Source organism: Xenopus laevis, chromosome 6S (genome assembly GCF_017654675.1).
Source record: "Xenopus laevis strain J_2021 chromosome 6S, Xenopus_laevis_v10.1, whole genome shotgun sequence".
NCBI lineage: Eukaryota > Metazoa > Chordata > Amphibia > Anura > Pipidae > Xenopus > Xenopus laevis.
Genome location: NC_054382.1, coordinates 40682915 through 40755003, shown reverse-complemented (window position 1 = coordinate 40755003; position 72089 = coordinate 40682915).

The window sequence follows — 72089 nt, the reverse complement described above, 5'->3', positions numbered from 1 at the left end:
ATTACTAATCAGCCTTATATTGTGATATTTATATTCTATGTGTACTGTATATTGTGAATGGGTCTCTAAGCTCAGTAAGTGACAGCAGCACAGAGCATGTGCAGTGAATCAACAGAAAAGAAGATGGGGAACTACTGGGGCATCTTTGGAGACAGAGCTTTACTGCTAAAGGGCTGTGGTTGCCTTGGGCTGGTGCAGTAGCCCAAAACATAATGTACAATATTTCTGTCCTACTTCTTTAGCTAAGTTTTAGTTCTCCTTTAACTACTATGTTGATTCTGTTTTACTTTTTGTGTTCAGATTTTTACCACCAGATCTCTTTGAGGTGTTCATTGACATTGGGCATTAAGGCATATTAAGGTATATAAGGAGCTTGTAATTAAATTAAACTCTGTAAGGGCAAGTGCCTTATTTTACACAATTCTTTAATAAATTGCTGGCAGCACAGTAGAATTAACAAAGTACTTTAGGCTGTTTTCAGGAAGCTGACCTTAAGCAAATTGCAAATTGTAAGGTACATATTTACTATTAAAACAGCGGCGCCCTTGTTTAGTATACATTAAAAAGGTTTATGTGTCCTATGTTTGTCTTAAAATATTACAATGGTATCTATTTATAAATCATTGCACCTTTAAATAGCCACTGGACACTGTGTTGAATGTTGGTGTTGAACACCACAGGGGCATATTTTGTTAGTGTCATTTTTCACAACATTTTAAGCCCCAACCTTCCCTGGTCATACCCAGTGACACCCTGCAAATTGATATAGTTCTGTTTTAATTTGGACAGATTGAATGCACTGTAAGTAATAGAACTTTTACTGAAATACAATATCATCTGCTCCAATTGAAAGGACTTTCACCCTTATCAGGTGGTCAGTTTTTCTGCTGCTAGTTTAGCAAACCACTGTTTCTTTTAGATAATGCTTTATATGAACCACTGATTTTATGTAAAAAAAAAATGTGTTTCGAACACAAAAACAAGAATTTAATGCAAATAAAAACTATTTCTTAGGGGCAGATTTATTAAGGTTCAAATTGTAAATTTGAATTAAAATTTTCAAGCTGGATTTTTGGCCAAAACTCACAAATTCAAGATGGGAATAATCCAAACTTGAATTCAAATTTGAGATTTATCATACCTGGACCCTGGGAATTTGAATATTCGCCACCTAAAACCTGCTGAGTTCATGTAGAAGTCAATGGCAGAGATACAGTGACCCATTTGAAGATGTTAATAGCCTTCCTGACATTGAAGTTTTTTTCAGAGAAAAAACTCCATTCGAGTAGTCTATTTTTATTCGAGTTTGCAGATCGGTAACATTCAATCGAGTTTTAGACTTTGGAGTTTTTTCTTAAATTAGATACTTTTAGAATTTCGAGGACATTCGAGTTCATTCAAATTAAAAACAACTCTAACATTTGACCTTTGATAAATCTGCCCCCTAGTCTTGTGTTCATTTTTAGGATATCGTTTGTTTTATATTTTTTTTCCTTTCTGAAATAATTGTGTAAGTCAAAAAATGCAGTGGATAAAACCAGTTTGCAATGAAAGAGATTAATTTACATAATCCAGCATTTGGAAAAGACAAGATAACAGTGCAGAAAGCATAAGGTCTGAGCTGACCATAATCAGGGAACAGGTACATCAAATACAAGTTCATAAGGAAAATTGAAAGGTGATATGATGTTTCATATCATATATGGAGTGATCTGTTTTATGAAGGTGGTGCACAGGCCAGAATTAACTGATCCTAATGTTTCATCAAATGTGGCACATTATTCAATTATTGCATTTTTTAAAAAAGCTGTGTAGCATTCATTGAGCTTACTGGTTTATGAAAAGAGAAGAAAGAAGATATAGCCAGGGTGTTGTCAGTGAAGGCTTTTTAAGGCCTATCAAGCAATGTATTAGTGAGTATGCATTTTTATACTAAATAGAATAGATGAGACTGCTTTACATTTTATTGAAACAATATCCTGGCCAGAATTTGAATTAGCACAGGATCTTTTTTTTTTTACACATTCCCATAACTGACAGCAAGAGAGAGGACTGAGTACATGTCTTTGTTCATCATTCACGTGATAGACAGCACAAGAGGACCTCGCACACCCTCCTTGTTGGAAGATTCGCCCGGTGCCCAAAGGTAGAGGCTCGGCAACCCCCGATACGATTCAGCACAAATGATCCAATGGCACACGGGACTGGTGAAATTCTTCAATTTATTAGTAAGCGGTTTGCCATGCAACGTTTCGAGGACCAAGTCCCCTTTGTCAAGCATGCTTGACAAAGGGGACTTGGTCCTCGAAACGTTGCATGGCAAACCGCTTACTAATAAATTGAAGAATTTCACCAGTCCCGTGTGCCATTGGATCATTTGTGCTGCTTTGTTCATCATTCAACAGTGTGTTCTATATTTTTATATATATATATATATATATATATATATATATATATATATATATATATATATTTTTTTTTATCTTACAGTTTTGTCATCCAAATATTGTTCGGTGTTATAAGACATTTTTAGAAAGTAAGTATTATGATTATTATTAGGCTATGGTTTCAGGCTTTCGTGCAGATAAAGGTGATTTGGTAAAATAAAATAATATTGCATTTTACTACAGAATGGTGGTTGAATGTTCTGCTTATCTACATTGAACCTGACTTCATAAACCAAATCACACTTTAAGACAAATTTAAGACATTTGGCACATGAAGTGTTATCTTCGCCAGCATATTTCAGCTGTTAGAGTATTCTACAAAACCGCTCTTGTCATCTTCCATTGAATTGAATGGGAAATCCCTGGCAGTGTCAGCAAAAAAGTGAAAGTATTTGGGTTTCCAGACATTTCACAATGAAATCAATGAGAGGCATCAGTGGCAGACTTCCAGTGGAGACAATACCCTGTGTACCATGAGCCTAAGGTTAAAAATGATCAAAATGGCATTTATTCTGAAAAATTAATATTCTTTCTTTGTTTTATAATTTAGTGTATTCAGTTGTTTCTCAGTTTCACCTTAAAATTATTACTACAGCCCATATAGGAATATATTTTTATGTAGTGTAACTTAGATAAAGATTTATAATATCTTTACAAAGGAATGCATTGGGGCTCATTTATCAGCTCTGGGCAAAATTGCCCATGGGCAGTTACCTATAGCAACCTGTCAGTGATTAGCTTTCTAAAGCCAGCTGCAAGTAAAACAATGAATGCAGCAATTTGATTGGTTGCCATGGGTTACTGACCATTGGCAAATTTGCCCAGTGTTGATAAATGACCCAAAGTAGAATTAAGTAGACTCTTGATGGCCAACTTATTGCAGCACTTATGGATATATAGATCTGCCTATATGTCAGACTAATTTGAATATATGTCAGACTGATTTGAATATATGTCTCATAGATATATTCACATGAATGATGTACAGATGTCTTCAATACTTACTGTAACATTATGTAGAGCAAACTGATGGATCTGTAATTGGCCATTAAACATGGCACTAGACACAAACTAAATTTTAATAAAGCTACAGGTGATATGTTTCTTTTTCAAGTTTCACACTTTTCTTTATACAACAGGACACACTGCCCAAATCTTTTTGTTGGAGCTTTCTGTTTGTTACATTTATAACATTAATAACTGTTCTATAGGCTAAAACACTGATTTACAATGTTTATAGAAATTGCACATTATTTAATTATAGCATAGCATGTTTATGGACAGTAATTATAAATAATTACAGAAGGACATACAGTATTTTTATATACATTTATACAGCATGTACCTGTTCTATAACATGAGGCAGACAAACATTCTAGCCAGGTATGACATTTTATCCACATAAAGAAGGAACATTAGTTATAAGTGACATACTAATGTGAATCATGTACACTTTTTTCAAAGTGCTGCAGAAAATATCAGCACTTTATAAATAATTATAATAGTTAAAGGGACATTGTCTTTACATAATTCCTCCTTTTTATTATCTTGAATACAAGTTTGCTTGTGTGAATCTGATCTATTGAGATAAAGAGTCATTGATCCTGCTTTGTTTGATGAGACAGTGGAGGAGATTTACTAAAGGGCAAAGTGGTCGTCGCTAGTGAAAATTCACCAGAAATCCAAACCGCAGGGATTACTAACAAGTGTAGAGGACAATTCGCTAGCGAAAGAATACATCACTAATGAAGTTTAGCGCCCTTTTGCCAGGTGCATTTTGCTCAGACGAACGATCATTACTCCACAAATTCACTAAATTTTCCATTATGATACCCCTTTCGCCAGATCTTCCTTTACAGCTTAGACCTGGCGAACTGATAAGATGAAGCTACATCTTCCTCAATCTTATATCACTGACATCATATCCTGTATGCAGAAAAGTTAGAACCATGAAAAATAAAAATGGCATTTTTTCATATTTTAAAGTGGGATTGTATTTAAAAGTTGTAAAAATTTTTGTTGTCACATTTGTTTGTTAAACTGTTTGAGTGGCATGCCATATTTGTTTTAGGGTGGGTTCATGTCTAGGACAAGAGATCTCTTTTGCATTTATTTTGCTTCCTTGGACATTTTTAATAATAAGTGGCCACTTCAAGCAATTTCACCATCACTAATAAAGACAAATATATGACATATATGTACCCGCCGATTATTTAATTATACTATTATATTAATTATACTAATGAAGTTTCGCTAGGTAGAAACGAATGTTAGCAAAAGTTCGCTATGAAATGCTTGCGCTGACAAAATTACACTAGTTAAACGTTGCCATTGTTCGAATACAGAGACGCAACTTTGCATTGTTTAGCGCAAGATAGGACTTATGTCCTAGTGACATTTATCCCAAGAGTACAGTATAAATATTAGACCAAGACAGGACTATTAACGGTTGCCTAAAGAGAAATAGGGACACAAATTTCAGGAAATAGATTTTGCAATGCAAGCTTGAGCAGTGCCAATAACTTTTCCAAAATGTCACTATTTCACATTGTTTTTATACTTTTTATTCTCTTGACATTATGCCTTCAAATTATAGCTGAGGCTGAAAAAGACAATGTTTTTGGCAAGTTTTTTGCTTTGTTTCTGTAGATGACAAATTAAATATTGTTATGGAGCTCATTGAAGGAGCCCCTCTTGGAGAGCACTTCAAGTCGCTTAAAGAGAAGAAGCAATTATTTTCAGAAGAAGGGATGTGGAATATATTTATACAAAAGTAATTAAACAAGAGGGTCTACTGCTTAATTTTGCTTTAGTTCCCTTAACATCTGCTACACCTTCTACTTATCAAGTGCTCAAAGAAACATGTTGTTCTGCATAATAATAATAATATAACAATCTGAAAAACATCCTCTCAAAGTGCAGTTGCTAATAATAGATATTTTGGGCATTGTTCGCAGCTGCTTTTAGTGGGAATTTTAGCCAAAGGTGTTTGTAAGGAACAATGTTAGGGAAGATTTATTCTTATCATTATTATTAACTTGTATTTATAAACATATCCACAGTGTTGTACAATACATGGGTTTATGCATTGAACATACAGAATTACTTACAGAACTACCAATATTTAGTTTACAATCTAACCTAAATATTGTGTATACAGTAGTATTAAAATATGGTTTTTACCTTTTTTGTGTTTTTTCTTAATTGGACATATTTTAGTTCTGCTTTTGTTTTGTTTTTTATTCAAGAAAATAAAATTAACTCTTAAAATAAATAAATACTCTACAGCCACACAAGAAGTATTATTGAATTAAAAAGAAAAAAGAACGAAAAGAACCTTGTTTGTGACTGTATCAAATTCACCAGACCTCTTTTATTTAAAACACACTTCCCTTAATATTAGTCACAGTGATAATGGTTACTTAGTTTCTAATTATTGTATAAATTTAAACAGGCAACCTTATCTGCTTAAATTAACCAACTTGATACTTTGTTATAAGTCTCAAGGATAAGCTGATAACACCAGGTTATATGAATTGTGAAAATAACAATGTTGCTTATTGTTGGGATAAAGTAAGTTAAGCTTGAACCAGCTATATCATGAGTGGCTATAACGTGCTACGTACATGTAACATTCACCATAAAAAAATCCCAATAAAATATTTTTAATATATAGAGAATATCAATTGTTTTCGTTGTTTATTTGTTTTTATTCCACTGGGTTAGGACCAAAGCGCCATAAACAATTGATAGCAAACAAAGAGTTAATCACAATTATTTCAATCACTTTAATCCATTAGAAGTGCCAATACTATAAAAAAAAAATAATTAAAATATTAAATATGTTAAAAATGTCCCAAACACTACTGATTTGAAAACCTCTTTGTGTATTACAGAAATATGCAATACTGATATTTCAACATTGCATGGCACTGTTGACTTTCTAATAGCATGCTCTTTAAACAATATCATAACCTTTATGTGAGATGTTTTGGAAATAATGATTGCTGAATTTCTTATGCTAAAATACAATTTATATATTGTTACTTTTAATCAGTACAGAAGATTTAATAACACAGTTATTATTGTACTTATAATTAAATCAGTTTGATTTTGTCAGAGAGCTTCAGCTTGATTTATTAAGGATAGACATATAAACTGTCCATCCTAGGTAACAGCACCAGGGGCATAACTACAGAGCAATTGATTTTAAAATTAGGCAACTATTTTCCTGCGCCTTTGGCCACACCAAGAGATTTACAAGTGCCTGGGGAGGGGACCAATCACTACAAAAATTAAAACATTTGTCCCATAGAATTGGTTAGGAGCATTTGTGTCTGTTTAATTTAGTTTCAGTCACCTATTTTGCAGAGGTAAGGTAATGGTAGGTCAGGGTGTTGCTTGCTTCTTAATCACAAATCTGAACCAGGGAAATATTTGCTAGTTTCTCAAAAGACATGAGACACAGCCTGCACATGGCAAACATTATATTACTCAAACCAGATTTGCTACAGTACATGGTTTCTCCTAGCAGCAAAGCTAATATAATTCTTAGTTAAAAAAAGTGTAAATAGTAAGCAGAAATTTCCATTTCAAGCAGCTAATAAGACATGGGGCACTAGCCAACTAAGGCATTCTATCTTAGATGTGCATTCATAAGCAAGTATTTAAAGTTAAGGTGGGTAAATGACAAGTTCAAAAGAGCTCTTCATGCAGTATTGTGAGTTGCAGCTATTCAATAAAAAGTCAGTTTCTGTTACAAAGCTTACATGGTGTCTTTATCTATTGAGTTCTTGGGGTGTCAAGATCTAGACCTCCCTCCATTTGCTGGTGGGTTGATGCTCTTCATTAGTTTTTCCCAAACCCTCTTCATGATGGAGTTGAGAAAACTTACCTGAAGGAAATTATCATTGTGGCCTGAAACACCATATTGGACCATGTGTTAAAGCTGTTTATTTAGGGGCCACACACTGAAGGAGATGCATTTTCTGGCACTCCTGGGGTCCCAATATAGAAAGTATAGCAGTAAAGCCAAACTGCTCCCAACACTCAGAACCGGAGGGGCTCCCCAACACCACCACTACCCCCGCCCCATTAGGCACCACCACGGCACAGATCTGTCTGCGGCCTACTCATGCCACCAAAGCCTATCTGGTGGTCAATCGGATTGACAGTGCCTAGACTCCAAAATACCTGCAGTTGAGTGAGCCTCTGACACCCCCTTCTGTTCCTTTTGAAGCTGTGCTGAAACACACCACTGTCTGGTCAACCGGAGAGCTGTAAAAAGGCTGCATGCTGTTCTCCAGCTCCTGTTAATTTTGCAGACATTCACCTGCTACCTTATGAAGTGAAAATCCTAAACCAGAGAATAAATATTGGGGTCTATCCCCTGGATAGTGAGCTATACAACATAGTGTAATGGCACCGCACACAGAGGGTTCCTCCTTCATGAGTCCTGTCAATCAGGGGCTCCCTAGACTCGATTTCTCACCTGCATTACAGAAACTGCAATTAAGAAATGTCTCAGGGAAGCACACATTTTATACAATATGATCTTCCCTGCAAGGCTCCAAATACAAGATGGAGATTGAGTACAGTTCTTCAACTGAGCCTGAAGACTGGTTGATTCATAAAAACATTAGTTGTTCACCACCCCACAGTTTAATAGTCCTTAGCCAGACACCTTGTGCTACTCTCAAGGCTCTTCTGATTTATGAGTGTTATAGACAATATGCTAAAGGAAAGTGAATAACACAGGAATAAGAGTTTACTTCTGATAGTGCCTCAAACTCCATAATGAAAACGTAGCCGTTCCAGACTCTTAAAACTGCAGTAGTCGCTAAGTCCCTCTCCGCAGCAAGCAACATGTTGCACATTTCTTTTGGAGATCATCCTGGGCAGGGAAAATCTACATATTCAGTGACCAATATACTGGTATTGCCTCCCAATTTCATTAAAAGTGCATAATTTCATTAAAACTGAATTTCGCACAACACTTTGGATCTGAGTTTTCTCCAGAGCTTTGATGCAGTGGTAGCTGCTTGCTGTTTTTCGTTATGCTACAGTTGCTGCTTTAAAGAAACAGTTCAGTGTAAAAATAAAAACTTGGTAAATAGATAGGCTGTGGAAAATAAAAAATTTCTATTATAGTTAGTTAGCCAAAAATATATCTGAAAAGGCTGGAGTGAGCTCAAATAAAAAAACAGTTATTTGGCCCCCCTTAAGTCACTGCCCTGTATCCAATCAGTGAAAGCCAAGAGAGCTGCAAAGCAGGAAGTAGTTTTCTGTTCTGTTATGTTAGACATCCACTCACTCCAGGTTTTATACATTACATTTTTTGAAAGATTTTCTTTATTGCATTTTTTAAAGCTAGATAAGAGAAGACAAAGAAAAAAAGTATAGAAAAAAAAGAAGGTAGAACTTCGGAAGGATCCGAAGTAGAACTGAAAGTAAGGAGGGAATGGACCTCCTTTAAGTTTCTGATAGTAAGGCTAGGAGCGAGCGGGTCTAGTTGGGCAGTCTGAAGTAAAGTAAGGGGTATGGTTCATCTGCTGTTCAGATAGGCCACTGGTTCAAGTCACCTCAGATCCCGTATTCACAGTACCAATACTATCCCCTGTGGAGGGAAAGTGGAGGACATTTAGGTGCCCTGGATCCCCCCATCCAGGCAGTCCATATTTTTCTAAATTTTCCTGGACAGCTTCTAGCCGTGTACGTTAACTTTTGATTGGAAAGAACATTATTGATTATCTTTTAAAAGAAGCTTAAAGTTGGGGGTGCTGTTGCTTTCCAGGCTTTTCAGAATAGCTTTTTTGGCAAAATGAAGAAGTTGCAGCAGACATCCCCATTCTCTGGAGCTCAGAGATAATCCTTCTGTTATTCCTAGTAGGCAGAGTTCGGGGGAACATAGGTTGGGAAGCCGAGATTAGCTTCAGCATAATGCAATATTTCCTTTCAAAGTCTTTGGATTCCAGGGCAATCCCAAAATACGTGTCTGTAGGTACCTTGGTCATGGTTACATTTGGGGCATATATCAGGACATCCAGTATATATCTGTGAGGAGTCAAGTAGACAAAAAAGAAACTTTGTATGCATTTACCTATCTCTACTGGAGATTTTAGTCTCAGGAATTTGGCTCAGTATTTCTTTTCAACGAAAGTTTCCCCTTCGTTTAACTTGGTAAAATCTAGCTGTCATTTCTGGCAAAAGTGTTGGAGTGGGTCAAAATCATCCTACAGGAGAAGAGTATAGAACCAACTAAGGGACCTTGTGAGTTCAGGGTGTCTCAGATACTTTTCTAACGGGGGTGCAATGAGGGTGTGACCACAAAATACACATAGTCAACTACAAGAGGTCCTCTGCACTCAACCCATTATCAATATATTTAAGACAGCGACATTTTGTGGTCGCACCCTCATTGCCCCCCCGCCTAATGGTTTTAAAAATAGTGGTGAGCACAACTTTCCCTTGTTTGTTATAGTTATACAGGAACAGTGACCAGCTCCATGTTGTAGCTCCCACCCTTCCCAGCTATAGTCAGGTGATCCCACTGGTGTCTAATAAAAGGGCAGCCAAGTTTGGGAGTTTTACTTTGAAAGCAGCTAGTAAGTTGCAGGTAAAACTTGGTCCCTTTGTAAAATGTATAATTAAGCAATTGAATTCTTAATGAATCAGATGAAAATTAAGCGTAGGACTGGCCAGATATGGGATGACTTTGACGTAGTTGGCCAGCTTAAATATATTGCAATATATGGACAATCAATCCCTGTGTTGTTTAAAGGGTAAGGCATTTTTTAGTAGCAGTATGCACAAAATGTCGCTGTCTTAAATATATTGATAATGGGTTGAGTGCAGAGGACCTCTTGTAGTTGACTATATATATATATATATATATATATATATATATATATACATATACATATTAAAATGTTGATTTTAAGAGCATGGGCATGCTCTCTAGAAGCTTCTATAAGCATGTTACAGTTTTGGGTATTAGACCCACCTAGGTTGGGAAGGCTGGTAGGGAGGGTTAGGGATTTTCTGTTTGCAATGTCATGTTTTTTATTTGTGTTTTGTTTGCCTATGAGGTTTTATGTTAGCATTGATGGTTGGTACAGCAAGCAGATTTATTTAACTGACCTCACAGGGATCCACTCGCAGGTCTACGAACCCCTATTTCATAATTCTCTAGGACCCTGTACTGTTCTCTATATATCATGATCAATGGCTGATATTACATTCATTTCCTGGAATATCCGGGGACTAAATTATAAAGTTAAGAGAGCACATCTGTTCAACTACTTTGAGAGACACCCCTCATCCTTGCTCCTGCTACAATAAACCCACCTGACTGATCTTTAAAGAGATACTGGGTGGTATATGCTTACCACTCTACCTACTCAACATATGCCAGGGGAGTGTCGATCTTAGTGAGGAGGTCCATCCCTTTCAATTACTTACACTCAAGGCTGACTACTATGGCAGATTTGTCATTGTTCACTGCAAAATAGCCAATTTCCCCCTAATTAGAGTTCATTTATATATCCCGCCCATTTAACATAAATTTACTTGACAGTGACACCATTAATAAAAAAAATAGCAGATCTTTTTACTGCTCCCACCTGTTACATGCTTGACTTTAATACCTTAATGGATCCACAGATGGATAAATTAACCCCCTTCCCCACGTTTTTATTTTCCTTTCATATTTAGTTTTAAGAACAACCTAGTAGGACAGTATAGTTCTATTTTCTATTTTATTCCACCCATTCAAGGGGATTCAAAAAATATAAAGAAAATCAAACACCAGTAAATCTTCCCATGTGCTATTCACCAACTCTTTACTTCATTTATAATTTATACTCATTTATTTATAATCATTTATATTGCTAAACCGGACATCCGTGTTCCACTATTGAACACTCTAATGCCTATGGTCCTACAAATGATACTGAACTACAACTTCCATCACCTACCAACCATTTTGTGCATTCCCAGAAGTGTATTTAAATACTAGAAAGTGGTGTTCAGCAACAGCTGTGGAGTCAAGGGTTTCACTCTGAGCAGGGTAATTATAGAATACTGACAGCTTATGTTAATGTACACAATGCTGCAAACAATTGCAGATATGAATAGCATTTTAGTCATTCTAGTGTAGAAAATGCTAATTAAAAAACATATAATTTAAGCAGTTGTAGGTCTAGATGCTCTGCAGATGGTATGTGAACAGAGGTGAAAACTGAATAAAAACTGTGTTAAAGTGTAAGATTACTTACAACGTTCTCCATAATGTCACCTGTCTCCCAGTCTGGACTTTCAGTGACACAAACGTAGCAACCCTATTAACTGACCTCTTAAGGGGCAGATTTATTAAGGTTCGAATTTTCAATTTTTTTTGTTTCAAAACTCACAAATTAGAATTCAAAAGCACCAACTCGAATGTAAATTTGAACGTGAGATTCATCACACCTCAACCATGGAAACAGTTCTAATTAAAATATTTGCCATCTAAAACCTGCCGAGTCCATTTACAAGTCAATGGAAGGGGTCTCTTTTAGCATTGAATATGTTAATTGCCTTTCGAATTCGATTAGAATTTTCTGGTCGGGACCAGGGCCGGATTTATACATAGGGCGTCCATAGGCTGGGGCCACTTGTTGCCCCCCCTCTACCACTTCCACCTCCCCCCTTCATATGCACACTTATAGTCTTATCTTGTTGGGTCCAGAGCATAGGGATTGGTACACAGGAGATTTGAAGAGCTATGTTCACATGTCCCCAGTGCTTCTGAACAATGTGGCTGGGTAACATGCCGCACCTAAAATTCTGCCGCCCTAGGCCAATGCCTTTGTGGCCTTTCCACAAATCCGGGCCTGGTCGGGACTATTTGATCAAATAGTAGACATTCAAATCTTTTCATAAATAACCTCCCATTCAAGTTGTGAGGAGATTCAAATTTATTAGAGAAAAAAAATTCACATAAATTTGAAATTCAAATTATTTGCATTTGTTTGCAGCCCTAAAGTTGTTAAAAGTGAACCATATGGGGAAAGGGCCGACGTATGGGCTGCTGGAAGTATTCTTTATGAGATGGCAAACATTGATTCCACCCTTTCATAGTACAAACATGCTGTCCTTAGCTAGCAAAGTATGCAGGTTTGCAGTCTTTCTGATGGGATTTAATTGAATTAAGTACCATTTCTTATCCTATAGATAATTATCAGAGCAGCATGTTGTGTATTCATGTTCCTGGTTGCTTCTATGGATTTGTATTGAACAACATCTGGAACACCAGTTTGAAGTTATCCTCAGGAATCTCTGTTTTAACTTATAATTTATGCATGTTTTTTAGCTGCCTATCCATCTGCCATCCATCAAGCATTTTCTTGATACTGCTGAAACAAGAAATAAAACTGTGCTTTCCATTAATAAACAAATAAAACAAATGGTTTATTTTTGTACTCTACTTATCTGTGAAAAAAATTAAGGGAAATTAAAACAGTAGTGCAGCTTTAAGTTACTTTTTAGTATGTTATAGAATGGCCTATTTTTCACAACTTGGTCTTCATTTTGTTTTTGTACAGTTTCTCAGTTATTTGCACTTCTCTTTCCTCTCTTTTAAACAGACCCTGGCAGGCAAAAACAATTGCTCTGTGCGGCTACTGTTGTATTGTTACTGGTGCTTTTTATTACTTTTCTTTCTATTCAGGCCCCTTGCTATTCCACTCTTATTCAAACTACTGCCTGTTTGCTAGAATTGTACGCATATAACTACTGAAATTTTAAACAGGAGAGCTGCTGAACAAAAAGTTAAATCATTTTTAATTGATAAAAATGAAGACAAATTACTGTGTACATCTGTTATGAGATTAGATGGTTGCTCGGAATGATATTTTGATAAAGGTTTTTAATAGAGTTTTAATCCAAAGAGGTAAGAAGATCAAATACTAGTCAAGCTTTACACAATTCATTGCTAGATTTTGAGGGAATATGTATAGCAGTGTTACAGTTGTGTTACAATTGATATTGTTGGAGTATTAAAATGGGTGTCAGGATTTTGAAGCACTGTGTTGCATTAATTTGAGTGAGTATTCTATGAACATTCTTTCTAATATTGATAAACATTCAATACACAATCACGAGGTTGGTGGGATTGGTTATTTGGGTGGTTACTTGATTTGGTGCAATTAAGATATATCTTTGGAATCATTTGCATAATAATTATATTACTTCTACTAATGTGTTGCATGATACAATGTTTGCCAGCCCTGTCGTATATATATATATATATATATATATATATATATATATATATATATATATATATATATATATATATATATATATATATATAGACAAATACAAGATTCCTCTGCACTCAACCCATTATCAATATATTTAAGACAGAGACATTTTGTGCATACTGCTACTGAAAAATGCCTTACCCTTTAAACAAAACAGGGATTGTTTGTCCATATATTGCAATATATTTAAGCTGGCCAACTACGTCAAAGTCATCCCATATCTGGCCAGTCCTATGCTCAATTTTCATCTGATTCATTAAGAATTCTATTGCTTCATTATACATTTTATAAAAGGGACGAATAAGTTTTACCTGCAACTTACTAGCTGCTTTCAAAGTAAAACTCCCAAACTTGGCTGCCCTTTTATTAGACACCAGTGGGATCACCTGACTATAGTTGGAGAGGGTGGGAGCTACAACATGGAGCTGGTCACTGCTCCTGTAGAACTATAACAAACAAGGGAAAGTTGTGCTCACCACTAGTTTTTAAAATCATTAGGCGGGGGTGCAATGAGGGTGTGACCACAAAATACATATAGACAAATACAAGATTCCTCTGCACTCAACCCATTATCAATATATTTAAGACAGAGACATTTTGTGCATACTGCTACTGAAAAATGCCTTACCCTTTAAACAAAACAGGGATTGTTTGTCCATATATTGCAATATATTTAAGATGGCCATATATATATATATAGGGAATATTCTATTAATATCCAAGCAATATCTGTCTCTTATAATGATAATAATAGCCAAGAAAATTCTGTCTACTTATAATGACAGTTCTGTAATGCCTGTGTATTAATAATTCTGATGATCAAGATGTATTATTCACAGCCAACAGGTGGGATGATAGAAGTTTTTGTATATTAATAACAAAAAAGTTTATTGCCAGGTGTATTACCCAGATCCAAAGGGTAGTGTGTAAAGAGAGAGGTTTTTGTTGAGCTTTTTATGTATAAAATGGTGGTTCAGGGTAATACTTTGATTGAAATGTCTTGTATAAGGAAGCTTTGTCAGGAAAGAACGATTGACCTCAACTAGTCGATGACCTAATATAGTTATATAATTAAATTTGGTTGAAAAAAGACAAAATCCATCAAGTTCAACCCCGCCAAATGAAATCCCAGCATCCATACACACCCCCCTCCCTACTTTCACATAAATTATTTATACCCATATCTATACTAACAATAGAATTTAGTATTACAATAGCCTTTGATATTATGTCTGTCCAAGAAATCATCCAAGCCATTCTTAAAGGCATTAACTGAATCAGCCATCACAACATCACCCGGCAGTGGATTCCACAACCTCACTGTCCTGACTGTGAAGAACCACCTACGTTGCTTCAAATGAAAGTTATTTTCTTCTAGTCTAAAGGGGTGACCTCTGGTACGGTGATCCACTTTATGGGTAAAAAGGTCCCCTGCTATTTGTCTGTAATGTCCTCTAATGTACTTGTAAAGTCTAATCATGTCCCCTCGCAAGCGCCTTTTTTCCAGAGATAACAACCCCAACCTTGGCAGTCTACCCTTATAATTTTACTCTTCCATCCCAGTCTAACCAGTTTAGTTGCATGTCTCTGCACTCTCTCCAACTCATTTATACACCTCCTACGGACTGGCGTCCAAATTTGCACTGCATACTCCAGATTAGGCCTTACCAGGGAGTGACCTTTAAAGAGGCATAATTATGATTTCATCCCTTGAGTTAAAGGAGAAGGAAACCTTTTTGAAAAAAAAACCCGTACCCCCAATCCACATTGACCCCTCTCCCTCCTCCCCCCAGGCTAACTAAATGCCCCATACTCCATACTTACTCCTCGGCACAGATTCTTTCAGCGGAGTTCCACGCATCCATCTTCCGTGTCCTCTGTAAGCTGACTGGGAGATCGGTATTTCTGCACATGCACAGTTTGCTGTTTGCGACAACTTCGCATGCGCGGAATTACATGGAAATTGCCAATCTCCCTCTCAGCTTACAGAGGACATGGAAGATGGGTGCGTGGAACTCTGCTGGAAGAATATGTGCCGAGGGGTAAGTATGGAGTATGGGGCATTTCCCTGGGGGGGGGTAGTTAGCCTGGGGGGAGGGGGGTCTACCTAGGGTGGGGGGTACGGGTTTTTTGCAAAAGGGTTTCCTTCTCCTTTAATGCCCTTTTTATGCAAGAAAGAACTTTATTTGCTTTAGTAGCCACAGAATAACACTGCCCAGAATTAGACAACATGTTATCTACAAAAACCCCTAGATCCTTCTCATTTAAGGAAACTCCCAACACACTGCCATTTAGTGTATAACTTGCTTTTATTTTATTTTTGCCAAAGTGCATAACCTTGCATTTATCAACATTGAACCTCATTTTCCAGTTTGCTGCCCATTTTCCCAATTTGGACAAATCACTGTCCAAAGTGGCAGCATCCTGCATGGAACCTATAGTTCTGCACAATTTAGTATCATCTGCAAAAATAGAAACAGTACTTTCAATGTCCACCTCCAGGTCATTAATAAACAAGTTGAAAAGCAAGGGTCCTAGTACAGAGCCCTGCGGTACTCCATTAACAACACTGGTCCAATTAGAAAATGTTCCATTTACCACCACTCTTTGTAGTCTATCTTTTAGTCAGTTCTCTATCCAGGTACAAATACTATGTTTCAGGCCAACATTTCTTAATTTAACCAGTAACCTTCTGTGTGGCACTGTATCAAATGCTTTAGCAAAGTCTAAGTAAATCACATCCACTGCCACCCCAGAATCAAGGTCTCTACTTACCTTCTCTTAAAAAGAAATTAAGTTAGTCTGGCAAGTTCTATTACGCATAAAACCATGCTGGCACAAACTCCTAGTATTATGATTTGTTATGAAGTCCAATATCTTATTCTTTATTAACCCTTCGAAAAGCTTTCCCACCACTGACGTCAGACTAACTGGCCTATAGTTTTGAGAACGGGATCCCTTTTTGAATAGCGGGCCCACATTAGCAATTTGCCAGTCTCTCTGCACTATGCCAGACCCCAAAGAATCCTGAAAAATTAGGTAAATAGGTTTGGCAATCACAGAGCTAAGCTCCCTAATAACCCTGGGATGAATACCATCTGGCCCCGGGACCTTTGTTAATCTTAACATGTTCTAGTCTCTTTTGAATTTCCTCATGTGTGAACCATGCATCATTAGTTGTATTACTAGAATTGCTAGAATTGGGACTATCGAGAAGTAAACCTTCATTAATTAGTTCCTCATTTGCGTAGACAGATGAAAAATATGTGTTCAGAATCTGTGGTTTTTTTTGGTTTTTTTTTATCAACCAGCTAACCCCCCTCTGATATTAAAGGTCCCACCCCATCTTGCTTAATTTTTTTTACTATTAACATATTTAAAAAAAATGTGGATTATTTTTACTGCTTGCTGCAATATCCTTTTCCATATCAATTTTAGCTTGCCTTATAGCTTTTTTGCATGATTTATTGTACCTTATAAATGATTCGGCTGTCCCAGCTAACTTGAAAAGCCTTAAAAGCACGTCTTTTCTTACCCACCTCAACACCAACACTTCTATTGAACCAAAAAGGTTTTGCTTTGCAATGACATTCCTTGCTTACAAGGGGAATATAAGGACATGTATATTTATTAAGCAGCATTTTAAAGACATACCATTTTTGGCAATCCCATTACCCCAGTCAATGTCTGGATAATTAAAGTCACCCATAGCAACAACTTGACCCAGCGTTGAATCGCTTGTATCTGTAAGAGTAGCTGGGCTTCATAATTATCACTTATACGAGGTGGTTTATAGCATACACCAATGATAATTTTCTTTGTAACCTTTTGCCCAGTCAAAATCTCTACCCAGAGGGATTCCTCACCCTCCCCAGTGCCAGCAATGGTTATTTCTTTAGTGCATGGCTATGACTTCTATTACTTGTTAATATGTTTCTGACTCATAGAAGCTTCCAGTCATTATAGCCGGGGGCAGAATAAGATCTCTGCTTTGGATGTGTTTGTTGGAAACCTGGCCAGCTCGTGATGAGTGCATGGGAAGCTGGTTTAATGGATGAGATCATTGTTTTTGAGCATATAAACCTGGGGACTTTCATTGTGTTTGCTGAGATCTCACTTGTGGAGTAAACGCGTGTACTGCCCAGGGCCCTTGATTCCCACTTGAGACCTCTCTGCCGACTGAAACGGGATCTCCCAGTCGCTTGCTGCAGATGATGATGCTGACTCAAAGATGATGCATTCTTGATTGTTTTGCTGATTTATTGCTGACTGATGCATTCTTGACTATGTTACTAGTGATGGGCGAATTTATTTGCCAGGCGCGAATTCGCGGCGAATTTGCGCCATTTGCCGCCAGCGAATAAATTCGCAAAACTCCAGCGAAAATTCGCGGCAAAAATTCGCCGGCGTCAAAAAATGTTTTTCCGAAAAAACGGACGCCGGCGTCAAAAACGGGCGCCGGCGTCGTAAAAAACGGGAGCCGGCGTCAAAAACGAGACGCCGTCGCCGTTTCGCGAATTTTTCGCCATTTCGTGAATTTTTCGGCGAAGCGAAACGGCGCAAATTCGCCCATCACTATATGTTACTGGTTGTATTGCCAATTAAGCAGGTGTTTAAATCATACTACTAATCTCATTGGTAATAAAGCATGCTTAGTGTGCTAAGTGTGGTCTGTGAATTATTTCAAAGAGACTCCTAGAACCTCAAGCAAAACAGCATCATACTAAGTTCATATAAAAGTACCCCGTTAATTCAAGGGCTGGTGCAAATTCATGCTGCCTGTGCACTCCACACACAAATATTCATTAAAGTTTGGGGAAGTTACCTTATTAATGTTGAAGTTTTATTTAAGATTGTTATAGTGCATTGTAGATAGTAGGGATCGGTAGAAAAGTAAATAGGTAATAAGTTGCACATGTGCAGTTTCCAATAGGAAACCATTCATTTATTTTGTAACTTGCAGTAGACTGTTCAAAGCAGGATGCGCCATGCGCCAATTTTTTTTAACGCAACAAGTTTTTATGCGTGAAAACATTTTTACGCTTGCAATTTATTTACCGTGCGAGAATTTTTTAAACACGTGAGAATTTTTTACCCACACCAAGTTTTTTTACGTGCAAAAATTTTTATTAAGCTGGAAATTTGGCTTCTCTAGTGCAGAGAGTGCAATTGCAATTTTTGAAGTAACAATGTGGACCCGTCCTGGCACAGGAATGGTAAACACTGGGGGTGTGGCATTGCATGAATTGCCCTTGAGAGTTCAATAACACTCTTGGAATGGATGAAAAACTGCTGTAATTGCCTTTATAATAAGAGATCCGCTAGGTAATTCATCTTTTTCATTTATTTGAAGGAACAGTTCCAGATTTGTGGCAAGGCTACAAAAGTCCGGGCCAAGGGTGAACAGTTTTTTTATGGGCGGTATGCAGTCTAGCTGCAATTTAAGGTGCATGTGTGGGCAGGCACTAGGACTATGTGGCCTAGGAGGGCCCATAAAGGAAGTCTGGGCCTGAGAAGGAAATGAAATCTATGAATGAAAAATGGCCTGCAGATTTCAAAAGAATGGTATACAAATCCAAAGTATTCATCTCAAGTTTTTGCAACTACAGTTTATCTATGGAAAAAGTTACATTTTTCATTCAGTGCTTAACATCGTGCATTGTCTGTTCATGTACTGCATATTTAACAGTACCCAGAGAAAAAACAGATATTAATATAGTTCTGAATGAAATTAAATGTTTTCTGCTTTTAGACTTTGCCAAATTTCACTTTTGTTTTTCGTTTTAAATGTTTTTTGAACTTTGACTTTCAGCTAATAGAAGCTGTACACTGTATGAGCCAATCCCTGAACGAATCTACTCAGAGAAAGTTAAACATGTTATTGCAAGGAAATGCTAATATCTCATGATTACTTTGACTGTCATTCTACCAGCTTAACCGTAATACAATCATCCTTACTGCAGATCTAAGGGGCAGATTGGAAATTTGAATTTTAGAGTTGGATTATTGGTCAAAACTCACAAATTTGAGTTGGGAATAATCCAAACTTGAAGTCAAATTTCATAGAGATTTATCATACCTGGACCCTGGGAACAAATCGAATTAAACTATTCACAACCTAAAACCTGCTGAGTTCATGTAAAAGTCAATGGAAGAAGTATCCAGTGTCCCATTTGAAAATGTTAATAGTCTTCCTGACATTCGAGTTTTTCTGAGAAAACGCTCGATTCCAGTTCAGTCAAATTCGATTTAAGTTTTTGGGTCTGTAATATTAGTTTGAGTTTTAAACGGTTACATTTTTACTTAAATAACGTCCCAGTTGAATTTTGAGTATATTCAAATTTAAAAAAAAATTCACATGAATTCGAAATTCGACCTTTGATAAATGGGCCTCCCCGTGTAATTGAATTTATCATTTCAAAAATACATACATTTGGAGATGGGGGCTACCTTTCAGGAGTTCTGTAAATGAAATAAATTAATTAGACTTGATGACTTTTGGGTCATCCCCATGAGATTATTGCTATTTAATATAGACAAACAAAACAGATTAGTCTATCAATTGTGTGGTATAATCTAAACCATAGAGAGGCAGTTCAGTTTAGCACATTTAGCAGCATTCAGATTTTTGGGTTTTTTTTCCACTGCAACATTTATTTATTTGGACTTTTAGATCGGCATCTAAAAGCTGACAAATGAATGTCAACAGGTGTTGTATTTTCTAATTTCAAGGTATTTTTCCATTTGTCTTTTTGAGATCAAGTCTCAAAAATGAAAGGTTATCACATTACATGGGGTTTTAGTGTGCTTAATATATTTATCCCACTTGTCGGCAGTGATCCAGCCTATTGAGTGATGTGAGTAGCAGAGCTTATGGTTGCTTTAATTTGACTCCAAAAAATCCAAGGTCAGCAGTTGCTCCCTGATCTTATTTACTGGGTATTCTCTAACTTTCTTCCTATATACTGTAATACTACTCATTCCTTCCAGGATCGTTGCCTAAATAACGCATTTTGTGTGCTTTTTTTATATTCTGTACACCAAGCCCTCTGGCTGTCATGTTCAGTGGTGACAAAGTCTTACATGAATGTGGAGTCTGTCAGGCCAGAGACTTCAAATAGGCCTGGGCAAGGGCAAGAATCACATGTTTAATTCTGACTGACTGCTGGAAAAGTGATCGACTTCCTCTGCAGAGTCAGAACACGCCTGAAACATAGTTATGGAATAATATTAGAGCACTGTAATTTTGCCTGGGGAGAGGTTTTCAAGGATGAATTTAAATCTAAAAGGGGTCCTTATCATTTGTTAATATAATTGCAGTTGAAAGCAGTGGTTGTTTATCCCTTTCTGTTGTCTGATTCTTAAAACAATATACTGCAACAGGAGTCTGCTTTCTTCCAAAACCTTTAATCAATTGGCTTACAGCATTCTCACAAGAGTCAATTAGATTTACCAATAACTTTAAAGCCATTGAAAATGTTTCCTTAATGTATATTGGAAAGTTGCTTGGAATTACATTTCATGATAAATTGGTGAAGGACCCCTTTATTATGATATTGCACAGAAAGACTGAAAGTTTGCTTAGCACTTATATTACTGAGTTAATATCAGTGGCTTCCTAACAGACTAACTACAATATTATTTTTGGAATTAACAGTGAATATACTATATCTGTGTAATGTTTCTGCTTCCCAATTAGGTGTTTAACATTAAATTCAGATCTACTTCCTGATATAGTGGAAGTATGGGGTCTCATATCAGATGTTATGATGAAATATGTGGATGGATTATCCTCCTGCCAACGGACTATGGAGAAAAAACTGTAGCGTGCTCAGAAATATTTAATGGAGGCAAATAAAAATGCTGTGACATGTCATCATCAATTAGTCCTGCTTCCTCATGTGAGTACACTTTCTTTTTCTAGGAACATTGTTTCAAAGGAATTTAAAATGGATTTTTATACTTGGCGACAGTGAGGTCAGGTTTCGCCACAGAAAAGACGCCCATAGACTCCAGGTGAACATAGTTGTGCTTCTAAAAAAATTGTTGTCCATACACTTCAATGCATTTGGCGACTGTTTTTCCATTTCTCGATTCGTCAACGAAACAGGTCAGATTCGCCCATCACTGCTTGGTGATGATTAGTATTTTAGTTAAACCTTTTTTTAAACTAGTAGTATAAAAATAGTATATTCTTTATATACTATACTTGAATATTTTTGAATCACTAAAGTAACATTTCTTGTATTATGATAAATTAATTAAAGAATTGTTTTAAGGGAAAATAGGAGATCATAAGGGTTATATTATGTTTTAAAATACAAAAAAGTTTCTAGTGAGAGGTGACTGGGGATAGAACTGAGAGGCTCATATGGGAAGCCATCCACACAGTAGCTCTCTGGGAAATAAATATTGTGAGTGAGGTTTATACACATATCGTTCACATAGTAGCTGACTGGACCTTGGAAGGTTGGCAAAATGGGATTATTTTCCACCAATAATTGAGCCCAAGCTTCTTTTGAATCTTCCTCAAATCTTTTGACCAAAACCATACCAAAGTCAAATTATGCAAAAATGTGAGTGCAGTTGTCCAAAATTATAAACACTTACCTGCCAGTATCTTCATTTCACTTATCTGGAGCTACAAATAATTGTCTTCAGTTGCCAAGTACAGTAGTCCCATGCCAACAAGAATATAGTTTTGGTTGGGCCTAGCACAACACATTGTGAACAACTATAAACCATAAAAAAGAACTTAGAGAAAAAAAAATCTTCTTCTGTTGTATTCACTTTCTTTGTATCTTGTACCTAATTTTCTTTTTCCCCTGCCTGTTCTTGAATCTAACTTATATATTCATAACCTTATTTTACCTTTCGCAAATCTGCAAGGATTTGATCAGTCTGGCAGACCGGGCTGTTGTTGAGTGGTTTGGCTCTCTCTTGTCTTACTTGTCCTTGAGTCTTGTTATATTATTACAACTTGAGGTTGTAAGACTGCAATTATAGGACAGCAATGATACGGTCAGAGTTATAAATGTTATCACTTAGAGCCAAGAATGTATAATGGGGTCATCATAAGCTACATGTATTTTTCACAGCAGTAGACTATTCATGATAGAGTCTTTATGCAACTGTTTAATAGAAAAAAACGAGAGTGCACAAGAAAATTCACCTTACAAATGTAATGATTTTAGTAATATTGCGTATTTGTAGGATCTCATTAACCCTGAATTATTCTGATGACGACATCATACATTAGGGGGCAGATATATCAAGGGTCGAATTGAGAATTCAATTTTTTTAATTCGATTTTCAAGTTTATTTCAGTGTAATTCGACTAGGGGAATAGTACAAATTCAATTCGAGTTTGAAAAAAATTTGTATTTCAAAATTGATCATGTACTGTCCCTTTAAAAATTAAAATTCGACTGTTTACCATCTAAAACCTGTCGTTTAGTGGACTTTGAAAAATGTTTGAAAATTGTTTGAAATTTTTTGTTAAACTTTAATCGAATTTGATTAGAGGTTTTTTTCGAATTTCGAGTTTATGGGAGTTTTTTAAACTGCCATAAACTCTAAATTTGACTCTTGATAAGTATGCCCCTATATGTGGCAATTTCTGGCACTTGCTTAACACAACTTTTTTAAAATAGTGTGGCAGAAAACTTCATGGAATATACTCTAGTAACATTTTTATATGTACTTGCCAGTATCAAGCTTATCCGCATGATAGCATTTTTATATTCAAATAATATAACTGTAGAAGTAACATTTAGGGAGTTGGTGGCCAGCTTTTGGTCAACTTCTAAGTGTTGCAGTGAAAACTGTTGCTATGAAACTAATGTTGCTACGAAAGATACTATTGGTTAAGATTCTGTACATTTCCTAAATATAATTTCAAGTCAAAATAAAAACGTTTAAGTTGATGATACCTCTATAGTCCTGGTGATTTTAAATCGGATAATAAAATAGAAGGTTAAAGGTGCTAGTTTGTTTTGTGTTTTAAAATCATTTATGCCTAATTTTTACTGTATAGAATGTAAATTTTTATGAGGAACTCTTCCTAACTTTATAAAGGGGTCTACTGTATGTGCAGAGCACACCCTGTACCTCTACAGTCAACAATGAACAATAAAGTAGGGTAGTAATGCAACACATTATGTTTTGGCCTTCATGTACCAGCCCAAGGCATACACTTTAGCAGAGAAGATCAGTACCTCTGAAGATGCCCCAGTAGCTCATGCAACAATTTTGGACTTTGTGGTTGTGTTAACTCATAACCCTTCAGGTTTGCTTCAAATAAAGGGGCCTTTTCCAGAAAAGCACTTGAGAAATATAGCATGAAATGTTACGACAGAGCACAAACACTTTGTGGATCATTTCCTACAAGAATAATACCCTGCAATACAAATAACTTTTACATTATTACAGGTATTGGATCCATTCTCTGGAACTTTTGGGTTTTCCCATTAAGGGATATTTTTGTAGTTTGGAAATAAATCCTCTAAAAAAATATTTAAGCATTAACAAACACAATAGCATTGTCCTACAGTGGGTCGGGTACCTGCGGGTACTAGTGGGTTACCCGCAAAAACCTGCGGTACCCTGCGGGTTGCGGGTAGACGTTCCGGATGCGGGTATAGACGCGGGTCAGCGGTTCTGCAGGTTTGCGGGTCACAGGTTGGGCCTAGGGTCTTCTCAATAGCGATCACGGCTACTTCCTATGATGTTACTTCCAGTTTACAATGACAGCACTTCCTGTTTTACTCCTTTTTTTCTGATCACACCTACTTCAGACGATGTCACTTCCAGTTTACAATGAAAGCACTTCCTGATTCTTCTTGCGGGTAAAAGTCGGGTCGGGTAGCGGGTCAAAGCGGGTAAGAATTCGGGTTACGGGTACAGGTCGGGTATGGGTTCGGGTTCCAAAAAATGGACCTGTGCAGGACTCTAGCAGAGATATATACAGCTTAGTTCCCATCAAGAAACTGTTAAAAAATAGTAACGTTTTGCCAATGGCATTATATATTGCGGAGCTTTTGGATAATGGGTTTCCAAATAATAAATCCTGTGTCTGTATTACCATTCAGAAGCAGTTAAAATGTAAAATTCAAATGGAATAAACTTGTGTAAGAACTCAAATCTGGAATTCTGACAATAGGAAGAAACTTCAGTAATCAGACATCTTTTAGTCATTTTCTTACAAACCAAAGGAAGCCTTTATGCAGCTCTTATGGGACTTTTTAATGGTTTTTACTGCTTTCTCCATTATTTATGTATGTATTTAGTCAATGATTGTCAGTGATTTATGTTTTATCTACCCTATTTTCTGTTTAAACTGGATAATATATTTCTTTGCTTTGTATGAATAACAGCTTTTAATGTCTGGTAACCGTTTTCATACCATATCTTTTTTTGCAGACATCTTCAGTGCACTAGATGATGAATTGGATCCTTCTGATAACTTTAGTTGTGCAAGCTCCAGCTATTTTAAAGAATTCACCACTGGTCGGTCTGTTTTGTGAGTTACAGGTTTCTGAGCTCTGATTATTTAGCTGCTGCAGAACTTTTTGTTTCAATACAGGGCATAAGGAGACATCTGCTGTTTGCTATGTGCTGTGTTTTCTACAGGAACCATCACATGATATATCAAGACAACTTTGAGGACAAATATTGCTACAATGCCTCAGTCTGGAATGTGCATTATATTGTTTGTGAACATATTTGTGAACAATGTGTCAATATTTCTGCATAAATAGAACATTATGTGTTTTTCACTCAAACTTTACATCTAGATATTGAGAAGCCAGAATCTCAGTTGATTTGAAGGGGAGTGAGCCTGGGAAGCCCTTCATTAAAGTACATAAAGTTTGGTTTAAATCTGATCTTAACAAAGAATTGTGGATTATGTCATGGCTTGAACAAAGGAGATTTCTGAGGACAACAAACAGTTGTTGATGCTTACCAGGCTAGGTAAGGTTACAAAGCTATTTTGAAAGAGTTTGTCAGTGCAATGTCAGGTGGAAGCTGTAAAAAAGGACACAATTCAACTTCATTATTACCCTCTCCTGGACTGGTAGACCAACAAAGATCACATCAATAGCAAGGCATTTAATACTTGGGAATATCTCAAAGAACTGCAAGCTAGCATCTAAGAAACTAATGCCTCTCTTTCATTGGTGATTGTTACTGTTCATAAGTCCACCATCAGGAAAACATTGAACAACTATGGTGTGCATGGCAGGGTTGCAAGGAGAAAGCCATTACCATTTAAAAAGAACATTTCTGCCCATCGGTAGTGTGCTAAAGACCACTTGTATAAGTCAGAACACCATTGAAACAATGTTCTGTGGACGGATGAGACCAAAATAGAACTAGAATTAAATACTGTATTTGTCAAAATACACAGTTAAGCAGGATCTTATTCCATCTATGAAATAGAAAGGTTGTAGTATGATGGTTTTGGCCTGCTTTGCTGACTCTGGACCATTAATGGAACTCCGAATTGTACCATCAAATTCTGCAGAAAAATATCTGTCTACAAACTGAAGCTGAAGTGAGAGAGTGAGTCATGCAGCAAGGCAACAACTATAAACACACGTGTATTTTCCAAATAATGGTTAAAGTGATACTGACACTAAAAGCGACTTTTTAAAATATGAATGTACATTATGGGGCAGAATTATCAAGGGTCGAAGTAAAAATTCTAAGTAAAAAAATTCGAATTTCGAGCTATTTTTGTGTACTTTGACTATCGAATAGGCCAAAATTGATTCTAATTTTAAAAAAATTAGACTATTCGAATATCGAAATTTATCATGTACTGTACTTTCATGTATCTTGTCTCTTTAAAACTTCGACCATTCACCATCTAAAACCTGCCAAATTGCTGTTGTAGCCTATGGGGGACCTCCTAGAACCTATATGGAGTCAATTGGTGGACTATTGTGGAAAATATTTCGAATCAAATTTGATTGAATACGATCTTACTTCGATTCGAACAATTTGAATACAGCCTATTCACCCGCAGAAAAACACTTCGATTTTTATTAATAGATTTCCAGTTGGTCTTTTTTTCTTCAAATTTCAAAGTTATAGGAGTTCAAAAAAACTCCCGTTACTTTGTAATTCAAACCCCTTTTTAAATCTGCCCCTATAAGTTACCTATAGGTCATGTTGGTAGTTTTTTGCTGAGCGGTTTGTTTTTGTAAGAAATTGTTAGTTGAAGTTCCTAAAACTGACTGTTTTGCCAACATGACTGTCCCATCTCTGCTTGTCAGTTATTGTTTTTAATGCTAACGGACTCCTGCTGCACAAATATGGCAGCCCCCTCATACAGGAACATGGGGAATCAGACAGGTGATGTAAAATCAGTTCTGGTGTCAGCATCTCTTTAAAGACTAAAAAAAAGTTAATGTTTTGGAATGGCCAAGTTAAAGTCTTGTCCTTAATCCTATAGACACGTGGAAGGACCTGAAGCAGGAAATTCATGAAAAAAAGCCCACCAACAGTAGTTGAAGCTGTTCTCTAAGGCAGAGTGGGTTACAATTCTTCCAATCAGATCTGCAGGACTGGGCCACCATTACCAGAAATGTTTTGTTGGCCATGGGAGGCATGCCAGTTTCTGAAAACAAAGGTTTACATACTGTGCTTTTGTCATGCACAAAAATGTAACTGGATCATTTGCCCCAATAAATAAATGTTTTTGACTGATTTTTTTAACTGGGTTTCATTATCTAGATTTAGGACTTGCATGAAAAAAAATCAAATTTAAGGATTGCAGAAATATTGAAAGTTCAAATGAGTTCACAAGCTTTGAAGCACCGATGTATGTATATTGAAACAGAACCAGAGGGGCATATTTATCAAAGAGTGAATTTAGAGATCAACAAGTGTGAAATTCCGCCACTCTCCATTCATTTCTATGGAATTTTTACAAGAGTAAAGTGAAAGTTCACCCTTTGATAAATATGAATTTAAAAATCCCATAGAAATGAAAGGAGAGTGGCGGAATTTCACACTTGTTGACTTTGGTGATCTCTAAATTCACTCTTTGATAAATATACCCCAGAGAGAGGCTGGATATACAATATAATTAGACGACACTGTGGCGTATGTATATTTATGCCCATCACCATCGCCCAATGTATGGCTAAACCGCTGGCATATCCAGAAGGACAAGGAAAGCAAACTATCCTAGGGACAATTTGCAAGCACCCCCTTTGGACCCAATAGTTTAATGACGATTCTCTCTGTTCTTTAAAATGCATTCTGGTACAGATTTTTTTTAAAGAGAACTGGTATTCATTTTATCACTTTTACTTGGCGTATCTCTGCTATCAGCTCATCTTCTTAAAATGAAACATTATGTAATGTTGAGGACCTTGTTCTTATAAAATATGTTTTAGGGCAGGACTTCACGGACGATTCCACTGCTATCCGACGCGCTGCGCAAAAACGCAGGCGTCACGTCGGATGCGATGGAAATAAGGCAAGTAATTCTATTGTCGGATCGTGTTGCAGCATTGATGGGAAGCGACAAGACTGTCAGATGCAGACGCTGCACGCTGCGTCTGCATCCGACAGTCGTGTCGCGTTGCATCAACAATGCAACATGATCCGACAATAGCATTACTTACCTTATTTCTGTTCATCCGTTGTGACGCCTGCGCCTGCCCTTAGACATAGACCATTTATTACTTTAAACAAAAGTATCACTAACATTACATTCGCATTTTATAGCATCTCTACTGTATAATAGAAAATAAAGCTTATCATTTTAGCCAGGGCCCTCTTTACCTCTTGTATTGGCCATTTGAAATAATTGTTTTATCCTTTGGCTTATGGCTTATGCAACTGTGCTTAAGTTACGCCAAATACCAAATAAGAGAATTCGGTCAAGCAATATATTGATTTGATATGTAAATTACAGCCAAAATTACAGCATGCACAATTATAATGAAATTCTGCTGAATGACTATGCTTTATCGGTAAAAATAAAATTCTGTCCATTTTTGCACGTTAAACAAGCCTGCCTGTGTATAACAAGAGTCATAATGGCTCACGTTCATTTAAGAATGAAGTTGTGAACAGAGCAATAAAAAAATAATTACAATTTCTTTTGACAGGTTTGCTGAAACAAAGTATCAGTGCTTCTGCCATAGAAAGACATGAGACGAGGTATATATATTTATATGGTATGTTACTGATAAATAATTTTGTTTGGCAACATCTAGTACAGGTATGGGATCTGCTATCCAGAATTCTTGGGACCTGGGGTTTTCCAGATAATGGATCTTTCCGTATTTTGGGTCTTCATACCTTAAGTCTACTAGAAAATCATGTAAACATTAAATAAACCCAATAGGCTGGTTTTGCTTCATTAATTATATCTGAGTTTGGATCAAGTACACGGTACTGTTTTATTATTACAGAGAAAATGGACATTTTTAAGGAATTTTTAAAAATTTGGATTAATGAGATAAAATGGAGTCTATGGGAGATGGCCTTTCCGTAATTCAGAGTTTTCTTGATAACGGGTTTCCGGATAATGGATCCCATACCTGTAATAAAAATGTAAATTGAAAAGTATTCTAAAGTATTATCTGGCAATGCAGAGGAGCAAAGTTAATGTGCTTTTAGGGTGTAGTAACTGTGCATCTGCTGTTTCCCATAATAAACTATTCTCTCCATAAGAACAAGAATATGTGCCTTAATGAAATGAAGCTTTTATGCCTGTCTTAGTCATCAAAGAAAGGTCAAGCAGGAAAGACACTGTAGAATGGCTTCAACTTTCTGTACTTTTGTTATTCAGTTATGTTGAAAGTAGTACTCCCCTTGCCTTTTCTGTACTGCTGATTCTGATTATTGACATAATTCCTAAGTAGGCTTGGGCGAATTTGACCCGTTTCGTCGGCAAAATGTCGCCGACGCTGATTAAAGTCTATGGGCATCAAAAACTTTTCGACGCACCTCAAATTTTTTTTGACGCATGTTTTGCCCATTATTTCCACGTTGAAACAAGGCGAAAAATTCGCCCAACCCTATTCCTAAGTCATATGACTAACAAAGTTGTGAAGAGCATGCAAGGCATTGTGGGAAGCAGAGTTTTGACTGGAAGGGAGCTGGTTTATGTCACTTTATTTGAACAATCAGAACTTGTAATACAATTACTGTATTAATGGAAAGTTGCTTAGAATGATATCTTCTTTTATTTAGCGAAATGCTGCTTTTTGGTTTACATCCCCTATAGCATAGTTTTCAAGGCTCTGTTGTAAACTCTATCATCAGGCATATTGAATTGTAAGGAAGTCTTACCGGCGATGTTACCGCCGCTCCCACTGGCCTCCGCAAGATGATGGCGCCCTGGGATTCCATGCGGCACATTCTGATGTCACGTTCGTTTGGTGCTAAAAGAGGCCTATTTAAGACTCCAGGACATTACAGACATTGCCCTAATATAAGTTCTACCTTGTGCGTTCCTGGGTGCACTTTACTCTTGTGATTATTGATTCTTGTGTTTGACTTCGGCCTGTTTATTGGACTTTGAACCTTTCTGCCTGCACTGGCCCATTTGCCTGGACTTGACAATTCTCTTCACCCTTGTCAGATACCTTGAACTAAGTTGAAGTGATGTTTCCTCCTTGGTCCTAACGCAGCCTTCAGGCCCCTTACATGAATAAGAGCAATAAATTTGAAAAGAGATATGAAAAGAGAACTTGAACATTATTCTTTTATTTTAATTATACTTTACAAAGACCTTAGTGGAGGCTCCAGTTCTAGACCAGGTATGTTTTGCTTTTATTTCAGGTTTTGCAAATATGTTGCTCAATCCTCTTAAAGGGGATATTCAGCGTTATACAGTATATTATATTATTGATAGATGTATTCTAGGCTTATTTGCAGTTGGTCTTTTATTTTGTATGCTGTATGTTTTATAAAATAACTGACCCAAACAGCCAAAATATAAACTTAATGGGGGTAATTTATCAACACTGGGCAAATTTGCCCATGGGCAGTAACCTATGGCAACCAATAAAATTGCTGCATTCATTGTTCTAATTGTAGCTGGCTTTAAAAATCTAATAACTGATTGGTTGCTATAGGTAACTGCCCATGGGCAAATTTGCCCAGTGTTGATAAATGAGCCCCAATGACTTCATTTTTTTTAATTGCATGTACCATTTTGTTTCAGTTCTTCTATTATTCATCTTCTACTTTGATTTCAAAACTGCTCCCTGATTGCTAGGATAGTTAGCCTAAAGCAACCAAATGGCAAACCAATTTCCAAGCCTGAGAACTAAAGAACAAAAAAAGTAAATACTTTTGTCTTAGAATGCTGCTGAAGTAGTATGGGGTGGATTTATCAAAGAGTGAAGTTAGAGATCTCCACAGTCCGTAGAGTGAAATACCGCCTCTTTCCATTCATTTCTATGGGATTTTTAAAGGCGTATTTATCAAATGGTGAACTTTCACTATGACAGTATTCACAGTATATTCACTATACTGTGGCGATCTCTAACTTCACTCTTTGATAGATCTACCCCTATGCATTTTTAAGTTATACTGTAAACTCCAACTGTGGTTCCTCTTGTTGAAGTATTATTTTGTTTACCTGCAGTTAGGTTTAGAGAATAAACAGCAATCTTTTTATGGTTGTCCATTTAACTTTTACATTACTCACTTCCTTTGCCATCCCCTGTTTTAAGACTTTTGCTCTTGCTGCTACTTAATTCTGAAATTCTATCCCTTAATAACTCGAGCATCGAGCAATAAGATGGAGTTATTAATAGTGATGGGCGAATTTATTCGCCAGGCGCGAATTTGCGTGATTCGCCACCAGCGAATAAATTCGCAAAACGCCCGCGTCAAATTTATTTTTTTCGAAAAAACGGACACCGGCGTCAAAAACTGGCGCCGGCATCAAAAACGGGCGCCAGCGTCAAAAAACGAGACGCTGGCGCCGTTTCGCAAATTTTTCGGCGAAGCGAAAGCGCAAATTCGCCCATCACTAGTTATTAAGGTATAGAAGAAGCTGCTCAGATGATAAAACGTCTTCAGTGATTAATCAGCAAGTCCAGTTGCTCTAGAAGTACTTCTACTAGATACACTGTAATGCTAAATTTAAATCCTACCTGCAGTGTAAACACCTGCATTTATTATCCTCCTATTTCAGTCTGTAAATTATCTAATTATTATAAGGAACAGGTAGAATATTTTTGAAGACGTTGTTCTTTAAAAAAAAGTTGAATGATATTTCAAATGAAATTTCAGCAATTCTAATATTGCTTACATTTAATGAATGCATTCCTCTTGCATAATTTAGCATTGGCTGGCAATGCTGTATCACAGAGAAAAGTCCGTCAGACAACAGATTTCAACAGATTTTAATCCAGCTCCATAAAATAATATATATTGTATTACATAGGTTTGGATCAACTTAAAACTATTCAGACAATACACTTCTTTTTGAGACATGTTCTGAGTGTAAATTTTAAAAACAATTAACCTAGTCCTGAAATACAAAAATTGCCATACAGCTCATCTTGTCACTAGCCATGTTGCTTCTGTGACAGTTAATAAAACACAAGAATGATTTGCAGGCCTTAAATGCATCAAACCCAAAAATGTATTTTCTACTGTTCACATCCAAAATAAATTTAGTGATAATAATGATGGTAATGACGATGAAGAAAAAGCTGTTGCTAAACAATGAGGATTTCTGTGTATAAAAAAATTTCAGGGTTAAAAAAACTGAGCTCATACAAGCAACTGCATGGAATACAGTAAATATTCCTGGCTCAATTGGTGTTTGATAGGCTTTAATAATGTATTCAATGCTATAACTGTTGCATCATGTTATTATTGTCCTGCAACAAAACTTTTATTTATTTCATTATTATATAGCTGCCTCCAGCTTTGCATGGTGATTTCAAAAGAAGGATTATTGAAAGATACGAAAAGTCTCTTTTCAGTAACCTTGAAAGCAGAAATCTAAAAGGTATGAATTGCTTGGTTCAAATATCAGAAGCTTGAATTCAAATTCATGATTTCTGCCACAAAAAACTGCCCCTTTAGACTTAGTTTTGTCACATGTTGTAAATATTTGCAGTGTTGGACTGGCACGGTGGGACTCCGGGAAAAAACCCGGTGGGTCCGATCCTCATGGACCCCCGCTGGGCCAGACACCCTCTCCTGATATTGGGGTTGACTAAAAAAAAACTGCGCATGCACGCCGAGTGGTGCTGTTTGCACATGTGCGCGGTGTCAGTTGCGCATCACAGTAGGGGAGCGGAGGCAGAGGGGGGCCCTGGGACAGCAGTCCCAATGGGCCGCGGCCCCCCCAGTCCAACCCTAAACATTTTTTTTCTTTAAAAATATAAAGAATATATTTTGTGCTTTTAATTTTTTATAAACTTAAACTGAATTTCTGTTGTGGACATGATCTACATAAAAAGCTAATATTTCAAATAAAGGAAGCTAATACATTGGGTGGTTTAAATCACAAAGCATATTAGAAAATAATTGTGACCTTAGATGTACATTACAACTTAGGAGAGGAAAGAGATAATATAGAAATAAATTGCCTTTCTGTATTTGTTTATACAATAATAATAATAATGAGCGTTTTAACCAATGCTCAGGTTTTTAAATACAAGGTTTGTGTAGAGGAAATGGATATCGGATGGTGAAATTACACAATGCAATTAAGCTCAGGTTTTTTAAAATACAATGTTCATGTAAAGGGAAATGTATATCTGACCATCCAGGAAAAGATCAAGGTAAGTAATCTAAGAGAGCCCATTTTGTCCCCCCACCATTAAACCCAGGATAGGCAGAGTCCAGTAGCCACTAGGTTTTTGATCCCTTTTACCTTCTAGCTGGGTTGGTGTCCTAAAAACAACCTCACCATACCTTCAATGCTAGGGTTCAATAAAAAAATTATATATGCAACCCTGAAAGATGACTCAGTCATGTAAGGAAAGGTGTGATTTGAGGCCAAACGTTTGCATTCTCCACTCGATATTGCAAGTGAGCAATTTGGTCAGATACTGCATTGGGTGTGTTACATATTGCAGCTTTATGGAGACAGAGTAAAGCACCAGCTACAATGATGTTGGTTATAGAAAGTGGGGTCTTTTGGTAAAAGAAGGAGGAGCTGTCATCTTTAATAAGAAGAAGCTTTTCCTTGATCAATAATAATTGCTAGCTTGAGAAGACAGGAGATGGCTTTGTGATATATATTCTGATGACCATTACCAACTAGGAATGCACCGAATCCAGGATTCAGTTCGTGATTCGGCCTTTTTTCAGCATATGCAAATTAGTTTTTTTATTTGAAGGAAAAAGATTAACTCTTAGAATAAAATAATAAATACTCAGACTCTACAGCCACCCAAGTAGTGTTAATATTTGTGACAATAATATGGTTACTCAGTTTCTATTCATTGTGTAGTTTAAAAGAGATAACCTTATCTGCCTAAATTACCCGACTTGATACTTTGTTTCAAGTCCTTAAGCTGAAAACACCAGGCTATATAAACAATAGTTACAATGTTGCTTGTTATTAGGATAGAGTAAGTTTAACTTCGCTCCACTATATAATAATGAATGCAACGTGCCACATGCAACATTCACCTTCAAAAAACCCCAATAAAACGTTTTAATTGAAAAGAAAAATTATGATTATCAATTGATTGAGTTATTATTTTATTCAGGTTAATATTCCAGTCTCTCTAGCAACTGGATTGCTGAAACCGCAAACTGGAGCTGCTGAATAAAAAGCCAATTAACTCACAAACAAATTATAAAAAAATGAAAATGATTTTTCAAATTGTTTTAGAATATCACTCTCTATACCATATTAAAAGTTAATTTAAAGGATACAACCCCTTTAATTTCAAATCTTAATAAATTTTATGTTCTTCCATTTGGCAAAAGTTCCTTAAAATTCAACTCATGTTTAATTATTATGCCCCCTTGATGGAAACTGTGGAAGTGTGTATAAAAAGTGAATGTTACTATATTGTGGCAATAAAAAAGGTTTGAAGGCTCACCAATGCGCGTTTCGCTTACACTTTATCAAGGCCTTGATAAAGCGCAAACGAAATGTGCATTGGCGAGCCTTCAAACCTTTTTTATAAAAAAAGCTTATTATTGAAATCTTACCTTTTTAAACTTTAATTGAATCTCGGATCTAGAGAAATTTAATGGAATTGTAGAGCTACTAGCGCAGCATTCATTCCTTTTATTCTCTTTTATCTCTAAGGCACTGAGGATTTGTTGGTTTTATAGCAAAGTTAGCTCTCCTTACAAGACAGTTAAACGTAGTCACAAGACCACAGTCCTAGTGTTCTGCCTTTCTCCCACATGTGGTGTCCCAGGGCTTAGAATAACGCAGCTAGTTTGTTCGGGACAACTCCACCTCTATACTATTTTCTCATTTCTAACTTTTATTCATTAATTGCTGAGGCTTTATTTTTAATTGTTTGATACCATGAACTCACTTTAAAATTATAACTAAAGCACTAGCACTTTATTTAATTCATATAAGAACCATGAACTTTTAGATTATTCATCAATTGTGTGTACTGTAGTTACATTTTATTGAGGGTCACATCACCTGATTTATAGCACTTGAGCACTTTAATCATTTTAATTATTTATATATAACACAATCGATTGAAAAACCATTAATTGATCTCAATTAATTTTAGTAAGGTAGTGTGGGGTTTTACTGCTTTTTCTTGTTTTTAGTATTAACTGAGGGCAGGTAATTTGTTCTCCCGAATGCTAGCAGTATCTTCCTGCATTGTGCCATATATAGCTTATTATTATTATTTTGTTTATTTTATGTTTGTGTCTATCATACAAGCTATGATTTAGATTCTATTATCATAGGCTATAGAAGACATGCATAAATAAAAAGAGCACAGATACATAACAAAGAATAATACTTGCAAATAATTGTAGATTAGGACTGTTGCCCTTCTTTCTGTGAGCTGCAATAAAACTGCAGATGGTTCATTTAAATTGACAAGATCAGCGCTGATGTGGGTTTAATGGCATTTTACTCTTTTCTAATGTCAGCTGCATATAAGGGGTGAACTGTTTTGTATACAAGTTACAGTACAAGAGGGGGGACCAAAGTCTAAATTCAACTACTGTTTTGTATACAGTTATTCTTAAAGCCGTATCAAGTTTTCCATACTGCTATTTGCCATTGCAAACAATAGGCATTTCTTTTACAGGTAATCCAAAGATCTTTGAATTTGAAGGAGGAATAATTTATGAGCAAATGCAGGTAAAACGATAATCTGATTTTGCACATTAATTTTGATTGTTTTTCTATCTATATTGAACAGATGCTCTCTTTTTATGTTATAGACCAGAACTGTCCAACTGGCGGCCCGCGACCCCCCCTTGTGTGGCCCCCCACCTACCTGCTGTGTTTGCTTACCATGTATAAACTTAAAATTGTATCACTACCGAGAATAACTGGCCCCTGCATTGTTTAAACCTTAAATTCTAAACACTTGTGACACCTCTATTGTTCACATCCTAAAATCCTGTACTGTTCACACCTGAGATCCAGACTGAAACTGCCCACATTGTTCATCTGTTCACACTTTATACAAAATGCTAATGGGGCACCAGCACTGTGTCGCTGTATGTAGTACATTTTAGACTGGTCCTGATTTCCCTGTCTCTTGCTCTGTTCTGCCTTTCCTATGCTCCCTGTGTGTGCCCTACTCTGCCTAGGTGTGCTCTGCTCTGCCTATGTGTGACATACTCTGCCTATGTGACATACTCTGCCTGTGTGACATACTCTGCCTGTGTGTGCCCTGCTCTGCCTGTGCCCTGCTGTGCCTGTGTGTGGCCGACTCTGCCTGCGTTAACTTGTGTGTGCCCTGCTGTGCCTGTGTGTGCCCTGCTCTGCCTGTGTGTGCCATACTCTGCCTGTGTATGCCATGTGCCCTGCTTTGCCTGCATTTGCCCTACTCTGCCTGTGTGTGCCCTGCTCTGCCTGTGTGTTCAATGCTCTGCCTGTGTGTGCAATGCTCTGCCTGTGTGTGCCCTGCTCTGCCTGTGTGTGCCCTACTCTGCCTGTGTGTGCCATACGCTACATGCGTGTGCCGTGTGCCCTACTCTGCCTGCGTGTGGCTTAATCTGCCTGTGTTTGCCCTGCTCTGCCTGTTTGTGCCCTGCTCTGTCTGTGGAACAAAAGCCTGGTATTTGTTCTGGTTTGTTAGCATTTGAAAATAAGTTATTGTTAGGGGCCCCTTAGGTGTTTAACCATGTGCTGGGGGTGCTGTGTTATCCACAGGGGATGAGGAGGCATATGGATATAAGGGTATGTCTTAATATGACTTGATTTCTTTTTGCAAATGAGTGATAAGTAATATCCCTGCAGTGACCACCAACCATTTGTTGTTTTTGGTGTGCTATCACAATTAATGTGGACATGATCTTGTGGTAACATGGGTGTGGTCAAAGTGGGTGTGGTTTAAAAATCACGAGTGGTCAACACTGGCTTACATTATCCGCCCTCCACTATGTAGGCCGGAAAAATTTCGGCCCTCGGTACCACAGAAGTTGGACAGTCTGTCATAGACTATAACTGAAGAAGTCTTGGAAGACAGTGGCTATTACAGTGTAAATTTGAACAGGTACGAGAAAAGACATGCAAGTATAGGATCCGTTATTTGGAAACCCATTCTCCATAAAGCTTTGAATTATGGAAAGGCCATCTCCCATAGACTCCATTTTATCCAAATAATCAACATTTTAAAAAACTATTTCCTTTTTCTCTGTAATAATAAAACAGTAGCTTGTACTTGATCCAAACTAAGATATAATTAATAATTGGAAGCAAAACCAGTCTATTGGGTTTATTTTATATTTACATGGTTTTAATATCTAATATTACTAATGTATAGTGCCATTACATTAACTGTACCTTGAAAAAATTATATCACAGTCTTGCTTAAGAAACAAATGTGTTATTTAAGTAGTGGCAGACTTAACAACATGGAATAAATGTCAGCACAAGAACTATTCTTCAAACACACCATTTTTTTATGGGTCAATAGCCAGACACAAAGTTAAAATCACCACGTTCAATGGCATGGGTTCCTAGGAGGGGTGTAAAAATCTCTTCCATTGGACTCTGAAGAAGTGGATATGGGTTCTCTGAAGTCATCAGTTGTGCTACAAATACAGGTATGTCAGTATAACTGCTACCTACATGCATGTAAAATACCAGTTGTATAGTCTGGAAGTGGAAGTATAGTGGTCTAGGAATATTTTTATGGTTTGAGCTGGGGTATTTGGTTTTAATAAACCAAACTGGACTGTCAAATGCAAGAATGATCACCCAATATCAGTGCTCAAGCCACCAAAGGTTCACTGGCCACCCATGTATTTTCAAGGAAATTTTATGAAGGGACCTTGACCCCCAATTTTTAAAATACTTTTATGGGGGGACCATGGGCACCAATGTTTTTTTAACTTAGAAGGGTGGGTGGCCATCATTTGCTTAATCTTTTATTGGGGGCCCTGACCACCAATGTTATTTTTACTCATGCACATTTATATGTGGGCTGCTTTGATTTTTTATACGCATACAAATTACTCACATGCGACTGGTCCGCGTCTACCCTCGTGGTGGCCCTCTGTCAGCCGGACTCCGCTCCTGGCACACTGACAACGTCCAAAATAGTAGATAGACAGGAGCCGTAATAACCATGGGTAGTGTTAAGATAAAAAAACATCTTTATTTCCAAGCATCTTTAAAAACACAAACAGGCATTCTCCTGGAACTGTTTAGCTAAACCATGACGTGTCTAGTCACCTGACGCGTTTCGTGCCTCTCTTTGGCACTTCATCAGAGGTGGAGTCTAGTCCTAGCTCTCTGCCTTATATAGTAAATGCAATTAAAACAATATACCCTTTAAAATTAACATATTACACTTTAGGTTTGCTATCAGCCTATAATTTCGCTATGTATTTATGGGAATGTTGAACAAAATTTATACAATAGTTGGAATCCAAATTGGGGAGTATTTTTATCCAAGTATGTTTAATTCAATTCTATTTAATTTAATTTAAAGAAAACATGAGACCTCCCAATCGCTATTTAACCCCTGTGGGAGGCGTGTTTTCAATGTAAAGATCCAATATACTTCCCTTTGATCTATCACTTTCTGCAAATCTCCTCCTCTCACTCCTAGTTTAACTGATTCAATGCCTTGGAATTTTATTAAGATGAAATTGCCGTTATGGTTTAGCATAATGTGTTTACTTATGGCTGAGACTCTCCTGTGGTTATAGCTAGTATAATCTAAATTATTCAAATTAATGGGTATAAGATGTTCTCGCACCCTTTCCTTTAACGGTCTGCAGGTGCGAACCGCTTGGAAATAAAGATGTTTTTTTATCTTAACACTACCCGTGGTTATTACGGCTCCTGTCTATCTACTATTTTGGACGTTGTCAGTGTGCTTTGATTTTTTGCCATCTTAGCAACAATATTCCAACAGATAGTGGAAAACTGTCCCATCATAGAAGGCATGGTTATAACAGCAAAGGGGAACCATATTTACAGTAAATGAAAACCCTGGGTTTTTAATTTGTGAGAAATGACCAAGAAATTGTCATTTGTATAGTTGAAGAAATATTTTCAAGTGTGGAAAAAAACTGTAAATATTTACATGTTTACATTTATATGATAAGTAAGCCCTTGCAAACGGTGTGGAGGCAGGGTGTAGTACAAATGTAACTTTGTGCAGGGTGCAATATTTGGAGCGCCAGTGGTTCTTATAACTTAACCGAGAAAATGTATACAGCAGATGCTCGGGGTACAAACAGCTTTTAGACTTTTCCCTAAGTGGAACCTAAGGGGAACCTCACATCCCTAGATCTGTACACTTAGGGGCAAATTTACTAAGCGGCGAAGTGACTAATGCTGGTGACGATTTGCCAGCGTTACCACTCGACGGGACTTTGCTAATGGGCGCAGGCTCCAATTTTCTAGCAAAAGAGATGGATGATAGGGGGAATTTACACTGTATCTCCAGGCCACTTTTCGATCTGGCGAATGGACTTTACTCCGCAAATTCATGAAACTGCGGATTTTACCTCTTTCGCCAGACTTGCCTTCGCTAGCTCAGACCAGGCGAAGTGCAATGGAGTGCATATAACTTCCTCAATCTATAGTTATTTACATCATATTCTGAATGGAAAAAGCATTTAAGTTCAAAAAACATTGGTGTCTTTTCCTTTGTTCAGGGTGATAGGCTGCAAAAGTCCCCTACACATTTTCTAACATATGGAACATAAACTATACAGTGGGTTCATGTGTAGGGCATTATAACAACTCTATTGACTTTATTAAGGTTCCCTGGACATGTCTACTTATCAGTGTATAAATGTAATGTATTTTATGCAACATGTAGCATAAAGATGTCCATTCAACTTTAAATTTCCCGCCATATGCAAATGTGCCTGAGCACAAGACCTCAAAATAGAATAGAACACTAGCGCATCTTCGCTTTGATTTGCTCGTATTGCCAAAGTAACGCTAGCAAAAATTCGCCAGCGTCCATCAGCCAGGTCGAAACTTTGCAATTCAGTAAATTAGCGACGTCCCAGCGAATTTTTGTCGGCCGAAGTGTTGGGTGCATAGCTGTCGCTGGTGAATTTTTGCTGCTTAGTAAATTTACCCCTTAGTTCCTACTAATCGGTCCCCTAGATCATTACCCCACTCACAATCCTCGGAGGAGCCTCAAGCTGCTCAGCTAAATATCCTATCTATCTGTCACTCCTAGAATGACCTTTTAAGGTGAGTAGCCTATCCTGACAAGACCTGACCTGTCTAGGTTCCACTGGATACCCTGCCTGTCTGCTCAGGCCTGGACTAACACAAGCACATGGCTGCCTAGGACTTTATTTATACTTTAGAACAGTAACATCTACTGGGCACTGCTTGAACACCAAGAGGCATAGCTTTAAAGGAGAATTCAACTCCTTCGGCGCTAAAATCCCTTCCCCCTCCCCTGAAAGTCACAAAGTTTCCGAAAAAAGAAATCACAAACTTCGTAAGTTTTCCTTACCGGTAAATCCCCCTCCTACGCATGCGCCACTAAATGCCGGGGAATACAGGAAGAAGATCGCACAGTCGAACATGGCTGCCATGAACTCAACAGGAGAGGAACTGCATGGAGGGGTCAGTAACAAGTTAGGGGCATTTGCCCGGGGGGGAGGTAGGTCGGGGGGGCAACACAGGGGAGGGGGGATTTTAGCGCCAAAGGGGTTGAATTCTCCTTTAAACAGGATAAGGAAACGGGTCTCCCTCCTACTGTATTTTATGACCCAGTTAGGTGTCTATAATATTAGGGGACCGCCTGCTAAATAATACTGGGAGACCAATTTACCAGTCCCCTACACAACTAAGAATCTGGTAGCATAAAGCTGGGTTTGCATAGCCGCAAAGCATTTGCATAGCCATTATATTTCTGACAACAAAACTGATTGTTTAGAAAATGAGTAATATACTTAGTTTCAATGTTCTTTTATTTCTACACCTTGACTAATCATTGTTAATTCTAACTTCTGTTCATCTGCAAACTGTAAATATGTCTCATCCCATTTCTTCTTTTCCTTTATTTTAATCAGTTACATGAAAAGACAGCTAATTAATTTTGCCAGAAATCACTCCTTTGTGCAAATTAATAAAAGATTTCTGAGAGTGTTTTTAAAGTTAAAGGAACAGTAACGTCAAAAAATAAAAGTGTTTTAAAGTAATGACAATATAATGCAGTGTTGCCCTGCACTGGTAAATCTGCTGTGTTTGCTAAAAAAACACTACTATTGTTTATATAAATAAGCTGCTGTGTAGCAATGGGGCAGCCATTCAAATGAGAAAAGCATACACAGCATAAAGCAAATAAGCTCTGTCTGTCTAATGGTGTTATCTGTTATCCATTAGTTAACCTGTGCCATATAGCCATTTTTCAATTTCCACCATTGCTCCACAGCAGCTTGTTTATATGAACTATAGTAGTGTTTCTGAAGCAAACATATCAGTTTTACCAGTGCAGGGAAACACTACAGGATATTTTCATTACTTTAAAACATGTTAATTTTTTGACGTTACTGTTCCTTTAAATGTAAAATGATTTTCATTTGCCCACAGTCAATTGGTTTAAGGTGCCTGTATAATTTCCTTTTATCAACACCCAGTCTCCTGGGAAGTGTTTACAAACTTTGTCAATCCATGAAGAGTATGTTAATAAAGTAAACATTTGTCAGCCATGCAGCCAACACATCAATTTTCACAACTGGCCAGTCTAACATAAATTACCTGTACACAATTAACTAATAAAATAGTATACGTGCAATTATTGCTGGGAACCACTTAAAGGAGAACCAAAGCATAACTAAAGAAGTAGATAGAAATGTTGTACATTATGTTTTGGGCTTCTGTACCAGCCCAAGGCAACCACAGCCCTTTAGCAGTAAAGATCTATGTCTCCAAAGATGCCCCAGTAGCTCCCCATCTTCTTTTCTGCTGATTCACTGCACATGCTCTGTGCTACTGTCACTAACTGAGCTTAGGGACTGACTCACAATATACAGTACACATAGAATAGAAATGTCACAATATAAGACTGATTGGTAATTACCGTATATACTCGCGTATAAGCCGAGATTTTCAGCACCCAAAATGTGCTTGAAAATCCTACCTCGGCTTATACGCGGGTCAGCAGGTCATACGTCCTTTTTCAACTTACCGGGAAGTATTCCTGCCCCCGCTTGGTGCACTACAACTCTCCTTGCGAGCTCTGTTAATGCCTTCCGACGTGGAAATGACGCGCGCTGCTGCTGGGAGATGTAGTTTTTATTGCGCAGTGACCGCAGTGCACTACAACTCTCCTTGGGAGCTCTGTTGATGCCTTCCGACGTGGAAATGACGTGCGCTGCTGCTGGGAGATGTAGTTTTTATTGCGCAGTGACCGCAGTGCACTACAACTCTCCTTGCGAGCTCTGTTGATGCCTTCCGACGTGGAAATGACGCGCGCTGCTGCTGGGAGATGTAGTTTTTATTGCGCAGTGACTGCAGAGCAGTCGCGCCATGGTGTTAACGGGCAGTGTGGACGTGCCAGAGCAGGACCATCAGCGGTACCGGTAATTATTTTCCCAGGTAGGGGGGTCAGCTTCAGCCCATATAACTGTTGGGGTCTGGGGGCCGTAATGGGACTGCTCATCTATTTGCTGTGATGCCACTTTGTACAATTTCTACTCTGTTGGGCTCTGGGTTGCCTCGATGTGTCATGGCTGCATTCATTGCTTTGATAAGGGTTTCTGGCGCAGCTCTAATGGCCCCTGGTGCTTCTGGATATCTGTGGGTATCACTGATGGGCACTGGTCCAGTTTGGAGTTGTAGTTGGGCACAATATGAAGTCACTGTGCCACTCTGGCTTCTTTGCTGTGCCTGCCACTTTTTATGTAGAGGGACATAAACTTTTGGCTGTGGGGCAGGTGTCCTGCCTTTCATCCATGTTATAGCAGCCATGTTAAATTAATAGCTTTCTGCTCTTCTGTCTGTCAGAACAGCTACAGGGGACCATGTCAGAACAGATGTGTACCACCCTCTGCCCTCCCTTCCATTCTGGCTGCTAGGCTTATACGCGAGTCAATAAGTTTTTCTGGTTTTCATAGGTAAAATTAGGTACCTCGGCTTATACGCGGGTCGGCTTATACACGAGTATATACGGTAATACAGATATTTCTATATAACAGCACATAAACCAGTGCAATTAGCATCATTATTTAATAATCAGCCTTGTAGCATCAGCTTATATTACAGACAAACCTCATTTTCTGCTTGATAATTTGCTACGACCCCTAAGCTTAGCTTCTCAACAGCTGCTCAGAGCCAACTGAGCATGTGCGTGTCACAGACATTTTTTCAAGATGCAGACCCCCTGTGACAAGTCCTGGATCATTGCTGCTATTGACAAGCTGAGTGCAGTATATAAAATATGGCATTTTTAGCCTATTCATTTTTAGGGATTAGTTCTTTAAAGATAGCTTAAAAGGCATATTCAAAGCAGATGTGAAATCAGAGAAATTCCAAATAATTTGTGAGTCTATAAAAAGCACCAACTAGAGGTGAAAGCAAAGCATTGTAAGGTTATGGATGAGGTGGGAGCTGGTAAAATTCATCCTGAACCAACCTGCAGCCTGCAAAGATTGTGTGGAAATAGGGCCAAACCCCACCGACCCCGGGTCCCGCAGGTTTCAGGCCAGCCCCACACATCACTACCTCCTGCTAACTGGTTGCTGTAGGTGATAAGATGTGCAGCAAACTTTACACCTTTTTTTTACATAACCCTTTTATGTTTTCCAGTGAGGGTGTTAGGTTTGCAGTAGGAGAATTCCTTAAAAATAAAGTATCAGATAAAATACAGTAGTTACATGTCATGGGCAGTATTGAAAACAATGTTAAATTGTCCACCCAGTAATATACAGCCCTATGGCAGAGTTGCCCCTCAAGCACACTAGTTTTTTACACTTCATGTGCAATTAGCACCTTTACTAATTTTATTTTGGGGTTTTGGCTGTTTATTTACCACCCTGTCCTGTTACTCGCATAGTTTTACATGACACTGGCTGAACAAAGCTAACCACTGACTGGTTGCTATTGGTAACTGCCCAGGTGCAATCTTGACCAGAGTTGATAAATGAGCACAACTGTATTTTGCTCTTACTGCCTTCAATGGTCATTTTCACTTACTATGAACACAGGGATTTACTATTTCTTACTATTGGAGGGGGGGGGGGTAAATCTTAATCAGTGGGTCAGAAATTGTGCTAATGCCCCCTTAGAAGACTCATCAATGCTATCTGACTGGTTGCTATTGGCAACTGCACTTTTGCCCATGTAAGTAAATGAGTCTTTATGTTTATATTTAATTTGCAAGATAACACATGTAACCCCAGTCTGAGCACCTATTAGGAAGATATTTAGGGTAAAGACTTAGAATGGGGGCCCTGATCAAAGGGGTGATTTCAGGCCTCTGGGGTTAAAAATAGCTTGCCCAGGGAACAAATCCTTGAATTCAGAGGATCGTGGCTTTACATTTTTTTTCTTTTCCAATGTAAAATATAAAATACCAACTGGTTGCTAGGGTCAGTAGCCCCAGCAACTGGAAACCAAGTCAATTGTTATTATTAAAATTGTTTAATGCTTATTATTTTTGCTCACACCATCTTCTATGCATCTCCTATTCCAGGTCAGTTGGAATTTTGTTATTATGTTATAATTAATTGCCAAATTGGTAAATTCCTGAACTGAGGACAAGAAGCATCAATTATTACGATAAGTACAAGAGTGTCATTGCCCATAGCAACCACACAGAACATTGTTGGTGTTAGTGAAGATCAGGGTCGGCAGGTTTTTTTATCATGTTTTGCAGGCAAAAGATGTATTGAGATATTAAGGTAAAATATTATAGATTATTATTTCCACTAGAAATGTAGAGGAAAAAACAGTTTAGAAAATACACCTGTTCTAAAGCATGGAAATGTTAAATTGTAAGAATTTTCTTTCTCGCCAAGATGAATTCACACACAGAAAACAAGACGTACAAGCAAAATTGCCCATTATAGCAATAAAAAAACTGACTCCCAAATAGGGACCAACTCCCTGGCTGGCATCATCTATGCAGCAATCAGTATTTTTTATGTAAGGATAACATGCCTCTAATTTCTATGTGCTAGACTTGCCCACAGCACATGATGGAATCCCACTAAGTTGATTTACCTTTCTAGTTATCTTTTGGTAGCGCTCACTGTAATTGTAATTTGTTAGGCAAAAATCCCAAGTTACATATAATTTTTTGTCTCAAAAAGTGAAGTAGGTCAAAAAAATCATACACAGTAGTCACATCCCAAAAATGGCTCCCAGTCAACTGCCATATAATTAGGTAAAGTCAAACAAAAGAAAACTTTGGGAGAGACTTACTACTACTTGAAACAGAGCAGCCCAGATGATATAAATTAAAAAGTAGAAAATAGTGATGGGCGAATTTGACCCGTTTTGTTTCGCCAAAAAATCGCTGCTGGCAAAATGTTGACAATGGGCATTAAAGTCTATGCCTGTCAAAAAAAATTGTTGCACTGCGGAAAAAAAAAAATTTTGACGCACGCCGCCATATAAGTCTATGGGCGTCATTTACGTGGCGAAACAAGGCGAAAAAATTCACCCAAATAAAGAAAATCTTTATTTAGGACATAATTACGCCTAAGCAGCAATAAGTATTTTTTATGTTAGGATTTTGCCTCTAATTTCTAGACTTGCCTACACTAAATTGATTTACCTTTCTAGATGTCTTTTGGTAGCGCTCACTGTAATTGTACTTATTAACCAACAGGTGTTAAATATACTAAAACAGTATATCTCTGATAAATTGGCAATTTGTACCAGTTAAATTTTAATACAGATTTGGCTGTGCTTTTAAGTTCACAGAGTTAATTTTGTACTCAGGCACCAACGTATTCAATCTCTCACTCTTATTAGGCAGCTAGTAATGGTGTCATCCTGTGTACTGGGCACCTCTGCAAAAGCTCAAATCGATCACAAAGAAGTGAGAATAAAATACACAGCAAGAATTTTTGTGTGATAAGGATTTATTTCTCTTAGGTCCAGAATATGAACTGCGGGGGTAGACCTCAGAAATTGAGACATATATCAATTTTATTGATAAAAAAAATGATTTAGGGGGAAAACATTAGAGGCTTAGTAATATAACATAATAATATAACAAAAAATTTTTTTAAAAAAAATTTGTTTCTACTTAACAAAAAAAAACCACCAAGGCAGTTTTAATTTTAAATTATTCACCAATTCTCTGCTTGCGCTCCTCTTCAGAAACTGCGACAGGGTGACAATCCATCGTGCATCGCTCGATTTCTCCTCCCTGGCTAGAAGGCAGGGAGGAGAAATTGAGCTCCACACAATTTTTTTTTTTAAAAAAAAACAACAATTTTTTTTAAAAAAAGATTTGTTACTGGTCTTTAAGTCTCATTTCTCCATATGGCCCTACCTGTCAGTGCAGGACAACTGGGGTTAAGTTGCTCCTCTGTGGAGACAGGACAAACTAAGAATTCTTCCTTCCCCTCCTCTTCCATGACTCCACTTCCAACCTCAGTTTTTTAGTTTGTCCTGCCTAGGAGGCAGCGTTTTTCTTTTTCCTTCAATGTTTTCAATATAGTGCTCCCTGTTATATATATATTTACTGGTAGAGCCTATAACAGTACATAACCATCAGGTAAGTAGTATATACATGGTTGAGCCCAGGAGTGCTCCCTGAATCATTATGATGAGCCTATGTGCTCCCTCCTGATCTAGTGCTCCCCGGCATTAGCCTTGGTTGAGCCCACATTATCTGTTCGCCATATTCAGAGTGCTCCCTCATGGTCGAGCCCTGGCTATCTTCAAGGTATGAACCCACCAAAGCCGATGTTGATGGGTGCGGTAGCCATCTTGGTCCTCGCACTGAATCATTCAGCGGCCATCTTTGTGCTCTGGGAGTACTTCGGAGAGCGGCCTGCGAGACTTCCACACTACGGCTTATGCGGCTCTGACATCACCAACCGCGCAAGACTTTCATTCGTGCCATTCGCAAAGTAGTCACCGCCATTTTGATTAGCAATACAGCGCAACTTCTCCGGAACAGCGCAACTCTCCAGCAAATACAGCAAATCTCAGCATGGCTTCGACAGATGAGGAGCTCCTTTCCTTCATTGAGGATATAGATCTCCTGGATAAGCCCTGCAAGCTTAAGACTAAGGTCAGGAAACCTCATAAACCGGTTCCTAAATGCAAGGACCGTTCCAGGTCTCATTCCCCACAATTATCAACGGCTACCACAGACCTTCCTATAAATAAGGTCATTACCAGGGCACAGGTCCATAATTCACAGGACACACAGTTAAATATTGCGGATAGCCTGTCGGTCACTAATAATATGTTAGACCAGCACACTACAACAGGCATATTACTGCCACAGAGTGGGCCACTCCCTGCTACAGCTGAAGTACCGAGCTTACCACCACAAGATTTTACTCAATTTATGACGTGGTTTCAGTCGACCATTCAACAAACGGTAGACCAAGCCATAACAGCCCGTACACCTCAAACCACCACCAAGTCAACAATAAAACGTTCCAGGCCCATATCATCTTCAGCTTCAGGGTCGCAGTCAGGTAATCAATCCTTACTATAATCAGAGGATAGTGAAGCTTGTACTTGACCTAACGAAGATTCTGCATCAGATTCAGACTCATAATCCACTGAAGACAATTCTAAGCAACCTGAAGAAGTCAAAGGTCTTCTTTGCTCCATATTTTCCACATTGGAAATTAAAGAGGAACAGATAGCATGTTCCAAAGCTGATAAAGTGTTAGGTAATGCAGTTAAAAGACCCAGGGCCTTTCCAGTCTCTAAGTCTAAGTAAAGCAGTAGATACTGAATGGTCTCACCCAGACAGGAAGGCTCACATTCCTCCAAAATTCTATAATACTTACCCAGTCACAGATGATCTAATGCAAAAATGGGATAAAGTTCCAAAGGTGGATCCTCCTATAGTCAGAATTTCAAAAAATACCACTTTACCAGCAGAAGATGCTGGATCTCTGAAGTATCCTATGGAGTGAAAGATTGATTCTGCATTGAAAAGAGACTTCCAATGTTCAGCAGCAATTTTAAGGCCGGCAGCAGCAGCAGCCACAGTAGCTAAGACAGCTAGATATTGGTGCCAGGAACTAGTTAGTTCACCACCATCTTCAGCAGAACATCTTCAAGAGGAGCTTGACAAACTTAGATCTGCATTGTCCTTTTTAGGAGAAGCAGCTCTGGATATATCCAAACTGGCAGCCAGAGCCTCAGTGGCTTCTATTACTACTTGTAGAGCGTTATGACTCCGTAATTGGACTGGGGATACAGCTTCAAAAAACAAGCTTACATCATTACAATTTTCCGGTTCACAACTGTTTGGCTCAGAGCTTAAACAAATTATAGCAGGCGGCAAAGGAGCCTTCCTTCCACAGGGTAGGAAACCAAGGTGAGATTTTCATAAACAAAATTATCACCATAAAATTGGATCATTTAGTGGTAGGTCTAATAGAAATCACAGACAGCAACCACAAGACCAACCCACCAGGCGTTTCAAACCAGCCTGGCAGTCGCCACAACGCAACGGGTTCCTCATACCTTCGCAAAGGTTAGAGTTCCTCAGCATGATTATAGACTCAAACTTAGGCAAAGTGTATCTGCCACTGCCCAAGGCAATAGCACTTCAAAAATTGGCCATCATCTTCACAAATCATCCTCAACAGACGGCTCACAGCATTCTTCTGGGACTCATGGCCTCCAGGATAGAGGCGGCTCTCTTCGCCAAATGACACCTCAGACCCTTACAGTGGGACTTCCTCCATCAATGGAACAAAAATCATCACTATCTCACACAGTTAATTCTTCTAAAGCAGTGATCCATTATCAGTCTCCTATGGTGGTCATACCTTCCGCACCTTCAACAAGGCAGGAGGTGGGCAGCTAATTCCGTCCATATTTCAAAAGATAACGGAAAGGTGGGGGACTCCAACCATGGACGTGATGGCCACTCGTCTCAACACCCAGTTACGGTACTTCATGTCAAGAGTACACGACCCACAAGCCATAGGAGTGGATTCACTGGTCAGTCCCTGGGTCGGCAGCTTAATTTACGCCTTTCCTCCCATTCCGTTAATTCCCAGACTTCTGCAAAAGATACAGTCAGAAAGAGTTCAGATGATTGTAATAGCCCCATACTGGCCCAGACGGAGCTGGTTCGCAACTCTCATACAATTGTCTGCAGACAAACCATGGATTCTTTCAAAGATTCCAGACCTGTTGTTACAAGGACCGGCAATGGCAGACAATATCCAAAGACTAAATTTAGCGGCTTGGCTATTGAATCCCAGTTATGGAGCAAACTAGGGTTTTCCCCAAAAGTGATTGAGACCCTTCTGGCGGCACACAAACAATCCCCTTCCACGGCTTATTATAGAGTATGGAAAACTTTCATAGCGTGGAGTCAGACACGTCAACTAAACTGGTCAGACTGCCAATCCACACAAAATGGCGTGTCCATGGGTCTCAGCATAGCTGCACTCAAAGTGCAGGTTTCCTCATTAGCCGTACTATTTCAGAAACAATGGGCTTTACTTCCAGAAATCAAGCAATATTTTCAAGCTCTTGTACGACTTCATCCTCCATGTAAAGAACTTGTACCACCTTGGGACCTTAATTTAGTTCTGACAACACTTCAGAAACCGCCGTTTGAACCTATGGCTACAGTACCTCTTCAATTGGTATCTTGCAAACTGATTTTACTAATGGCCTTATGTTCGGCCGGTAGAGTATCAGACTTGTCTTACAAACCTCCTTGGACTATTTTTCACCAAGATAAGGAGGTGCTACATACATTGCCATTGCATCTTCCTAAGATGACTTTCGCCTTCCACATTAACCAAGAAAAAGTTATTCCATCAGTCAAAAGTCAAATCCCAAGGAAGTAGCATTGCACAAGCTAGATGCAGTTTGAGAATTAAAATTCTACTTATCCAGAACTTCAGATTTCAGGAAAACAGACTCACTTTTTGTTCTGCATGCAGGTGCCAGAAAAGGTTTACCTGCTTCAAAAGCCACCCTAGCCAGGTGGATTGTTCAGGCAATTTCCCTAGCTTATTCTATAACAGGAAAAGAACCACTGAGTCAATTAAAGGCACATTCCACCAGGAAGATGAGTACTTCCTGGGCATTCCACAACCAAGCATCCATGGATATGATTTGCAAGGCAGCAACGTGGAGCTCATTACATACTTTTTCAAAGTTTTACAAATTGGATGTACTAGCTTCAGCTGAAGCGGCCTTTGGCAGGAAAGAGACGAAAGCAGCAGTGGCGCCTAAGTAATCCTGCATATCAAGACTATAGTTAGATCCCTCCCTTTTTTTGGATGGCTTTGGGACATCCCCAGTCGTCCTGCACTGACAGGTAGGGCCAAACGGAGAAAGGATGATTTACTTACCGGAAAATCCTTTTCTCGTAGGCCCGTACTGTCAGTGCAGCATCCCACCCAATGGCAGGGGTGCCGGTTTTTGCTACACGTCCTTAGTAGGAGTCTCATCTTCCCGATCTCCACCGGCAGACTTTGGGACTAAAACTGAGGTTGGAGGTGGAGTCACAGAAGAGGAGGGGAAGGAAGAATTCTTAGTTTGTCCTGCCTCCACAACAGAGGAGCAACTTTATTCTGACTCCAATTGCTGTAATAATGGCTGAATCACCGTGAGACCTCCCTGCTGGGCCTGTATGGAGCTGTAACAACCACTCAGGACAATCTTTGCCAGATGGCTGAACTCACCAGACACTTGTAGTCCACAAAGCTGCTTTATTTGAGGTGGAAAGACAAATGTAGCAGTGGATGAATAAGTGATGAAAATAATTGCCATCTCCCCCCCTAAAACATGTTAAAGAAACAGTAACACCAAAAAATGAAAGTGTTTTAAAGAAATGACACTATAATGTACTATTGCCCTGCTATGGTGAAACTGGTGTGTTTGCTTCTGAAACACCACTATAGTTTATATAACAAACTGCTGTGTATTTTTTTGTGTTATTGTTCCTTTAACACAATATGCTAAATTATGGCACTAACACTTTTTTCGTCCTCCATCCTCTTTTGCTCAATGCATTCAAACACAATGGGAATTTTTCAGGCTTTTTATAGCAGGCTATTTCTCTCGCTGTAAACAAAGAGATGCCGCTTGATGTGACAAATCGAAAAATGATACTGACTGTGCAAGTAAACATGCAAAGTATCAGCAAAGCAACAGCCAAAATATATCTGGCTACAAATGACAGCAAACAGCAAAGTTGATTTGAAAGGCCAGATTCCCTGTGATTTGCTTCCCTGGGCTCTTTGCTATCGTGCTGGATTTAATAAGCTCTCTGAAAACAAATTTCCACTTTCTCATATGCGACTTAGTTATATCAGCAAAATTATCCTCAAAACTCTGTCATTAGGATGTGTGAGGTGATGAGTGAAGCATAGAAATTCATTCTGGGGAGGAACATAAGCAGCAGGCACAGTACAGGCGCAGGGCAGAAACATCAAGGACTTTCCAACAGAAAAGCAAAAGCAAGAAAATGCAGCTTTGCAAGAGCAGCAAGTGTTCTGACAAGGCAACTACAATCCTTGCACAACTTTCCCATTACTCTCATTAACTCACCAGAACACATCATTTCAAACGGGCCTTGTCAAGCTTTCTTTTTTCTATTTAGACCAGAATAGGTTGTTAAAGTGTCAAGACTCTTATCTTTTACAGTTGATACACTTATTTTATGTCTCTAAAAAGAAATTCTGAGCCATCACTGTGACTTCATACACTCAGTTTGCCATAGCCAGGAGCAGCCTAGTGTAATGTTTTAAAAAAAAAATCTCATTTCTTTTTCAAATATACAAACTAAAACAAATAATAATAAAAACCTTGTTTTTTTGCCTATGTTGATTATTTTGAGAGATATTTGTAAAATAGTAACAAAACCAGGCACATTAGACACACTGGTACATTGATTATTATTTGACATCAATACAGTAGGTGAGATTATCAAGAAACAGCAGCCTAGTGCAATTTTAACCTTTAAAGGAACAGTAAAACCAAAAAACAAAAGGTTTTTAAATGAATGGCGATATAATGTAGTGTTGCCCAGCATTGGAAAAATGGTGTGTTTGCTTCAAAAACACAATTATAGTTTATATAAACAAGCTGCCGTGTAGCCATGGGGGCAGCCATTCAAGCACAGGATACACAGTAGATAATAGATAAGTTCTGAAGAATCCCATTTTATACTGCAGAGCATGTCTGTTATCTGCTGTGTATCCTGTGCCTTTTCTCCCTTTTCAGCCATGAATAGCTGCCCCCATGGCTACACAGCAGCTTGTTTATATAAACTATTATAATCTGAAGCAAACACACCAGTTTTAGCAGTACAGCTCAACACTACATTATATTTTCAGTACTTTAAAAGACTTTTTGGTGTAACTGTTCCTTCCCTAAGCACGACTCTTTTGCACCCACTCCTCAAGGTAGGCCTAAAGACTTAGTCCAATGAGAACATTTTTGAACATAATAATATTACAGGAAAATTTTGCTTTCTGAAATTATATCATAATCATATATCAGGAAGGCACATATATGGGCTTATTTATCCAAATTAAAAATTTGTGTAATGTTAGAGTTTTTTTCTACTTTCAGAAACTCTTATTTTACAACAATAAAACATTTTTTATGTAGTAAATAATCCAAACATAAAAAATTTGAATAGCCCAAGTGTTTATTCTATTGATCATTTTTTATGGGTTGAAAATCTTTAAAAACTGTCATTGAAAAAGACTCCTTAATATTGCCATAGACAGCTCCCATTGACTTCTACATAAACATGGCGGCTTTTAGATGGTGAAATTTTCTCACTTACAGTACTTGTTTTGTATGCTCATGCTTGCAATTCTGATGAGGCCTAAATAGACTCCTTCTTCCCTATGCTTCTTTTTGGGGTGTAAGTAAAGTGCAATCTCTACTGCAGTGAAATAGCTTTTCTTTTTTTTAATTCAGACATTTTTATTTGAGCAGCACAAAAGTTATTACAGAGTTACAATGATATCATATCAATAAACATATACGTCTGAAGTGTACATAGATTTGTGATTGAGTACAAACAGTAGGTCGTTACATTAAGTCCAGAGATGTGAGAATACAGTAGGAAGCATTAATCTTATAGTATACAGTCGTAAAATGAGTTAAGTTACCCAGTCTGTCCATTTACCCCAGATGTTGCATAAATTGCAGGCAAAAGTCACATGACCAGGGGCAGCTGGGAAATTGACAAAATGTCTAGCCCCGTGTCAGATTTCAAAATTGAAAATAAAAAAATCTGTTTGCTCTTTTGCGAAATGGATTTCATTGCAGAATTCTGCTGGAGTAGCACTATTAACTGATGCATTTTGAAAAACAGGTTTTCCGATGACAGGATGCCTTTAAATAGAGCTTGCGGTGAGGGACCATGGTCTCCTAAATATTTTAAGGTGTCGTCTGCATACAACTGTATGCGTTCCTCCCTGTTTGACAATTGCCACCCAGTCAATCCCTCCTGCTGTCTCACAGCTTGTGCAAATGGTTCCATGGCCAAGGCAAACAGAAGTGGGGACATAGGGCAGCCGTGCCTGTTTCCCCTTCCGAGGTGGAAGGCCTGAGAATTGTTCCCATTGATTACTATAGAGGCCTTACATGCATGATATAGCAATTTCAGCCAGGTTGTGAATTTAGGGCCAATCTTAAAAGTACCCAAAACTTGCCACAGATATGACCATTCTACCGTATCAAAGGCCTTAGTGATATCCAAGCCTGCTATTGCCCTCTGCCCTGCATTATCATGATGGGTTGTTAAGTTCAAATATAAACGTCTGATATTTAAGGCTGTTGATTTACCCGGCATAAAGCCAGTTTGGTCCTCTGATATAACAGTATGGAGAACATTACATAACCTGAGTGATAACAGCTTGGCCCATATCTTATTGTCAGTACATAGTAAGGAGATAGGACGGTATGCATCCATATTTCTGTGATCCTTTCCTGTCTTATGAATAAGAACCACCAAGGCCTCATACAAAGAGGGAGGGAGAGTACCCTCCTCCACAGCAAATTTCAACATTTTTAAAAGGTGGGGGCCTAGTATGGTTCTGAAACGCTTGTAAAACTCAATGGGCAGTCCTTCAGGACCTGGGGCCTTGCATCTAGGACCACTCTATGTTCTACAGAGAGTTGAGCGAGATTGAGAGATGACAAAGAATCCCCAATTTCAGTCTCAGTGGCCACATGTTTAGTTTTGTACAGGTTGGCATAATAATTGGTTAACATTAAGGCTATCTCATCTGAATTGGTTTGGGAGGTCATGGAACCATCAAGCAGCTTGGTTATTACCGGCGGGGGAGTTATCCGCCTGAGACATATAGGCTAGTAGTTTACCAACTCTCTCGCCTTGTTCAAAAAAGGAAGCTTTTGTAAATAACAGCTTGCGTTTGGCTTTTTGGGTAAGGAATGCAGAGTAAGTGGCTTGTACTGTCTGCAGTTTCTGAAGGCATTGAGGGGTAGGGGTAAAAACTGCCTTAACCTCAGCAGCGGTCACCTGTTGGGCCAGTTCTTGTTCCTCTGCAGCAGAGCTGCGTTTAACTGCAGTAATTTCCCTATGAAACATATCCCTGCTGAGGGATTGGCAGTATTAGTATTAAATTCCAAAAATTCCTGTAATTCAGAAATGATCTGGTCATCTTTATGATCATCTATAATATCCATCCATATCAGGTTCAATGACCACCTCCTGTTAACATTAACTATAGGGGCTTCCCAGCTGTGAAGCAGGGGGGCATGGTCCAAGATACCACGTGGTAGATACTCGACCTGAGTTAGACCAGCCAGAAGCCCTTTAGAAAGGAAAATGTAGTCTATTCGGGATAATGAGAGGTGAGAGGTAGAGAAGCAGGAGTACTGGAGGTCAGCTGGGTGGGAGTGTCTCCAACCTTCTGTGAGCCCTACTGCCTCCATCAAATTGGCTAACGTGGTTGGGGGTGTATATGTAGTGGGGGTCTCTTATTCAACCATTCCAAAAGTGGGATCAATACAGTGTTAAAATCCCCTGCACAAATTACTTTTGCTTGTGGTCTGGGAGTTACAAAGGCAATTAGTTTGTGAACACATTCATCAGTATAGGGAGGAGGTATATACATGTAGAGACCCTGAGATTTGGGTGTATTTATCTCAGGCATTCCTCTTTAGTATTTGGACACCTAAGGGTTCTTTAGTTAAGTTAGGCAGCTATGTCCCTAGTGGGGTCCACACTAGTACCTGGGGATTGTCCACTAGATGGCACTGTTTGATAATATAAAAGGGTTTAGCACCATGAGGTCTGGGTCTGTCTTGGGACTTTGCCTCAGTGTGAGGTACTACAGGTCCAGGTCTGCCGGAAAAGTTAGTGAAGCGTGAGATAGGGATAGTACTACAGTAATAGTCGCTCTAGGAGTGAAAGTTAGCCCAGGGTAGCTAGAGAGCAGACGTGGCTCCAACGAGCAGAAATAGTGGGGTTAGGACACCGTGGTATTTGAACCACTAGTGCAGGGACTACAGTGGGTGAGTTGAGGACCAGATAGGATACCAAGACCCAAGATCCCAGGCTGAATACAGTGGGTGAGGTGAGGATCAAGTCCGGTGCCAAGATACAAGACCCCAGGCTGAGAAACCCATGCCTTAGTGCTTCACCAGAGGGATAGTGCCAGTGAGAGTGGTAACTATTTCCCAAGTCTATTGTTACTGATCCATATTGATTTCTACTCCGTCTGTTGCATCTTCTAACCCCCTGGAGGGAATATTGTTGTTGAAGGCTACTCTATAACTGCCAGTGAACATCAAAGTACTGTAACCTATGATCTTGCCGGTGCTCTGTTAATAAACCAGTTATAATTTACTGCAAAGGACTTGTCTGGCTGAATCTACTGCTGCATTTATCCACACCAGGTACCGGGAGTTGCAGGGAGTTGCCCGGGTACACTGGGGGGTCGGGGGCACACTAATAGCAGTGTTAGCCTGGTCACATACAGCCTCAATACACAGCAAAAGTACACTCACGGGTGTGCTACATTTGGGGGCTCGTCCGGGATCATCTTTATTGAACGCATTGCTGTGAGAGAAAAGTGTGACAGGCGCTGCAGTGCCAGACCAGAGAGGAAAAAGGCATCTTGGCCTAGCGCAGTTAGCAGCCTGAGTTCCGACCGCCCTAAATTTACTGTTGCCTGAAGGAGAGGGCTGACTGGAAAGTTGTGTGCCCACCTTTCCAGATTGGTGGGGAGAACCAATCAGGATCGTGTAAATTGGCGCCAGAGAAAGGCGCGAAACAAGTGTGAGTGACGTGGCCCTAATTGTCTGCAGTACCACCCTGTTTAGCCCAACCCCCTCTGACACCAGGAGGTGGGGTATTAGCCAATCTGACGTGCAGAATTCGGCGCCAAAAGGGAGCAGGGAGGAGCCCCTATGATACTGACGTCATGGCGGCCATTTTGCGAATGAGTGCGAGAGTAGCTGGTAAGAGGAGAAGACGTATGCAGCGAGCCTTGCAGTTGAAACTTCAACGAGCGTCAGAAGGGTCCAGTATGTCTGACAGTGACCAGGGTAGCTTCCGATCTACCTCAGCAATGATGTCGCTTGGCGTGCTGAAAGACACGAGCCGCCGCTATACCTGGGGTGGAGTGTTTGCTCAAAAGGTGAGCGACTCGGGTGATTCGGTGATGGTCCCCGTCTGTGGCCGATGTCGACGTGAAGCTTACCCAGCCTTCCACGATGTTAGGGGTCGATGTCCACATTGCCAACAAAGCTGCTGGATCGGACCTTATGTGGATGACAAGGTTCAAGGATCACCCCAGGCTGTTCTTGGACTGATCGCCCTCATGGCCAACGAGGAGCGCTACTTCACGGAGGGTGCCAGTCACTCCGAATCGACAGATCCAGAGGCGGCTAACCCTCACCGAGAGCTAGCAGCGAGAACCGCCCTCCTGACGATTACCGACCGTCCAGAGGAAGAGACCCCCCTGGAGGGCAGCACCCCGCATGTTCGTGCAGTGACGGAGGCCTCCGTCCCACCTGAAATGGCACCAGTTCTGCCCGCGGCTGCGGAGAGCGGTATGGTGCCAGTGCAAAGCAAGCCGGAGGAAGGGCCCAAGCAGGGGATCCACTCCAGAGGTTCCCAGGAAGTGGAGGATGCCACCCGCGAGGAACGACGCCCACCTTCCCGCCGCTCCAACCGCCCAGAGGGGGTAAGTGTCAATATCCCCAGCCGGGTCCCCCAAGAGCCACCCGTGAGGGAAGGACCCCCCCCATACCCCGAGGCTAGCAGCAAAGAGGGATGGGCCCGCAAGGGAGCAGATATGCCCAGCAGAGGGGTCACTCAGGGTGCGTCAAGCGGCAAGAAGGGAACAGTGGATGAGGCGGAAGATGATGGAGCCACCGACAGGCCTCTGTTCAAATTGCCCCATAGTTTCTGGGCCCCTAAGAAAATTACCCGGGCTGAAGAGAAACACTTCTGGGTAGTACCCGGCCGAGCCAATCCTGAGATTTTCTGCAGGGTTTCCCGGGTACAGCGGGTCATAAACTTCCGTGTGTACAGGAAATGGGGGTATTATATGCCTTACGCACCGCTGTGGGTTTACGAGCAGGTGGAGGAAAATCTAGATGAGTGGGTGGTGGAGGAGATTGTGGCGAAAGAGAAGACAATCGGAAATACTCTTTCCCACCCTGATCAAGCCAGGCGTGCAGCTGCCTGGAGCTTTGTGCGGTCCCTGGAGAAAGAGTGGTGGTGGGGACGCACTATTTTGCGCCATGCTGTCCACAGCTGTGGGAAGAAAAACCCTACTCCACGTTATTTCAGCGTGGATGTTTCCGTTCCAGAAGGGGGCACTGTGGAGAAGCCGCACCCCAAATATTATATCAGTTACGAGGACACTAAGATGCGGTTCACCTACATGATTTAAGCCGGCATCTGTGGGATTTATCATTTGTAGCCTCGTGCTAGGAGTCACACCCAGGAGGGTGCTGTTTTCTGTTGTGGGGGGCAGGGTGAAGTAACCACCCCCAGTAAAAAAACGTTAAAGTTGACCACTGGAGGTCTTTTGTTGCATTTTTATTTTTTTCCCAAGTGACTTCAAGGAATGGAGTTTCATTTTTGTTATTCATCTCTGGGTGAGACACTTCAAGTTGGGGAGGCTTCCCCTGGAGTCAGGACACATAAAGAACAGAGACTCAGGTTTGACCTGCAGCATGACTGAAACCATGTTGGACTCTGTAGTGGGTTCTTTATTTTTAGCCACTCTAGGGGTGAATCGCACCCACCTGGAAGGAGGACTTTGGCAAACAACCCAGAGACTGTAAATAGTTAAGGGACACTTGTCCCAAAATCCCAATTCCCTTTTTCCCTCCTAAGTGCATAAATAAAAGAAATGTGAATACATGATTTAAGTACAGTGTTGGTAATAGTAGGGTTAATCCCGAGGTAATAGGATTTAGGGCCACGGCCGTGGACCCAGTAAGAGGTTGCATTTAAGTATTGATACAGTGCTCAGGAAAAATGCATGTTTGCAATATTTTGTTTACAGGATCCATTGTACCATGGGCAGTCCTCTGGAGAGGCTGTTGAAGCGTGATGTACAAATAGTAAATGTTATTTAAAATGTGATTTATTGTGCACTTGAGAGTAACTGTTTAGTTTGTCAACGGGGACATTGACGTTTCTAAGTGGGGGGAGAATGTAGAGACCCTGAGATTTGGGTGTATTTATCTCAGGCATTCCTCTTTAGTATTTGGACACCTAAGGGTTCTTTAGTTAAGTTAGGCAGCTATGTCCCTAGTGGGGTCCACACTAGTACCTGGGGATTGTCCACTAGATGGCACTGTTTGATAATATAAAAGGGTTTAGCACCATGAGGTCTGGGTCTGTCCTGGGACTTTGCCTCAGTGTGAGGTACTACAGGTCCAGGTCTGCCGGAAAAGTTAGTGAAGCGTGAGATAGGGATAGTACTACAGTAATAGTCGCTCTAGGAGTGAAAGTTAGCCCAGGGTAGCTAGAGAGCAGACATGGCTCCAACGAGCAGAAATAGTGGGGTTAGGACACCGTGGTATTTGAACCACTAGTGCAGGGACTACAGTGGGTGAGTTGAGGACCAGATAGGATACCAAGACCCAAGATCCCAGGCTGAATACAGTGGGTGAGGTGAGGATCAAGTCCGGTGCCAAGATACAAGACCCCAGGCTGAGAAACCCATGCCTTAGTGCTTCACCAGAGGGATAGTGCCAGTGAGAGTGGTAACTATTTCCCAAGTCTATTGTTACTGATCCATATTGATTTCTACTCCGTCTGTTGCATCTTCTATATGGGGTGCCGTTTGTCCCAAATACATTCTGTATACAAAACTATCCCTAATACACAGAATGAATGTCTCTCATGGTATATAAGTATTTGTGACCATACATAGAGAAAAAAAATATACAAAAGACTTATTTCTATTAAAGAATGAAAACAAAATCTGTTTAGTGCACAAAAGGATGTCATTATATCACAAACTCCATTCTGTACAGTTTAACAAGCAATCTGTCTCACAAATGTATAACCTCCATGTAACAGACACACTTATGTGCAGAGTTACTTACAGAATGAATTATGTAAAAACAAAGTTGGACATAATATATAATAGTGTAACTAACTAGTGCTTGTCAAGCTAGATTTGACTGACAAAATAGATATCTGTGACAGAAAGCAAGATTTTATAGTACAGGATTCATTCTTTCCACAAAATGACAGTTTTGTTTCACAAAACAGATAAAATAACCATTCTGTGAAGCAATACTGTCAGTCACATTCCTGAACCAATAAGAACAAAGCTTATTGCCATATACAAACAAGATGAGAAGTGGCCAGCTCTGCTCCACATGGCTAAGGCAAAGTATCTGACCTGCTATAGAGGGCGCCCTCTAATGTCCCCTCTGCTGCATAGTAATAAACATGAACAAACCTTTCCTAAAAGAGCTGCTGTTGAACACTACAGGTTCATAAATGGAAGTTTTTACAAATGGCTGAGAAATATAATGCTGCAATATATAATATATAATGCAAAACTTATATAAATATGATCATTTTAGGTGATATGGCTATTCTTATTGTAGTAACCTGCTTGTGTGGCCATTTTGGTTAAGGGCATTCCTGCTGTTTTGCCATTATCTTATGACTCACTCCTGTTCCTCTTCCTGTCTAAGCTGAGAGCAATAATGGGACAGGCCACACCCACCTGCCATTAAATGTACCAGAAGTTACTGTGCTTGTCTGGCTGCTTTGCCTGACTCTCAGAGTCAGTTATAAGTTTTGTATATGATAGTTAGACTCCAATGTCTCCTCCTAGCTGTAATCTTGCACCAATTAGCTTGTAGTAGTCTCTTAATAATGTGCTTAGCTATAGTTCAACTACTACATAATAGCTTTAGCCAGAGACTTGGGACCAATCAGCGATAAGCTTTTAAAAGCCAGCTGCAAGTAGAACAATGAATGCAGCAATCTGATTGGTTGCCATGGGTTACTGCCCATGGGCAAATGTGCCCAGTGTTGATAAATGACCCCCACTTGTGTTTAGTATGATGTGTAGGTTATATGAGCAGCCACTCTTGAGTCACACTTGTCCCCCCCCCTGCTGGCGGCCCTGGACATGCATGTGACATGGGCACAGTTGTGCTCTCTGCTCTAGTGTTGTGCCCCTCTCGACCCACTCTGATGTGAAAGGGTTAAGCACTGGGCAGGTAAGGGACGGCATCATTAGAGTCTTTTGTTATAAATAAATATAAAGCATTGTGCAGCTTGTTGCTTCTATATAAATAGATTATGATCCCCTAAAATTGCCCCTGCCTAAATGACCCCCTTTTGTTTACACTAAGTACTCAGGAGTGGCTGCTCATATAACCTACACATCATACTATTTAGAATGCATGGTCATACCTGCCAACATTTTGGAAGTAAAAAGGGCCAAAAATTTTTTTGTCATGTAGCGCGGTGAATTTTTTGACCACACCCATTTTTGTGGCCACACCCGTAATTACCATGTTCATTTTACAAAGTTTGGCAGGTTATAAAAGTTTTAAAATATATCTAAACTGTTAAAATTACTTATTTTCTTATCTCAAAATTGTTACAAAGTATCTTAGTTGCACCTGTTAGCTGTACTTGCCTCTCTGCCAAAAGCCAAGTTAGAAATTTTGGACACAATAAAGATCTTTACACTTTGAATTGGTGCCTGCTGGAAGTCTGCGTTCATTGAGTGCCTGCTCCTTTTTACATTTCTGTTCGTCCGCCCCCTATGCTGAGGGCTCAGGGCAGTGCACCTGGGCCACTTCCCTTACGTGGTGAGTAATTTGTTTACCACATTGAAGTACCCATACTACAGATGACTTCTTGTAAGTTAGAAACTTTGTTTCTTTTTCTGGCTGTTCAGTGCAGAGAAAAGAGGGACTTTCCAGTACAAATGAGGGACTGCAGGCTGAGCTGTTAAAAGAGGGACTGTCCCTCCAAAAAAGGGACAGTTGAGAGGTATGCACTGTGCAAATGATCAGTCTATGGCTAAAGCTATTATGTAGTAGTTGAACCATACCTCCCAACATTTTGGAAATAAAAAGAGAGACAAAAAATTCTTTTGCATGTAGTGCAGCAATTTTTTGACCACGCCCATTTTGTGGCTGCACCCCCTAATTAGCATGTTCATTTTACAAAGTTTGGCAGGTTATAAAAATGTGAAAATATTTCTCCTTATCTAAACTGTTAAAATTACTTATTTTCTTATCTCAAAATAGTTATAAAGCATCTTAGTTGCACCTGTTAGCTGTACTGGCCTCTCTGCCAAAAGCCAATTAAGTCAGAAATTTTGTTTATTTTTCTGGCTGTTCAGTGCAGAGAAAAGAGGGACTTTCCAGTACAAATGAGGGACCTCAGGTTGAGCTGTCAAAAGAGGGACTGTCCCTCTGAAAAATGGACAGTTGTGAGGTATGTACAGTGCACATGATCAGTCCCAAGTCTCTGGCTAAAGCTACTATGTAGTAGTTGAACTATAGCTAAGCACATTATTAAGAGACTACTACAAGCTACAACATCGCAGGTGGGTGTGGCCTGTCCCATTATTACTCTCAGAGCTTAGACAGGAAGAGGAACAGGAGTGAGTCATAAGATAATGGCAAAACAGCAGGAATGCCCTTAACCAAAATGGCCACACAAGCAGGTTACAACAATAAGAATAGCCATATCACCTAAAATGATCATATTTATATAAGTTTTGCATACTTTTCTTTCATTATAAGTGCAGCATTATATTTCTCAGCCATTTGTAAAAACTTCCATTTATGAACCTGTAGTGTTTAACAGCAGCACAGCAGCAGAGGGGACATTAGAGGGCGCCCTCTATAGCAGGTCAGATACTTTGCCTTAGCCATGTGGAGCAGAGCTAGCCACTTCTCATCTTGTTTGTATATGGCAATAAGCTTTGTTCTTATTGGTTCAGGAATGTGACTGACAGTGTTGCTTCACAGAATGGTTATTTTATCTGTTTTGTGAAACAAAACTGTCATTTTGTGGAAAGAATGAATCCTGTACTATAAAATCTTGCTTTCTGTCACAGATATCTATTTTGTCAGTCAAATCTAGCTTGACAAGCAGTAGTTAGTTACACTATTATATATTATGTCCAACTTTGTTTTTACATAATTCATTCTGTAAGTAACTCTGCACATAAGTGTGTCTGTTACATGGAGGTTATACATTTGTGAGACAGATTGCTTGTTAAACTGTACAGAATGGAGTTTGTGATATAATGACATCCTTTTGTGCACTAAACAGATTTTGTTTTCATTCTTTAATAGAAATAAGTCTTTTGTATATTTTTTTTCTCTGTGTATGGTCACAAATACTTATATACCATGAGAGACATTCATTCTGTGTATTAGGGATAGTTTTGTATACAGAATGTATTTGGGACAAACGGCACCCCATACTTCTAACCCCCTGGAGGGAATATTGTTGTTGAAGGCTACTCTATAACTGCCAGTGAACATCAAAGTACTGTAACCTATGATCTTGCCGGTGCTCTGTTAATAAACCAGTTATAATTTACTGCAAAGGACTTGTCTGGCTGAATCTACTGCTGCATTTATCCACACCAGGTACCAGGAGTTGCAGGGAGTTGCCCGGGTACACTGGGGGGTCGGGGGCACACTAATAGCAGTGTTAGCCTGGTCACATACAGCCTCAATACACAGCAAAAGTACACTCACGGGTGTGCTACATACATATTAGCTAACACAAATTCCGCAGCATTAATATGGCAATGTATAAAAACAAATTTGCCCCTAGGATCCGACCTCACAGTAAAAAGCTGGAAATTCAATGTTTTCCTAATTAGCACAGAGGTACCTGCTGTATATGTAGAGAAGGCTGAGTGATATATCCAACCAACCCATGGTTTCTTCAGCAAGGCCAATTTACCTCCTGTGAGGTGCATTTCTTGGAGGAATATTACCTCAGCGATTTGCTTTTTTATGTAGTCTAGAACAAACCTACACTTAATTGGATCATTCAGCCCTCTAACATTCCAGCTCAACACAGCGAGAGACATATTAGGCATTTAGCTTGTATAAAGTACATTAGTAACTCCATATGACCTTGAGACGTTGCGTATACTCTTTCTGCTCCATGTCCAGTTTGCCTGATAAATCCAATAATAGCCCAACTGTAAACAAACCCAGGCCCAGATGATTGCGGATTCTTAAAATTACCTCTGCAGATTCGTTGTAAAGCGTCATAATCATCTGTCCTTTCCCACCCGTTCTGCTTAAAAACACTTAACCAAAAAGCAGAAAGTTCCCAAAATACCTCCTACAACTTGAGGGAAACAAAACGGATCACTTCCTTGACCATCTTCCGGGTGATGCCAGGGGGTGTAGATGGTGACAAAAAAAACCCAGCTTAGCCTTCCGGCCACAGTCAAGTGGGCCAAAGATAGGCAAGAGGGAGAACAACCACTCCGGTGGCTCCCAGTATATCAAAACATATTAATCAGAATAGCAATTAGTTGGCAGTTGCATATTAACTTTCCACAATTGACACTGTTGAACTTGTGCCAACATGATCGGTAACAATCAACAAGGACCTTTTTTATTATCAGGGCCTCAGTAGTGCAGCATCTCGTTGTTGATATTAGCTTTACTCACGGTTGTCCCGCCGTGGGCCACGGCCTCCCAGCTACGCAGTAGCATCTTGTGGCAGCATAAAAAAATGTGTTTTCTCTTCGGCAGTGACAGGCAGCTTAGCCGGGTAGAGCATGGCATAGACAAGCTTTTCATCCCGCAACTTCTTTTAGCCCGCTGTCTTTGGACCTCTAGGGAGTAGTCCGGATATATGGCAACATTCACGTTCTCAAATGGTAGCTGGCCTTTAGCACGGACCATGGTGAGAATTTTATCTCTGTCTCTTGGTTGTAATCAGCCCGGTGCAGGCATCCCAAGCATTTTTAACCTCCACCGGGAGGTCCGCTAACGACGGCTCCTCCACAAGTGCTGCTTGTCTGGGGCGGCATCTGCTGACAAGGCCTTGGCACCATCTTGTCTATCTTCACGCACATACCGTTCAAGTCGGATTGCGGCCTCCAATGCTCGTCTTTTAGCTTTAGTTAGACCCATAAGTGTTCTCTGCAGCTGGGGTTGCCGTCCTTGCTTATTAAAGTCCGTGGTTGCTGTGTCTTAGCTTGCAGGTATCACAAATTGCTGCCATCGGAGTGGAGCTGAGCTAACGCGCGTCCTCTCACATCAAGCTGGTGGCCACACCCCAGTGAAATAGCTTTTCCCTCAATATATTGTATGAGAAAGGCAACTTGAAATATTTTTCTTTATTTTTTTCTCATATATGAATATGATGTGATTGGTGTTGCTGAAACATGGCTGGATGGGTTTGCATGACTGGGCAGTTATTATCAGTGGCTATACTTTGTTTCAGAGGGACAGAGGCAATAGAAAAGGTGGAGGGGTATGTCTGTTTAGCAGGATTTCAAAGCTAATATAAAGGAGGTTATGTTAGAAAAAATATTTTGTTAGCCAGTAGCAGCCTTTTAAGAACTCCAATCCCCTTGTTCCTGTGGCTGCACCGCTGGAATCCAGGCCAGTGGCAAGCATAGGCAAGAGATGGACCACACAGATTTCATAGCCAGCACCCTGGAAACTTGTCATTTTTTTGTCCTTTTGTCTCACTGCTTGTGGATCACTCTATGCAATACTGTAGCTTGGAAGGAGAATTCATTATCCTCTTTTAGTCCTCCAGGTCAGTCAAGTGCCATTGATGTGCATTGTAACAGGATGGAAGCTTCGGCTTTTCTCAGCATGATGTTATTGGGCAAGGTGGCAGAACATACCATTACATACACACACATTCACATGTCTTGATCCCTGATCCCAACCACTGGTGCAACTGTTCCTTTAGTGTGTGGACTCAGGGGGTGATCTGCTTTAAATATATTTAACCTTTGGAAGGAAATGGGCTAATCCGCTACAAGGAGGGCTAATGGTGGAGGATGCTGGGAAGTCCCAGTACCTGGTGCAGAGTTTCAGTCATTGTAACTGGAGAGAGATATTGAGAAACTGCTTGCATTGGGCAATTGGGTGATTGAGCATTTAACAGCGTGTGACCCAAATGTAATGACTGACACACTCTGTGGCCCCAAAGCATTTTTATGACTGACACAGCAAGAGAGGGAAAAACGTTGAACATCAAAATCCCGTTCAAAAAACATCAGGGAAACATGCATAATGATAAACAAGGTTCCCCTATAGATACTACTGTGTCAATGAAGCCAATCACAACCAAACACAAGTGAAGTGGATGGCATTGGAAATGATTGAGCCTTCGAAAAAGGGAAGGTAATAGTGATGTGTGGACTGGGCCAAAGTTTGCGGTACCAGTGGGTCGGACGGGTTTGGGCCGCGACTTCCACAGTACGTCCTTCTTCTGCCCCACTTCCACCTGTGTGCACCCACAATTATGTTACTTCCAGATGCGTTACTCCAAGTCTCAGAAATCTCCATAGATTGCTACTCAGTGGCATCTCATTTTAAATTAGTTTTAGATAGAGCACTTCCTCATCTTTTTTTTATTTCAATAGGTTTTTATTAACATTTTTACCACTATGTGGAGGAAGGGGTACAGAAAAGAAAAAGGACAAAAAAGGGGGGGGGGTTGTCATGCATTGGTCAAGTATTTGTAGCTGCATTATAGTATGCATTAATACATAATCATTTCAGTATTCGCCTTCACATTACAGTACTACAGTATATCGGATTGCCATAAATTAAGACATCTACAGCCTAAATTTTGCATTCACATTACTGTGTTATACAGTTACAGTAGAATGATGCTTTCCTTTGTATATGTTTATTATGCTTGACCTACTGGGCAATGTGTTGTAATGTGTTATAAATCAAGGGTCTCTGGGGGCTTCATGTCATGTCTTATTGGGATCACAGAGCGATATTTTGTTTGTATGTTTTTGACTCTTTGAATAAAAACCATCATAACCAGGTGTCTCTGTCATTTTGTTTTTGTTTCACCGTTCGAGCTGAGAATTCTTAAAATTTTGCTAATATGTTTATCTTGCCTAGCCATTCTGCTAGATAGGGGGATGCTGATGTTTTCCATTTGCTTGAAATAAGGAGTTTAGCTGCATTAATAAGAGTTTTTCTAAGGTAGATTCGAACGACTCTTCTCCATTGTCTGTTTCTAAAAATAGCAGGGAGTGAGCAGGGGTATCTGGCACTTCCCGTCTCAATATTTGTGAATAGTGGTGTAGTACCTGGTCCCAGACTGAAGCTTATAGTTAATCTCTTGAATTTTGCAGCAGCGGGAGCTAAAAAGTAGTGCTTTTATGCCTTTCTCAACAACCTCTTCTTAGAGGTCTAGGTCCAGGTCTCTTTCCCATGATTTGATAAAATTCAGGTGCTTCCTGTTTGTGGTCATACACGGAGAGATCCGCTCGTTTGGAGATGTTGCCAAACGAGCGGATCTCTTGCCAATATGCCCACCTTGAGGTGGGCAATATCGGGCTGATCCGATCGTGGGCCCTAGGGCCCAACGATCGAATCCTAACGATGGGTAACGGGCGGTGGGATCGCGGGACCGCATCCGACGGGATTTTTAGTCCCAACTTTCGCCCAGATATCAATCGGGGAAGCCCGTCGGAGGGCCCCATACACTCGTCTGTCAGCAGCTTTTATCGCCCTGTGTATGGCCACCTTTAGTTGTGAGACCAATAAATGATTCTATTAAATATTTCCGCTCTATGATATCGAAAACAATCTGGCAAAGCGAGCCATCTTACTCCTGTCTTAATTCTGGGTGGATGGTCATTCCGAACAAATTTAGTGATAGTTGACTGGAATAGCTTCAGACATGTAATTGAAAAGGGCAGCGGGAGGCATTGCATTGCAACTTGGGCATCACGTTCATTTTTACCACATTGATTCTCCCGAGCCATGATATTGGTGTTTTAGCCCAATATGCCAGATCCTTTTTTAATTTTGCAAGTAGAACTTTGGAATTAATAGAATCAGGGTCTCTGTAATCCTTTGTAATCTGAATTCCAAAATATGTAATATGTCTATTCGCCCATGTTTATGGAAAGTTTTGAGAAAGTCCTTGCACTGTATGTGATGGGATGGATACATTGAGAGCCAATGATTTGGTGTAGTTGATTTTAGAATTACTCACTTTGCCATATGTATCTAGGAGTCCATTTAAATTAGGTATAGAAATAGGGGGTTTGTTAAAAAAAAAGAGTAAATCGTCGGCATATGCCACAATTTTATAATGCTTATGTTTCACTTGGATCCCTGAGATATCTGAGTGTAGCCGGACCACTTTCTCATCTTAACACTTTTCTCTATTGCAAACCTATTAACTGTGCTATTGTGCATTGCAAATTACTGACAAAGGTTGCATTTGCCAATTAGAGTAGGAGAAATCAGTCAGTGACTCACAGAACAAGCATGTTGGTTGTAGCCAAAAAAACACTGTTAGGTTGAGAAACTTCCCAATGAACAATTAAATGAGAAACAGATTAATTAACCATGTACTGCAGCCTAGAGGTTTTTTTTTTTTTTAATTTAATGGTGAAGGTTCCCCTTTAACAATACATTAGAACTGAGGCCAAAATATTTGGTTATTAAATAAAAATATTAGTCAATATATTAGTTCTCTGCTGTATTACTGAGTTGCCACCATAACTTCTGGGAAATGGAAATATGTCAGATAATGAATTCTGTTTCAATATACTCTGTGTGAAGATGAAAATCTGAATTGATGCCATCTATTTTGCTTAATGCTGGCAAAAATGGTTCTGGAAGCAGTGGAAAGGAATTTAAATAATGAAACCGTAATTCTATTCTGATAATCTTCTACTCTCTGAACTGCTGCAGTGAAATCATTAGAAAACCTGGGAATTAAGTGACCTCAGGGTGTCGCTTACAGCACATGGAAATGTGTCTTATTATGTTTATGGCTAATATCAGGCATGAATCTGCACATTTTATCACTCTAAATTGCATAAACCCACTGGGAAGTGCAGAATATACAGTGGGGTTTTTTAAGCTTAGTATTATTCCTGTGGCTTCATCTGGTGTATTAGGTTCAGAGTCAGGGCCTGCCACCCATGGTGTGGGTACTAATTGTCTCTTTCACTCCCATTAATCCTTAAATAGTCTGGGAGTTGCTTTCCCTAAAAGGAAGTCTACAGACACAGCTTGCAGCTAATTCTGATTCATTTGGATAGGATCTCTGTAGGATTGTATTAATTAAAGGGGCAGTAAATCCCTGTTGTTCAACGTGGATGCAGTGATTTATTTCTTGAGCCAAACAGGGCAACCAGGGAAATTGAAGCTACTCCGTTTAGTCCTTGCAAAGTAGATAATTAGATTACCTTTCTACCCTTTGTTCTGACTGTTTAACCTTACAGTTCTGGCCCTGCTTGCAGATAAACAGAAGTCTATTGTTCAGGGAGGTCATGTGGGTACAGCAGTGGCGTAACGAGATGTTACTGGGCCCCACAGCAATATAATTTTAGGGCTCCCAAAATATCCAGTGGTTCCCCTGTATTAACAATATATATTAAAATTCCTAATTAATTAGAGCCTTATGGGGCCCCCTATGCCTCTTGGGCCCCCCTGCAGCCGCAGGGTCTGCTTCCTCTGTAGTTACGCCCCTGGGGTACAGGGATGCTGCCCCTCCCTTCATTCTCAGTGGAGTGTCAGCTGCTGAACTAGCTGGCCTACCTCTGCCTCTCATCACCAACGGTGAGCTTCAAAGATCTGACCTATCACTAGCTAACCTAACTATGTGGCTTTCTTTGGTACCTCCCCATGGTAGCAGACATCAGACTCTCTAGCATCAGTTCTTCCTAGAGAACCTGAGTGAATCCTGCTCTAGAATGTTCTCAAGGGGGTTCCCTGCCCCACAGTACTGTTGACTGGAAGTAGTAATAACAACTTATATAACATACTATATTAACCCTTTACATGTCCCACCTGATTAACATAGCAACCCCCTAACAATAATATCATGCTTATACACAAGCACACGTTTATACCTAACCCTTTTCACACCATGGCCCAGGAAGACCCTGGAAGTTTCTTTCAGCAGCAGTAGTAGTAGTAGTAGTAGTAAGTAGGAGGTAGGGTGCCTATGAACCCCGCTGCTTTCCTTGCTTCATCTCAGTGTGGGGGCTTGCTGCTATGGTTCGGGCTCACCAGGGACACAAACTTGTGTAAGGGGTTTCCTTCTCCTTTAACCCTTGAAAACATTTCTATCAGGTCCGGAAATAGGGGTAGGAAACAGAAGCAGCTTCCTAGGGAGCAATGCTAGGGGGCCCTGGGCAGCTAACTCTAAAATTATCTTCTGCCTACACCTAGTCCTCATCCCTCAGTCTTATTACCTTCCTTCCCTCTGTCACCCTCCGTCGCTCTCCACTCCCTCCTGTCACCCTCCCTCCGCTCCCCTCCATCATTCACCCCTCGGTCCCTCGCTCTCCCCTCTGTTGTTTTCCCATCTCTCCTCCATCACTCATCTCTCCCCTCCATCGCTCTCCCCACCCTCGCTTACCCCTCCCCTCCGTCTCATCTCTCTCAGTCGCACCCGGTCAGCTCAGGGAGGAAGGGGTGGCCGGCCAGGTTGCCTAGTGTGCCTGGCCCTGCCTGATATCCCCTCTTCGATTCTTGTTCAAAGCATTTTGTTGCTGCACTGCTTTTAATTTACAAATAATTACTATACTGTCATTTAACTAATCAATTAAAGGTATATTTTGTCTTGCAGAAGACAAGAAATGCATCACTCTTTTTCATGTGATTTATCTTCATTTGTGCCAAACAGCCATAAGCTGCAGTTAATGGGCCACAACTGGCTGCTAGTACAAAATACATCACATTAGAGCATAAGAGATCTGTCAAATGTGCTCATGGGAATGTATTTAAACAAGTTAAACTTTTGAAATGGTTGGTATCAGTGCAGTTTCTATTACAGAATATATTTGCTGAACTGAAAAGCTAAAAAGTTTCTGCAAAGTTAGATGTCCGTGTACAGGTATGGGATCCATTATCGAGGAAAGCTATAGAGTATGCCAAGGCCATTACCCATAGGCTTCATTTTGTGTGTTTTCCAGAGACAGAGTTCATTAGTTATTAGCCTCTTCGCTATAACCAATCCAGAGCACGGGGCCACAGGGACCACAGACGTACACCAGTGAAAAATACATTTACTTCATTATCTGCCCTGTCAACCTCTTCTGCTTCTACATATTTACCTAATCAGGCACTAAGCACCACTATAGTTTGGATTTCAACTGTTTGTTGGCTAATATATTAAAGCATGATAAGAACATTGTGATTGGTCTCTCAACTCCTGCCCTGAAGTTCACCTCAGTACTGCATCATTTTTATATCTACAGATCTCAGACAATAGTAAAGATGTTCAATTACTGTACAGCTCCCTCACACAATGTACTGCTTAGGCACAAAAGTCCTGGAATTTAAAGCTCCCCTGCTAGCAACTACATATAAATACACACACAATGATCACAATGGGGCTTGGCACCCCCAGAAACAGAGGGAAAGCCTTGCAACTTGTCAATAAACATGGGAAAGAAAAGAATGAAAGAAAGAAAGAAAGAAAGAAAGAAAGAAAGAAAGAAAGAAAGAAAGAAAGAAAGAAAGAAAGAAAGAAAGAAAGAAATAGTGGTTATTGGAACCCATTAGGACTTTGTGTTTTTCTCACCATGTTCTAAGCAGTATAGGTTTTCAAGCAGATTTTCAATGTATATTCATTTTCAAATAATTTTTCTCCTGTGGCGATTGGTGTCATCAAGGAGCAGAACTTCTCATGATCAATTCTCTGAGCTTATACAGCCCGTGTTCTTTTGAAAGGAGCATTGCCTGGAGGAATTACAAATGAGAGTCATTAATTAGCACCATTGCCAGTAATGTCACTGCTATGTCACAACCGTGTCAAATTTAATGTTGTGGAAATAAAAATGTGCTTTTATGTTTTTTTCTTCTCCCTTGTATTCATCTCCCTTGTCGTCTTAT